General features: G+C 46.5%; 1 long non-coding RNA gene across 1 annotated transcript; it reads right to left on the reverse strand.

Moving 5' to 3' along the window:
- Window positions 1-12,457: 12,457 nt before the first annotated feature.
- LOC115459255 lies at window positions 12,458-32,624 on the reverse strand. The gene is made up of 3 exons (XR_003940238.1): window positions 32,555-32,624; window positions 13,326-13,511; window positions 12,458-12,542 (listed from the first exon to the last, which is right to left on the reverse strand). It is a non-coding gene; the product is annotated as an uncharacterized LOC115459255 (long non-coding RNA).
- Window positions 32,625-72,089: the final 39,465 nt, after the last annotated feature.

A 72,089-nucleotide genomic window follows, 5' to 3' on the forward strand; every position in this document is an offset into this window, starting at 1 on the left:
TACCTACTGCAAGGCTCAACTTGAGAAGCCAGTGCAACTAGAGTGTCTGCTCTTGGCTCTGGGAGAAAGACTCGAACCTTCTGTGTATTGAGCAGGGCTACAATGAATTCCAGTTGCTGAGTAGGGTGAAGATGGGACTTGGGGTTGTTTAAAATGAACCCTAGTAGCTTTAACACCTGAATGGACTCCAGAGCACCATTCTCCAACATGATATTCACCATCCAATTGTCGAGATAAGAAACACACAGACTCCTAGTCTGCATAGCGACACTGCGACTACTGCTACACATTTGGTAAAACCCTGGGAGCTGACGCAAGGCCAAAAGGCAACACGGGTACTGGTAGTGATGTGTTTCCAGCCAAAATCGTAGATACTTCTAGTGAGGTGGAAGTATTGGGACTTAAAGGATGATATACTCATATGCATCCTTTAAGTCCAGAGAGCATAGCCAATTGTTTTGCTGAATCATGGGTAGAAGAGTGCCCAGGGAAAACATCCTGAACTTTTCTTTGACCAGGAATTTGTTCAGGGCCCTTAGATCTAGGATGGGACGTATCCCCCCTGTCTTCTTTGCACAAGGAAATACCTGGAACACAATCCCGGCCCTTCCTCCCCTGATGGAACGGGCTCAACCACATGGGTCTTCAGAAGGGTGGAGAGTTCCTCTGCAAGTACCTGCTTGTGCTGAAAGATGAAGTAATGAGCTCTTGGTGTACAATTTGGAGGTTTTAGACACCAATTTAGGGCATATCAGAGCTGAACTACTTGAAAACCCTCCAGTCAGAGGTTATAAGGGGAAACCTTTCGTAGAAAAACTTCAGCCTCCCAGGACCAGCAAGTATTATCTGCAGATCCATGGAGTGGCCATGGGAGCAACATTAGCACCATCTGTTGGCTACATTATACATGGCCAAATTTGAGGAAGATAATGTATTACAGCAGACTATTTCCAATATACTTCCATTTGGAAGAGGTATCTAGATGACATTTTTTGTATGGAATGAGTCAGAGGAAATCTTGGGAAAATTTATAAATTTGTTAAACCAAGTAGATGGGAATTTGATATTTGAAGCACATTGGCATATTCAAGTAATCAATTTTCTAGATATCAAGATATTCAAACTGAACAATAAATTTGCGACTACTTTATAAAAAGGAGTTGACCGAAAAGTATCTACAATTTCACAGCTTTCATCCTTATAAGCTTAAAGCTAGTTTGCCTGTCAGTCAATTTTTAAGATTACGTCGCATTTGCTACACGGATAAAGAGTTTAAAGATCAAGCTAAATATCTAATTGACAAATTTATCCAGCGAGGTTATCCAGTAAAAGTTATTCAAAAAGCATATAGAAGGCAAAATATGCACAAAGAAGGCTGTTGTTACAATACCAACGTAAACAAGAAAATGATCGGTTGATGTGTGTACTTCCATATTCAGAGATCTCTTCTCAAATCATCCAGTCTATTCATAAGCACTGGCATGTTTTACAATTGCAAGATTGTTTTCAAGTTCATCCGATGGTAGCATATACCCAAGGTCCCAACATAGGACAACTTTTGAAGTATAAGAGTGGTAAATTTTCTAGATATCAAGATATTCAAACTGAACAATAAATTTGCGACTACTTTATAAAAGGAGTTGACCGAAATAACTACAATTTCACAGCTTTCATCCTTATAAGTAGGGTGAAGATGGGACTTGGGGTTATTTAAAATGAACCCTAGTAGCTTTAACACCTGAATGGACTCCAGAGCACCATTCTCCAACATGATATTCACCATCCAATTGTCGAGATAAGGAAACACACAGACTCCTAGTCTGCATAGTGACACTGCGACCACTGCTACACATTTGGTAAAAACCCTGGGAGCTGACGCAAGGCCAAAAGGCAACACGCTCAAATCATACAGTCTATTCATAAGCACTGGCATGTTTTACAATTGCAAGATTGTTTTCAAGTTCATCCGATGGTGGCATATACCCAAGGTCCCAACATAGGACAACTTTTGAAGTATAAGAGTGGTAAATCTTGTCAGCAAAAAGGGAAAACACACGGCCCGTCTAAAACGTTGTCAAGGTGTCAATACACTGTACAAAGAGAATACTGGATAGATCTGCCAAAAAGAACAATTATCTATGCTATACACTACATGTTCTACATATAAAGCGAAGTTACTTACCTGTAGCAGGTATTCTCCGAGGACAGCAGGCTCACATATGGTGACATCCGACGGCAGCCCCAGAATCGAAAGCTTTCTAGCAACAAAGCTTGCTAGAGCCCTCGAGCGCACATGCGCGCACCGCACAGACGCGCCTTCTTCCCGCGAATGTGCCTTAGTCAAATTACAAAGCAAAGACAAGGGAAGACAGAACTCCAAAGGGAGGTGGGAGGGTTGGTGAAAACAATCAGCTTGCTGTCCTCGGAGAATATCTGCTACAGGTAAGTAGCTTCGCTTTCTCCGAGGACAAGCAGGCTGCTTTTTCTCACATATGGGTATCCTTAGTCCCCAGGCTCACTCAAACAACAACAGGGTCAATTGGGCCTCGCAACGGCGAGGACATAACATAGATTGACCTGAAAAATAACAACTAACTGAGAGTGCAGCCTGGAACAGAACAAAAATGGGTCTAGGGGGGTGGACAGATTCTGCAGCACCAACTACCCAAACCGATTGTCGCGTCGGGTATCTTGCTGAAGGCAGTAATGCGATGTGAATGTGTGGACAGATGACCAGGTCGCAGCCTTGCAAATCTCTTCAATAGTGGATGACTTCAAGTGGGCCACTGACGCTGCCATGGCTCTAACACTATGAGCCGTGACATGACCCTCAAGAGTCAGCCCAGCTTGGGCGCAAGGTAAGGAAATGCAATCTGCTAGCCAATTAGAAATGGTGCGTTTCCCGACAGCCACTCCCCTCCTGTTGGGATCAAAAGAAACAAACATTTGGGCGGACTGTCTGAATGGGCTTGTCCGCTCCAGATAGAAGGCCAATGCTCGTTTGCAGTCCAATGTGTGCAACTGGCGATCAGAAGGGCTGGTATAGGACAGGGAAAGAATGTTGGCAAGACAATTGACTGGTTCAGATGAAACTCCGACACCACCTTCAGGAAGAACTTAGGGTGTGTGGAGGACTACTCTGTTATGATGAAATTTAGTATATGGAGCATGGGCTTCCAAGGTTTGAAGCTCCTAACTTGTGATATCCCCACCTCCTCTTGTGAGAGGAGGCTCCAACCTCTAGATCCCCGGTCCCTCTTTCACTCAGGGTGAGCTGGATTTTAGTATGCAGATTATTGCAAATTAGTCTCATACTTTCGGTAAACACAGTCAGGTTCACCAACAGAATATTATTCATACAAAACTTTATTTCAGCCCCTAGGGCACACTTCCTTTAGCTCCACAATACTTTGGGGACTTCTATCCCCAGGCTTTTCAGCCTGCTTCTCTCAGTACAACATACTTTGGGGACTTCCAACCCCAGCTTTGCAGCCTGCCTCTCTCTGTACTTGGACACACAGTTCTTATACTTAAAGCTCAAGGGCCTTCTTACCCAGCCAGTTTCCTTTTTTATACACACAGTTCACCACCAGTCATAGGGCTCCACCAGTACTTTCCATGGGGATCTTTCTGCATCAGCTCCCAGATCTCTGCTTCAGCTGCTAGCACTCCTTCCCTCCCACGAAGGTGGGGTATTAAGTGGTTAATGGCTAAACAGGACCCAGCCCATAACCTGCTGCACCTGTTTCCTCCTCCAGGACTCTCCACGGTCCTAGCTACCTCCTGCTATACATCCCCTTACTGGCTCCCTTTAGTGACTCACCCAGCCCTTCTCCCAGGACATTTTAGGGGAACCGCGCCCTCTAGGGGCCTAACCAGGGTAGGACAGCCTCATACTTATCACATACCCCCACCCTTAAATAATTGCTGCTCTAACTCAGCCACCCTCTAATCCTTCTCCACTGAGGAGCAGCAATTCTTCAAAGGAGGGCCTACACATTTCCAGGCTCATCCCCGCTCTATCCATGGGCCTCACCATCCCCCATCTAGGCTCCTCATCCCCCTCTTAGCACATCACATGGCCCGGGCCCTTCCCATTCACTAGGCCTTGAGGGGCTCTCACTGCAGCGGGCCCTACCTGACCCCTTCTCCTGCAGCCCCTCCTACCCCTGGGCGCCCGACGTTACCATGATCCCTCCGAGGGGTCCCTTATCTTCCTCTTAGCACCTCACATGGCCCGGGCCCTTCCCTTTCACTGGGCGCCCGACGATACCATGATCCCTCTGAGAAAGAGGAAACCTGACGACTCCTCTCTTAGCACTTCACATGGCCCGGGCCCTTCCCTCTCACTAGAGCGCCCGACGATACCATGCTCCCACTAAGAAAGGCGCTTTGGGAGCAGGTCCCTTCTGACCCTCATTCCCTGCAAGTCCCAACACCTGGTTCTTAATGTCCATCTTTTAGATCTTCTCCATCGGCCATCGACCCAGGCAAGTGCTCTGGCCTTCCTCTCCGGCTCCTCCGGCTTCTCAGGCCTCCAGCCTTCCTGGCCGTCCGATGGGATGCAGCCTGCAATCAAAAAAAAAAACATCCAAGTGTGGCCTGTTTACTCTCCTGGCCCCCACACTGGTGCTGCACCTCCTTGTGGGTGTGTGTGTTTGTGGCCTCCTCCATCCCCTACAGCCACTCCCAACCTCCACATCTTACAAATCCACCCTCACCTTCCTCCTAGGTACCCTTTACCTGGGGTAGGTGAGCAAAGTGCTTTTGCTAGTGTTGGCCCCCTCGACGGGCTTCTGGAACACGGCCTCTGGAACCTTCAAGGACACCTCCATCTCTCTTCAGTGGGGATACACCGACTGCCTGGATCTCACCATCCTCGCTCTCCCTTGGCTTCACCTTCCACCAGTAATCTTCCACTGCCAAGGGTAGTAGGGATCCTCTGATCCTTCATCCGGTGGTTGTTCAACAGTCAGGTCCCATCTGGGGTGCCATTTGTGATATCCCCACCTCCTCTTGTGAGAGGAGGCTCCAACCTCTAGATCCCCGGTCCCTCTTTCACTCAGGTGAGCTGGATTTTAGTATGCAGATTATATGCAAATTAGTCTCATACCCCTTTCGGCTCGGGGTGACCTGCTTCTCAACAGATAAACACAGTCAGGTCTCAGCCCATAACAGGACCCAGCCCATAACCTGCTGCACCTTTTCCTCCTCCAGGACTCTCCATGGTCCTAGCTACCTTATGCTATACATCCCCTTACTGGCTCCCTTTAGTGACTCACCCAGCCCTTCTCCCAGGACATTTTAGGGGAACCGCGCCCTCTAGGGGCCTAACCAGGGTAGGACAGCCTCATACTTATCACAGACTGTACGAGCTGAAGTAACAGCCACCAAGAAAATGACCTTCCAGGTCAAGTACTTCAGATGGCAGGAATTCATGGCTCAAAAGGCGCTTTCATCAGCTGGGTGAGAACGACGTTGAGATCCCATGACACTGGTGGAGGTCTGACAGGGGACTTTGACAAAAGCAAACCTCTCATGAAGCGAACAACTAAAGGCTGTCCAGAGATAGGCTTACCCTCTACATGATAATGGAAAGCACTAATTGCACTAAGATGAACTCTTACGGGGATGGTCTTAAGACCAGACTCTGACAAGTGCAGAAGGTATTCAAGCAGGGTCTGTGTAGGACAAGAGCAAGGATCTAGGGCCTTGCTGTCACACCAGACAACAAACCTCCTCCATTTAAAAGAGTAACTCTTTTTAGTGGAATCTTCCTGGAAGCAAGCAGGAGACTCGGGAGACACCCTCCAACAGACCCAAGGAGGCAAAGTCTACGCTCTCAACCATCCAGGCCGTGAGAGCCAGGGACTGGAGGTTGGGATGCAGAAGCACCCCCCTCGTTCTGAGAAATGAGGGTTGGAAAACCACTCCAAGCTCCACGGTTCTTCGGAGGACAACTCCAGAAGTAGAGGGAACCAGATCGTACGAGGCCAAAAGGGAGCGATCAGAATCATGGTCCCGGCGATCCTGCTAGAGTTCAACAAAGTCTTCCCTACCAAGGGTAGGTGAGGATACGCATACAGGAGGCCCTTCCCCCAATAAAGGAGAAAGGCATCTGACACTAGTCTGCCATAGGCCTGACGTCTGGAACAGAACTGAGGGACCTTGTGATTAGTCTGAGTAGCAAAAGAGATCGACCAAGGGGTGTGCCCCACGCTTGGAAGATCTGACGTACCATCTCGAGCTGAGAGACCACTCGTGAGGTTGCATTATCCTGCTCAACCTGTCGGCCAGACTGTTGTTTACGCCTGCCAGATACGTGGCTTGGAGAAACATGCCATGACGGTGAGCCCAAAGCCACATCTTGACGGCTTCCTGACACAGGGGCAAGATTCAGTGCCCTCCTGCTTGTTGATGTAATACATCGCAACCTGATTGTCTGTCTGAATTTGAATAATTTGATGGGACAGCCGATCCCTGAAAGCCTTTAGAGCATTCCAGACCGCTCGCAACTCCAGAAGATTGATCTGAAAACCGGTTCCTGGAAGGACCAATGTCCTTGAGTGTGAAGCCCATCGACATGGGCTTCCCCACCCAAGTAGAGACGCATTTTGTTGTCAGCACTTTTTGTGGCTGAGGATTTGAAAAGGGGACGTCCCAACGTCAAATGGATCGAATTGTCCACCAATGTGGGATTTGAGAAACCCTGTGGACAGCTGGATCGCGTCCTCTAGATCCCCGGCAGCCTGAAACCACTGGGAAGCTAGGGTCCATTGAGCCAAATCTCATGTGAAGACGGGCCATGGGAGTCACATGAACTGTGGAGGCCATGTGGCCAAGCAATCTCAACATCTGCCAAGCTGTGATCTGCTGAGATGCTCGGACCCGGAAACAAGAGACAGAAGGTTGTTCTGCCCTCGTCTTGGGGAGGTAGGCATGAGCAGTCTCGGGTGTCCAGCAGAACTCCTATGAATTCTAGTCTTGAACTGGAATAAGTGGGACTTTGGATAATTTATCACAAACCCTAGTACCAGGAGTTGAATAGTCATCTGCATGGACTGTAGAGCTCCTGCCTGTGAGGTGTTCTTCACCAGCCAATCGTCAAGATAGGGGAACACATGCACTCCCAATCTGCAAAGCGACGACGCTACAAACCGCCAAGGCATTTTGTAAACACTCTGGGCGCAGAGGCGAGACCAAAGGGTAGTACACAATACTGAAAATGCCGTGTCCCCAGACGGAATCGAAGATACTGCCTGTGAGCTGGTAGTATCGGGATGTGAGTATAAGCATCCTTTAAGTCCAGAGAGAATAGCCAATTGTTTTCCTGAATCATGGGAAGAAGGGTGCCCAGGGAAACCATTCTGAACTTTTCCTCGGACCAGATATTTGTTCAGGGCCCTTAGGACTAGGATGGGACGCATCCCCCCTGTTTTCTTTTGAAACAAGAAAGTACCTGGAATAGAATCCCAGCCCTTCCTGCCCCGGTGGCACGGGGCTCGACCGCATTGGTGCTGAGAAGGGCGGAGAGTTCCTCTGCAAGTACCAGCTTGTGCTGGAAGCTGAAGGACTGAGCTCCTGGTGGGCAATTTGGAGGTGTTGGATATCAAATTGAGGGTGTATCCTGAGCCGGACTATTGAAGAACCCAACGATCGGAGGTTACAAGAGGCCACCGTTGGTGAAAAAACTTTAACCTCCCCCCGACTGGTAGATATCGTCCGACACGGACACTTTTATAGCGGCTATGCTCCGCCTGGAGCCACGTCAAAAGCCCGTCCCTTGCTTTTGCTGAAAAGCTGCAGGGGCCTTTTGAGGCGCACGCTGTTGACGTGAACAGCGCGCTGGGGCTTAGCCTGAGCAGGTGTCGGGAAGGGTGGATTGTACCTACGCCTAGTAGAAGCATAGGGAGCACTCCTCCTTCCCCCATAAAAACGTCTACCTGATGAGTTAGATGCTGAAGGCGTCCGGTGGAGAGTTTGTCGAAGGCGGTGTCCCGCTGGTGGAGCTGCTCGACCACCTGTTCGACCTTCTCACCAAAAATATTATCCCCCCGGCAAGGAGCATCCACAATCCGCTGCTGAACTCTATTTTCCAGGTCAGAGGCACGCAGCCATGAGAGTCTGCGCATCACTATCCCTTGAGCAGTGGCCCTGGACGCCACATCAAAAGAGTCGTAAGCACCCCTGGACAGGAATTTTCGACACGCCTTCAGCTGCCTGACCACCTTCTGAAAAGGCTTGGCCTGCTTCGACGGGAGCTTATCGACCAAGTCCGCCAGCTGCCGCACATTGTTCCGCAAGTGGATGCTCGTGTAGAGCTGGTACGACTGAATCTTGGACACAAGCATAGCAGAATGATAGGCCTTCCTCCCAAAAGAGTCCAGAGTTCTAGACTCCCGCCCCGGAGGCGCCGAGGCGTAATCCCGAGAACTCTTGGCTCTCTTGAGAGCAGAATCCACAACGCCAGAGTGATGAGGTAACTGGGTCTTCATCAACTCTGGGTCCCCGTGGATCCTATACTGGGACTCAATCTTTTTGGGGATGGAGGGATTAGTTAATGGCTTCGCCCAGTTCGTCAGCAATGTCTGTTTCAGGACATTATGTAGAGGAACAGTGGACGATTCCTTAGGTGGCGAAGGATAGTCCAGGACCTCGAACATCTCGGCCCTGGGCTCATCCTCAGTAACCACAGGCAAGGGAATGGCCGTAGACATTTCCTGACAAAGGAAGAGAAAGACAGACTCCCAGGGGGAGAAAGATTAAAGGAGTAGGATCAGAAGGAAGACCACAAGACTCCTCATCAGAGAAATATCTTGGCTCTTCTTCTGCTTACCACGAGGCCTCCCCTTCGGTATCGGACACGAGTTCTCTGACTTCAGTCCGAAGCCGGGCCCGTCTCGACGCCGAGAAACCATGTCCTCGATGGCGATGCCAAGAAGAAGACTCCCGCACCACCGGCGACGAAGCTCCCTCCAGCGACGTCGATGGGGAGTCAACATGGGTGGCAGCCGAAGCCGATGCCGCAAGCAGTAACATAGTAACATAGTAGATGACGGCAGAAAAAGACCTGCATGGTCCATCCTGCCCAAGACAAACTCATATGTGTATACCTTACCTTGAATTTGTACCTGTCCTTTTCAGGGCACAGACCGTATAAGTCTGCCGAGCAGTATTTCCCGCCTCCCAACCACCAGTCCCGCCTCCCATCATCGGCTCTGGTACAGACGGTATAATTCTGCCCTCCCTATCCTAGCCTCCCAACCACCAACCCCTCTTCCCCCCACCTGCTCCGCCACCCAATTTCAGCTAAGCTTCTGAGGATCCATTCCTTATGCACAGGATTCCTTTATGCATATCCCACGCATGTTTGAACTCCGTTACCGTTTTAATCTCCACCACCTCCTGCGGGAGGGCATTCCAAGCGTCCACCACCCTCTACCGGCGTCGCAGTCCGCACCACGGGCGGGGAACCGACCGCCGCATCTCTCAACGGTACCGACGGCAAGCACCACCAGTACCAGAACAGATGGTCGCAGCAGCCCTTCCAGAATCCCTGGAAGGATGGCTCGGAGGCGCTCGTCTAAAGTGTCTGTCGAGCAAGGCTATGGGGTCAGTACAGGCAACAAAGTCAGAATCTGCCTGGGGTGCGGAGGCAGTACCGGGCTGTCCGGAGAACAGCGCATCGACACCTCCTATATGGAGGGTGAGCAGTCCTCCCAGCGTCGACGCTTCACGGGTGCTGAATCCTTCGGCGTCCCGGAGCTCTCGGTACCGTGACGGGAAGGTGACTGATGACGATGCTTCTTTGCCTTCGCACGAAGCACGTCACCGGTACCTCCCCGCACCGACGAGGACGTGGAATCCACACGCCTCCTCTGGGCCGGGTCCGAAAGAGGTCGGTCCTGGGGGACCTGTACTGCAAGAGCCCTCGAGGCAGGTGGAGACCTACTCGATGGCTCACTGCTGCCAGCATGAGAAGGTCTCTGGACAGCCATTACCTGCACTCCTGACGTCGATGCACTCTCCGGTGCTGACATCGATACCGTCCCCGATGATCTCGGTACCGCTACCGACGTCGACACCAAAGGACTGGGCATGGCTCGGAACAGGTGCTCCCAATGAGCAAATTTCGACGCTTGGGTCCGCTTTTTTTAAGCGAAGACACAGAGTACAAGCGTCGGGACGATGACCAGCCCCAAGACACTGAATACAAGAAGCATGTGGATCAGTGGCTGAGATTGCCCGGCTACATCGCATGCACTTCTTGAAGCTGCTGGCGATCTTCGAGGTCATGGTCGGAAAAATCGCAGCGGCGAAGTCAAAATCCACAATGGTGCCAAAAGAAGGGCACAAAAAAAAGGAAAAAACTCGTACGGGCGGCCAAAATGGCTGCTCACGACAACGAAAGGAAACTTACAGGGGAAAAACTAAGAAATAAAGGAAAAAGTTAACTTTTTTTTTCCAAAAAGAACGACAAAACACGAGAGACTTGCTCAGAAAACAATGAAAAGCGGCGAAAACCGCGAAAACGCTGTGAGGGCTCTCTCTGGGGTGCAGAACAGCTGAAAAACAGCCGCACTGAGCCGCAGAAAAAAAAGAGACTAAGGCACGTTCGCACTACGGGCGGGAAGACGGCCACGCATGCGCGGTGCATGCACGTGCGCGCGAGGGCTCTAGCAAGCTTTGTTGCTAGGAAGATTTCTGATCCTGGGGCTGCCGTCGCACGTCACCCATATGTGAGAACAAGCAACATGCTTGTCCTCGGAGAATATATATCACTCCACACAAACTGCAAAAATTTGATTCTGAGGCTTCCTCTCTATGTTGGAGACAGTACCTTCTGGCATATGTGGTTGGACTGCATTAAGATTCAGCATTTATGGGACACAGCTGGATGATTGGTAATCGTATATCTTCTACTAACTATGCTCATAATTATGAGATTGCCAAGTTACACATACAGATTGACAACACAACTCAGATTCTGGATACGTCTTTTTCTCGTTTTTACTTTTGGCAGCCCAACTGGTCCTAGCAACAGGTTGGAAGCGACCAAATCCTCCCACAGTGGTGGAATGGATTACTAAATTGCATCATATTATTGAGGGTGAGAGGTTTTGAGCAGTATTGCAGGGTCATTTGAAGCGGTGGGAGAGGCAATGGGCACCTTCAATTACATTTCTTGCCACAGATCCTACTACCTGGAGACTCTCTTTGACGTAACATGTCTTGGACTTCTCCAATGCTTTCATCAGCTGTGTTGCCACCTGTTTGCCTCAAGCAGTTAATTTCCCCCCCCCCCCATAACTTTTTATAGGGGGGGGTCCCATCATAACACTAGTTTTGATTCTTTTCCCAAGGATCTATTGATACTTTGATGAGAGGTATTTGTGTTTTTTTCCTGTTTTCCTATTGTTATAGTTTTATTGGCTGTTTCTATAAGCCTAACAGTTTGATATGGTAATGTTCTCATTGTTGTGCTGCTGCATAAAAAAACTTTAATAAAAAGTGAATTATTAAAAAAAAAAAAGCCAACAGGTGTTACTGCCAAAACACAAAATCATTTACAGTTACCACTTGATTACACATGTAACATAGTAACATAGTAGATGACGGCAGATAAAGACCTGCATGGTCCATCCAGTCTGCCCATGACAAACTCATATGTGTATACCTTACCTTGAATTTGTACCTGTCCTTTTCAGGGCACAGACCATATAAGTCTGCCCAGCAGTATTTCCCGCCTCCCAACCACCAGTCCCGCCTCCCATCACCGCCCCCGGTACAGACCGTATAAGTCTGCCCTCCCCTATCCTCGCCTCCCAACCACCACCCCCCTCTTCCCCCCAACTGCTCCGCCACCCAATCTCAGAAGCTTAGCTGAAATTGGGTGGCGGAGCAGTTGGGGGGAAGAGGGGGTGGTGGTTGGGAGGCAAGGATAGGGGAGGGCAGACTTATACGGTCTGTACCAGAGCCGGTGATGGGAGGCGGGACTGGTGGTTGGGAGGCGGGAAATACTGCTGGGCAGACTTATATGGTCTGTGCCCTGAAAAGGACAGGTACAAATTCAAGGTAAGGTATACACATATGAGTTTGTCATGGGCAGACTGGATGGACCATGCAGGTTTTTATCTGCCGTCATCTACTATGTTACTATGTTAAGTAAACAGGCCTCCTTAGAAATAATGGTAACTGCAGTAAATAGTTTGCATTATCCTGTGTTAACACACAGTGATGCAATAGTGCACTTTAGTGAATCAGCTAATAAGTGAAGACTATATTTCTTCTATTCTAAAATTAAATATCACAGAGTTTTATAAAATGCAACAATGTAGAAGCATAAATGTGTTTTGTCTATGAAAGTCCAATATGTGAAGCAAAAAGAACAGTACCATGTACTTACCTTTGTATCCTTGTTCAGTCTCCCTGAGATCAATTTTAGTAATTGGCTTGAAATCACTGTCCCATAATCTTATGCACCCATCTCTTCCACCAGTAGCAAAACCTTCCTCACAGCCATACATGCTAAATATTCCAGCCTGTTAAACAATAATTTATGTTACATTACAGTTTATTTTATAATTATGTAGGATGAAGGAAGTGTAGCTCCCAACAGCTAGTCAAGTTGGGGGGGGGGGGGGGGAGGTAACAAGATAACTATATATAACATATTCCCTAAAAGTACCTGCCCATCCAGCACTATCCCTAGTAACATACAAATGCTCTCACACAAATTAACAATGTTCTGTTCAAAGACAGTTCAACTGACTCAGTGTGTATATCGGGGGTAGAGCATGTAGAATAGATGGCCTGGGGAATAGGAACTGAGAATTTGTAGAGCAAAAGCAGGCTTAGGAAAAGAAATAATGTAAAGGAATAGACCATTTTAGTTATATGAATCGTTCTGAATATGCAAGAGCAGCTAGGCCGACTAAAAGAACCCTCCAAGCTGGCTGTGTCATGAGAGGGAGACTCTCCCTTTACCCAGTGTACTGGTCATTTTGTCTGGCAATGGTCTTGGCTCTCACATTGCAGTTCTTTTACCAAAGTGGTCCCCACTTGAAAAATGATGAAGATTACTGAGCTGGACTTACAGGGGTAAAACACTCACTCCACTTGTATTGAAATCTAACTAAAACATCACACATTGATATCTATCTATTAAAAACTTTTTATATCATTTGAATCCTGATGCACTAAAGAGTTTTTTCAATGTTGAGAATGAACAGCATGTTGCTGCTTTTCTCCTGCCTAGACATGATATATTTAGCTATAATTTGTACATATCTATGCCAATGTATATTCACATATTTAATACTTACGCTATGAGCTCCTTGGATCGTACGAACCAAATTCAACCCTTTCCAGACATAGATATCGCCATTTAAAGCACCTGAGTATGTGATGTCATCTCTTGCACATGCCAAGCAGAGGATGGTTTGAAGATCCCCAGTTTTTCCAAATATACCTCTTTTGGCAGTAAGGGCATTTCCACATAGCATCCAAAACTGAAGAACACAAATCAAACTGTAAGAGAACATTTTAAAAGTAGGCTGATCCTAAGTTTTCACAGTTTAAATTGTAACACCACTAGCTCTTCAGAATGCAGTTCATTTTGTTTTCCAGGACTTAGTTCATACAAACTTCTATTTCATGAATCTTTCTTGCAGCTTGAAAACAAATACCAGAGGCTAATATTTTCAGATACTCAACCACTCATAAGCTTCCTAAATTTTACAGAAGATAAACACCAGAGATTATGTAAATTATACTGGGGCCTATACAATAAACTTTAATGTGCACAGTAGGGACTTCTTATGTGTGCTAAAAGGGTAAATTAGACCTTACCTGCTAATTTGCTTTCCTTTAGTCCCTCCGGACCGGCCCAGAATGTGACTGATGGGATTGTGCACGCCTTCCAGCATGTGGAGACTGAGAAAGAAAGCTGTGACTCTAGCAAGCCAATAAGAGCCCTTGCCAGCTAGAGGAAGATCCAGTAATAAAGTACCAAAGCAGAAGTAAAGCCAAAGAAGAAAAAACAAACTGTGCATCCAAAACACATGAGCAGCCAGCACATTGCCAACAAAGGGTGAGTGCCTATAAACATATCATGGTCCTTCAAAACGGGACATCTCAGTAAAAACAGAACAACATTTCTGTTATTTATCTATTTATATAATCTTTTGTAATCGAAAACACAAACTAGCAACCCAGCTCCAAACAAAGAAAAAAAACTCAAAAACACAGATATGTGAAGGGAGGGAAATGGGCCGGTCCGGAGGGACTAAAGGAAAGCAAATTAGCAGGTAAGGTCTAATTTACCCTTCCTTAGCGTCCCTCCGGACCGGCCCAGAATGTGGCTGATGGGAAGTAGCAAAGCAGTGAAATTATGGGAGGGACCCTAGCAGCCCCGCCGACAAAACGCGCGCTCCAAAAGCAACCTGACAATGCAGTGGCGTAGCCAGAAGGCAATTTTTGGGTGGGCCAACAGGTCAGATGGGTGGGCACCAGGGTTGCCAACGTTTTGAAATTGAAAAACTTGCCACCTGATGCCCCACCCCATGCTCCACCTCTACCCCACTCTCAATAACTTCAATGAGGGTAGCAGTGCAGGCTTCAGTGACTGCAGGCCACATTGAGGGCTAGGGGGAAGTACAAGAGATTGCACTCTTCAGCCTCCATTGAGCCTCGGTCCCCTAACACACATACTTAGCCTGTATAGCAAGACCAAACACTTTTCAACACATGTTTCTAGTTACACGCTATAGAAACAATCCCAGAACGTATAGTCTAGTATTAAAGGCAAATAAATTCTGCATCCACAGAACCCCCTGACACCACCCCCCTCCCAATAGGTGCAGAGCAGAATTAGGACATTTCCCCATAAAACTCACCATACTCTCAACAGCCACCATATATAGTAAATAAAACAATCTTTAAAACAAAATGTCACTCATAACCTAGAGCAAATCTACGATGCCAGCACTAACTTCCAAAACAAGGATCCTACCTATGAAAAAGGCATTGCCCTACATATTACAGTGGGGCCCTAAAATATCAATATGTCTATTGGGAAAACTGAACAAACCAAAATTACTACAGAAGGCTACATAGAAAATTCATACTAACAGAATACCTCAGTCACACACATGGACCAAAAATGCCAAATATAGAATAATCGACTACAAATTATAAACATAAATGTAACCAAAACCCCAAGAAGCCAGACCTTGCATGTAATACAATACCAGAGAAACAGAAAGAAATGCATTTCCTCCTGTGCAAAATGTAAAGAAGGGATGGTGTTAGAAGAATGCAACTGGAGCAATTGCTCTTGGTCCCCTGGCCAGAGAGAGCCGCAAGCATGATGGAAGCTGAAGGCAGTGCAGCCTGCTGATGGGTTTTGGGGTTCCCTCCCAAATTTATGGCCTGGGCTGCAGCCATGTCTAACACCAGCTCTGGCAAGATGTACATTCCAAATCTGACACATTCTAATCACAAAATAGAAAATAAAATTATTTTTCAAATCAGCGTGGTCCTAGTCTCTGGTTTCTGCTTTCCTCAGTCTTAATTCACTCACTAGGTCTCCAGTCTATTTGTCATGCCTTCTCTCTCCATGTCCACAATCCATCTCCCATCTCTGTGTCCCCAAAGTTCCTTGTCCAGTATCTCCACTGTGTTCAAAATCCTGCATCCATCACCCTTTATCCCCTACCCATGTCCAACATCACCCCTTGTGTCCCTATGCCCTCCCATATCCAGTACCTCCCTTCTGAGTTCCTATTCTCCCCTATATCTAGTATCTCTCCCGTGTCCACATACCCCTCCCTCCCAGTGTCCAGCATAGCCTCTCTATTCCCAAATTCCCCCCTCTCTGTCAGGCATTGCCCCTCTGTGTTCATATGCCATCCCCATACAGCATCTCAGATCTGATTCTGTATGTCCCTTTCTCCCTCACCCACACCAATGTCTCTCTTTCCTCTGCGATCCCACCTATCCAGCTTCTCTCCTTCCTTCCAGCTTTTGACTCTTTCTCCCACTGTGAGTTAAAAATTTGTCTCCCTCTTCCTTCATCCCCTTGACCTGTCATCTCTCTCCCTTCCCTCTAATCTCTCCCCCTGCTACAGCACCTCTGTTCCTTCCCTCGAGCCTCCCCTGCAAGCCTTCCGTCCAGCCTCTACCCCCCCCCCCACATAGGTCCAGCACTTCCCTTCATTCTAGCCTGCCCCCCCTTGCAGGTCCAGCAACTTCCTTCCTTTCCTCCAGCCCCCAGCCTCTCCCCCTTGTAGGTCCAGCACCTCTCTCCTTCCCTCCGTCATCCTCCCCCCCTTGCAGGTCCATTACCTCTCTCCGTTGCCTCCAGCTCCCCACCCCCCAATAAATCCAGCACCTCTCTCCCTTGCCTCAGCCAGCCACTTCCCCCCTTGCAGGTCCCAAACCTCTCTCCCTTCCGTCCAGCCAGTTAGCCTTCTCTCCACCCCCCTCCTCCTTTGCAGGTCCAGAACCTCTCTGCTTTCTCTCCAGCCAACCCCCCCCCCCCCACTTTTGTAGGTCTAGAATCTCTTTCCTTTCCTTTCCCTTCTCTTCAGCCTCCAGTCGCCCTCCCCCCACAGGTGCAGCCACCGTTTCCCTGCCTACCCCTCTCTCCCATCCTGTAACATCTCTCTCATGTACAGTTGTCTGCCACAGCCTTAAACCAGGATGTATTTCTGACACTGCAATTACCTCTTCCAGCTAGTCTCACTCTCATCCAACATAGTCTGCCCAAACCCTTTAAAATACCTTGTGAATTCTTCTCTATGGCTTTTACTCAGAACACTTCAAACAACCAACACATTGCTTTTTGGCAGCTTCTCAAACCATGGCAGTTCCTTAATATCTTTATCTAAAATCTGCAACAGCATACAAATTCCTACCTCATTTCAGGATCTGGCAATGAAGTCTCAAACATTCCCATTTCTGTGTTTTACCTCTTGAAACTGTCCTGTAGTTTTCTAGCTGTTATTCTTGTTTGTCTTATTTGCTTGCTTTCTCCACAAACAGTTTGGATTTTTCTTCTTCCATTTACCAGCAGACTGCTAATTGGTTCCACTTGGCTTAATTACCAGCTGTGTTCTGAACTCCTGCAAGTACAGCCACTCACTCCTAGTTCGCCCCGCAGGTCTGCATTACTTCGTCCTTTTCCCTCCCTCACTCTCACTGTGCTGCAGATGGCCACGAGCGGAGCGAGGCTGAGCACGCCGCCACGCAAAGCCACGTCATACGATCATACGAGCTGTGCAACGGGACCTGCATTTCAGTGCTGACTGCCGAGTCTGGACGGAGCCTGGAGTGGAGATCAGCTGAGCGGGTGCCGTCTTCCGGTGGTACGCTAAGCGGTTGCGATTGTGATGAAAACACGTGAAAAAAGGCTGCTGCATTGGGCGGGCCTGAGCCGAAATTGGGTGCCCCTGTGACAATGACTGATGACGTCTAAACGGTAGTGCTTAGAAAAAGAATGCAAAGACGACCAGGTTGCCGCCCTACAAATGTCTTCTGGAGGCACTAAACAACGCTCTGCCCAAGAGGCTGCTTGACCTCTTGTAGAGTGAGCCTTAACATGTTCTGGAACAGGTTTCCCAGAAAGAAGATAAGTCGAAGCAATCATTTCTTTAAGCCAACGAGAAATAGTGGGCTTAGAAGCCATGAACCCCTTGCGCGCACTGCCAATTAGAACAAACAAACGATCAGAACGCCGGAAGACATCAGTAGACTTAATATTGTGTTTTAACACCCATTTGACATCCAAACACTTCAAAAGCCCCTGCTCCTCCGAGCCGGAAAAAGAGACTAACACAGGCAAGACCACAGGCTGAGAAACATGAAACCGAGTTACTACCTTGGGGAGAAAAGAAGGAACTGGCCGCAACACTTTTTTTTTTGTGAGGAGGGCAGAAGAGAATAAAACAGAGAGAATTGCTGCCTGTCAGCAGAGAGCCCGGGGTGAGGCGAGGACCTTGCAGTAAGGTATGCCCCTAAAGCTGACATCCTCAGTCAGACACTCCCTCCCAGCTCAACTGGCCATCAGCCCAGGAGCGCTCTCAGTGGCCTTGAATCCAAGAGCTGGAGAGAAGCCGTCCATCCACCTGCTGCAGATAGAGATATACTAAATGACAGAGGGGCTGGCCGTCTGCTTTACTGCCAAGAGTTCCGTTATCTCTATCTCCACCTGCTGGTAGATGGACACAACCCACCAGTTCCTGGATTCATCTGTTGTTTGGAAGGAAAGATCATTTCCACCTCACTATACCTATAAAAAAATGGATAACCTGCTGTTTTTGTCTCATCTATGCACATAAATCATCACGCTATTCATTTTCTTTAGAATCCATTATTTGCTTTGCATCAATTATTCAGGACATCCATATATATCCAGAAATTCAAAATATGCTCCATTGAGTCTAGATTTAAAAACTGTATTTTATCATGGAATCTTCAACAGCCAATGTGTACGTTCCTTTTAAACATTTTTTCTATACTGCCTTTTAATACCTTCATGGGTTTGTAATGATTCTGCTAGATAGAGGCAATTGTATATAACTTGCCTTCTCTTGATCTAGATAGCGTTTGTCCTACTTCTCTTGAACATTTCACAGTGTTTCACTGTACCCTCTACATGTACTGTTTCACATGAGCATCCTCGCCTCACATTTCACCTATATTCTCCCATGCTGTTATTTCACTTCCTATTCACAACACATGTTCATTTATCTTTACTCCCCTTCTTTCACTCTTTGTTTTTCTAGTTACTAATCTCTCTTTTACGTTTCTCACCTTTCTTCTTTACTCTACCCTGTTCGTTGTTCACATGGAGGGGCATAATCGAACGGGGTGCCCAAGTTTTCACAAGGGCGTCCTCGCAGAACAGCCCCGCGAAGGGGTGGAGAAACCCGTATTATCAAAACAAGATGGGTGTCCATCTTTTTTTTTTCGATAATACAGTCGGGGACGCCCAAATCTCAACATTTAGGTTGACTACTTAGAGATGGTCGTCCCCGTTTTTTGGCGATAATGGAAACCTAGGATGCCCATCTCAAAAACGACGAAATCCAAGCCCTTTGGTCGTGGGAGGAGCCAGAATTCGTAGTGCAGTGGTCCCCCTGACATGCCAGGACCCCACCGAGCACCCTAGGGGGCACTGCAGTGGACTTCACAAATTGCTCCCAGGTACTTAGCTCCCTTACCTTGGGTGCTGAGCCCCCCAAAACCCACTCCCCACAACTGTACATTACTACCATAGCCCTAAGGGGTGAAGGGGGGCACCTACATATGGATACAATGGGTTTCGGGTGGGTTTTGGAGGGCTCACATTTACCACCACAAGTGTAACAGGGTGGGGGGGATGGGCCTGGGTCCGCCTGGCTGAAGTGCACTGTACTCACTAAAACTGCTCCAGGGACCTACATACTGCTGTCAGGGAGCTGAGTATGATATTTGAGGATGGCAAAAAAAAAACATTTTAAGGTTTTTTAGGGTGGGAGGGGGTTGGTGACCACTGGGGGAGTAAGGGGAGGTCATCCCCGATTCCCTCCGGTGGTCATCTGGTCAGTTCAGGCACCTTTTCACGGCTTGGTCGCAAGAAAAAATGGACCAAGTAAAGTTGGCCAAGTGCTCGTCAGGGATACCCTTCTTTTTTCAAATTATTTTATTTATTAATTTTATATTACATTTATGTCCAATACATAAATGGGAAAGAAAAGAGAAAATATCAATTAAATCAAACATTAAGGAAAAATATCATCTTTGTTAGTCCACATTATTGTCCACAATTGGGGGATCCAAGATCAGAAAAACAATCTCAAAGAAAATAAGAAAAACACGGAATGATTAATCTTACAATTCATATTTTCTGAGGGAGGAAGGTTAATCGGTAATTGCAGCCGGTACAGTGGTAACTTAAAGGAAGTTGCTGCAGAGGGTTCTTCATCTGTTCTTTTAACTCCACAAACTCTTGTAATTTCCTGGGTTCAACAAATAAGTAATCAGGAAATAAAACACTTACAAGGGAATCGCTCTAGGAAGGTCCCACCTAGGGCAATGATTCTTGGCTTCAAAGCCAAGAGTTCACACCTCCTAGTCTGCAATTCCCTTGATATGTCAGGAAATATATTTATCTTTGAACCCAAAAAAACCATCAGCCATATGTTGGAAATACAATTTCAAAACATTGTTCCTATCTAAATCAAAGGCAAAAGTCACTAATAATATAACTCTATATACAGGGTATTTTAGGAAAATTTATCTTTCTCAAGTTATTTTTCCTTAATTGGTTCTCCAGAAGTTCCAATTTTTTACAAGAAACATAAATTGTCCTTCATTACCAGATTAACTGATTTTCATAGAGAAATCATTTCCGAAATCAAAGTCTTTATTTTTTTATCTTGGACTTCCACTTTGTTAGATAAGTATTGATATAATCACATATTTATTCCTAAAAAATTTTTTGACATCTGAAGAAGAGAGTTATTCACACTCTGCAGCACTTCCCATAGTGCGTCCATTGTGACATTGTTTGGCTTCACCAGGTCCAATTTCTCCACAGAAACTGCTCCAGATATCTTCGAGGGCAGAGCTCACTCTCCGATCCCCCAGTTGGTTTATTATCCGGAGTCAATGCTGCGCCAGGACCTCCTCGGATCGCGTGAAAATCCTAACCCACTTCGGGCATTTCCACTGTCGACCTCCATAGCGAAGCGTTACTGTTTCCGGGTCTTGGAGAGGTCATGCCAACAGGGGGACTCAAAGTCACTCCCTCTCCACTGAGATTCGGCAATAAAGCCTTGCTGCTCCCCGAAGCAGGAACTGATATCACCGACGTTATGACCCCGAATCTCTCCAAAGTAGACTGAGAAGTGGTGGGAACCCCAGCCGTGTTCGAGGAGGGCAACACCACGGCTTTGCCTTTCTTCTTCCCCATTCTCTGGGGAGCGCGCCTACTTCTTCAGGTATTCTGGTGTAAAACAGGAACTCAACTAACGTACATCCTCCCTCGATGCCATCTTGGATCCTCCAGTTTGGGACACTCTTTGTCTGGTTTCTCCTCAGAGGCCTGTCTGATATGGGTAACCCTTCAGCATAGCCCTCTGAGTCATTGAAACACGGAAGCCCCTCCACCACTTACAAGGTGGTATCCCTTCGGAGGGGGCCCTTCTTTTTTCCACTATCAGCCGAGGACGCCCATCTCTTAATCATGCCCCAGCCCCAACTTCGCACAGTGCCGACACGCCCCCGTGAACTCTGGTTGTCCCCACAAAGGCAAGCAGTTGAGGACGCCCAAAATCGGCTTTCGATTATGCTGATTTGGGCGACCCTGAGAGAAGGACAACCATCTCCCGATTTGTGTCGGAAGATGGGCGCCCTTCTCTTTCGAAAATAACCCTGATAGTCTGCACATCTCATTATGCAGTCTGACATCATCAACAGACTCCTTCTCCCCTCCTTGGCGCATTTTCCAGACTTAAATATCACATACACGATCCACTTCACTCATTGCTGTTTCAGCAGAACTTTACTCAGCGTTTACCGACTGCACTTTATTATAAAGGTAACTTTTGTCTCTTTTTCCTACGGCGTGTTCATTTTGATGGTCTTCATGGTTTTATCTTTTTCCCTCAGTTTTTCTTTTATATATTCCCACTGTCATTTTGGTCTTCATTATTTTACTCCTTTGTATTGTAGTATTTTTTCCCTAACTATACAGCTCCCGTCAGTGCATGATATTTCTCTGTTCACCAGTACCTTTCACAGTTTCCCTCTGTTCTTTATTTTTCAGTTCAATTGGCGCATCTTTTTCATCATTTTTTATCCTTTTTCTCCTCTCCTTTTGGCTTACTGCACTTTTCCCTCTTCACAAACCGTTGTCGTCAATTGACGACAACTCTCAATCCAAGCCATAATTCTTATTTACTAGCTCCTTTTACAGCTTTTTCTGTGCACCATTTTTCTTTTTATTTGGATCGCTGGTGCATGTGCTTCTCCTTCAATAACCGCAGTTTCTGTTTTAATATGCAACGTTTTTTTATACAATTCCACTTGTTCTCTCCTACGTCTTCCGATACCGCCTTGCACAGGTATTTCTCTTCACACTTCAGCTACCTCTTTGTTGTTTATCTTTCAACACTACAGCACCTCCTATCTATTGGCATACCACCTATATTCCTCTCACTTTCACTCTTACTTTGCTTTGTCTATGGACTGCCCCGTACTGTTTGGACTGCCTCTGCCCATTGACTGCCCCTTTACGATCAAGATAGTGCCAAGGTGATCTGTAAATATATTCAGAGGGACAATCCATATAGTGCGCCCCTGAATATCCCAGTCAGCAGCACTTATCAAGTTAATAGGTACCACTAACTTAAATGCTTCTGAGTCTTAACCCGAATATGTGAAGCAGCTCAATACTGCAGCTTAAATATATACCGGCACGTATTCAAAGTAAGCAGGCAGGACCCTCTCCCGCCCACTTAAATCGCTTACCACTGCCTAACCTCCAATATTTAGAGACAATAAAGCGTGCAGTGCCACTGAATATCATCTCTGACCAGCTCCAGAAAAAGTGGGCAAAAAGTGGGCAAGTCAGGAGCAGTACAGGGTGGCGGTGATAGGAAGGAGCCTAGGATTATGTGGGTGCTGGCAATATTTAGTGCCGGGACCTGCATAGCTAAGTGGGTTAATTTAGGGAACAGCTCAAAAGCTATGCGGACCACAGTATTGAATATAGTCCAGGACCCGCATAACTCTTTTACCTTTAACCCCTTCCCCCTCGATTGCCTCCCAGGCCTCCAAAATAGCCCCCCACCCCCCAACCATCAAAGGCCCTTCCTCTACCCCCTGAATGAGCCCCCCCCCCCCAATGTCCCTGGTGGTTTGTGGGGGTCGATGTGAGAGGGAAGCCCACTCCTAACCCTTGCAAAGTCCCTTATAAAACAGCTGCCACCACCTCTTGTGGCAGCCATTTTCAAAGGCCAGCCACAAGGAGCAGGCGCAAGGGGGCTTTGCTTCTTCCCCCAGTGACCCCCACGGACCACCAGGGACATAGTAACATAGTAGATGACGGCAGAAAAAGACCTGCACGGTCCATCCAGTCTGCCCAACAAGATAAACTCATATGTGCTATTTTTTGTGTATACATTACCTTGATTTGTATCTGTCATTTTCAGGGCACAGACCATATAAGTCTGCCCAGAACTATCCCCGCCTACCAACCACCCACCCCGCCTCTCACCACCGGCTCTGGCACAGACCGTATAAGTCTGCCCAGACAGGCATCACACAAACAAAGGTATGCATTGTATGATATGTCAGTGTTATGTCCCTAATCCCAAGGCTACATCGAAACACTATGGAATATCATGTCTCACATGAACAGGTAAATGGGGAACATCTCTGTGCATGCATGTCACATAAGATCTAGGGCCACAACATGGTAAAATTATGTATCATACCTGATAATTTTCTTTCCATTAATCATAGCTGATCAATCCATAGACTGGTGGGTTGTGTCCATCTACCAGCAGGTGGAGATAGAGAGCAAACTTTGCCTCCCTATATGTGGTCATGTGCTGCCGGAAACTCCTCAGTATGTCGATATCAAAGCTCCATCCGCAGGACTCAGCACTTAGAGAATTACACCCACAAAGGGACACTCTGCCCAGCTCACCACCGCCGAAACGGGGGAGGGGAATTAACCCAGCTCATCCCCACACAAGTGGGGGAGGGGAATCCGTCCAGCTCATCCCCGCGGAGCGGGGGAGGGACACCACCCCGCCGATGCGAGGGGATCTGACTTATCCTGCAACCGCAACCGCGGGAGGAGCTGACTGACCCTAACACCGCCGAAGCGGGAGGGGTACAAAGCTGCCCTACAGCCGCACGAAGCGGGAGGGAGTGCCGGCAGAATTTAAGTCTCAATCCAGCCCCGTAAAACGGAGGGGAGAGGAATGCAGCAGCTCACTGTAACACAAACTCGTCTCAACTCTTGAAGAATCCAAGTGAAAAAACTTGAACACGAAGTCCTCCTGAAGTAACTGAAGACTAAACTTGAACCTAAAATTCAACCAGAATATAAACAGTACAGATATCTGGGAGGGGCTATGGATTGATCAGCTATGATTAATGGAAAGAAAATTATCAGGTATGATACATAATTTTACCTTCCATATCATCATGCTGATCAATCCATAGACTGGTGGGATGTACCGAAGCAGTACTCACCCAGGGCGGGACACTGAAATCCCTGAACTCAACACTGAAGCTCCAAACCGGGCCTCCGCCCGAGCAGCCACAGTCAAGCGGTAATGTCTGGAGAAGGTATGGGCCGACGCCCAAGTTGCCGCCTTGCAAATCTCTTCCAAGGAGACGGACCCGGCCTCTGCCATCGAGGCCGCCTGAGCTCTAGTGGAGTGGGCCTTCAACTGAATAGGCGGCACCTTCCCCGCGGCCACATAAGCAGCTGCAATGGCTTCCTTGACCCATCTTGCCACTGTAGGCTTAGCAGCCTGCAGACCCTTATGAGGACCTGCAAACAGGACAAACAGATGATCCGACTTCCGGAAATCATTGGTCACTTCCAAGTATCTGATGATGACCCGTCTCACATCCAGATATTTGAGAGCAGAATACTCTTCTGGGTAGTCCTCCCTACGAAAGGAAGGGAGACAGAGCTGCTGACTCACATGGAGGCGAGAAACAATCTTGGGTAGGAAGGAAGGCACTGTGCGAATAGTCACTCCTGCCTCAGTGAACTGCAGAAAAAAGCTCTCGACAAGGGAGTGCCTGGAGCTCGGAAACTCTTCTGGCTGAAGTGATAGCCACCAAAAAGACTGCTTTCAACGTCAGGTCTTTCAGAGATGCCCTCGACAAGGGTTCAAAAGGCGGCTTTGTAAGGCTCTTAGCACCAGGTTGAGATTCCACGCAGGCACCACTGAGTGCAGAGGAGGGCGCAGGTGATTAACTCCCTTTAGGAAACGCACCACATCTGGCTGCAAAGCCAGGGAAGCACCCTTCAGGCGGCCCCTGAAGCAAGCCAGGGCCGCTACCTGGACTTTCAGGGAACTGAGCGACAGGCCTTTCTCCAGACCTTCTTGCAGGAACGCCAGCACTGAAGAAATTGGAGCAGTAAATGGAGAAAGTGAACCTGCTTCACACCACGCTGCAAAGGTACGCCAAACCCTGGCGTAAGCAGTAGAAGTAGAGCGCTTCCTCGCTCTCAGCAGAGTGGCGATGACCTTGTCTGAGAAGCCCTTCTTCCTCAGACTCTGCCGCTCAATAGCCAGGCCGTAAGACCAAAGGGGGGAGGGATCCTCCATCACCACGGGACCCTGATGTAACAGGCCCTGCTCCACTGGCAGTCGCAGAGGTTCGTCCACTGAGAGCCTGATCAAGTCCGCATACCAGGGATGTCTGGGCCAATCCAGACCCACCAGGATTATCCGGCCCGGATGCTTTGCCACCCGGTCTAGCACCCTGCCCAACATGGGCCAGGGCGGGAACACATAGAGAAGCTCTTGTGTCGGCCACTGTTGGAGAAGAGCATCTACTCCCAGGGATCGAGGGTCCCGTCCTCTGCTGAAAAAGCGCGGCACTTGGCAATTGGCCGATGACGCCATCAGATCTAGGCTCAGCTGGCCCCAGCGCTTCGTGATGTCCAAGAACGCCTGAACAAATAGCTGCCACTCTCCGGGCTCCAAGGTATGGCGACTGAGAAAGTCCGCCTTGACATTCATGTCTCCGGCAATGTGGGCCGCTGACAGCTGTTCCAGGTTCGCTTCCGCCCACTGGCATAGATTCATGGCCTCCTTGGCTAGAGGGGCGCTCTTGGTACCTCCCTGGCAGTTGACATAGGCCACAGCCGTGGCATTGTCCGACAGGACCCGTACAGGCTTCAACGCCAGTACCGGGATGAACTCCAAAAGCGCCAACCGAATGGCTCTGAGTTCCAGGAGGTTGATAGACCACTTTACCTCTGCAGGAGACCAGAGCCCCTGCGCTGTCCTTTCCAAGCAGTGGGCTCCCCAGCCCGACAAAGAGGCGTCCGTCGTGACGACAATCCACTCCGGGGTCACCAGAGGCATTCCTGCAGACAACTTGTCTGTCTGCGTCCACCAGCTCAGCGCCTTGCGCACTGCTGGGTCCAAGGGAAGGCGCACAGCATAATCCTCCGACATCGGAGTCCAGCACTGCAGCAGAGAGTGTTGTAGTGGTCTCATATGAGCCCTGGCCCAGGGCACTACTTCCATCGTGGCCGTCATAGAGCCCAACAGCTGCACATAGTCCCAAGCCCGAAGAGGAGAGGCTACTAGGAACTGGTCCATCTGAGCCTGAAGCTTGACAATCCGATTGTCTGGCAGGAACACTCTGCCCACTTGGGTGTCGAATCGAACTCCCAGATACTCCAGGGACTGAGTTGGGCGCAGCTGGCTTTCCTCCCAGTTGATGATCCACCCCAGAGAGCTCAAAAGAGCAACCACCCGGTTCACAGCTTTGCCACACTCTGCATAAGAGGGGGCTCGGATCAACCAGTCGTCCAGATAAGGATGGACTTGTACTCCTTCCTTCCTCAGGAAGGCCGCGATGACCACCATTACTTTGGAGAAGGTCCGCGGAGCAGTAGCCAACCCGAACGGGAGGGCTCTGAACTGGAAGTGTCGGCCCAGTACTGCAAAACGCAGAAAGCGTTGATGAGGAGGCCAGATGGGAATATGCAAGTATGCTTCCTTGATGTCCAAGGATGCCAGGAACTCTCCTGCCTGCACTGCCGCTATAACCGAGCGGAGGGTCTCCATGCGAAAGAGCCTGATTGACCCCTTGAGGTCGAGGATAGGCCGTACAGAACCTCCTTTCTTTGGTACCACAAAGTAAATGGAGTAACGTCCCTTGCCAAGCTGATTTTCTGGCACCGGAACGACCGCACCCAGGCGGATCAGATTGTCCAAGGTCTGCTGCACTGCCACAGCTTTGACCGGAGACTTGCAGGGAGAGAGTACAAACCCGTCTCTTAAGGGTCGGCAGAACTCTAGCTTGTAGCCGTCTCTGATGACTTCCAGCACTCAAGCGTCTGAAGTTATTGTGATCCACTCGCCCAGAAACGAGGACAGCCGTCCTCCAATCTGCACTGGGGCGTGGACCAAGGCCCCGTCATTGGGTACGAGACCCTAGGGGAGGACCGGAGGGAGCACCTCCGGGACGGCGGTCTCTGCGAAAGGAATGCTGCTTGTGGGAGAATTTCCTCTTGAAGGAAGAGGGGGCAGAGGAGCCCGACCTGCCCGGGCGGTACCGACGGGCTTCCTGAAACCGTCCTCTGGAGGTACCGGGGCGAGCACTAGCCCGAGCCCTGACCTCTGGTAACCTCTTGCCCTTAGACGTGCCGAGATCGGTCACGATTTTGTCCAGCTCGACCCCAAAGAGCAGCTTGCCTTTAAAAGGCAATCTAGCCAGGCGGGATTTAGAGGCGTGGTCAGCAGACCTATGCTTCAGCCAAAGCCACCGCTGCGCAGAGATTGTCTGAGCCATGCCATTAGCTGAGGCCCTCAAGACATCATACAGCAAGTCTGCCAAATAGGCTAAGCCCGATTCCAGGGCCGGCCAATCAGCCCTCAAGGAATGATCCGAGGGGGAAGCCCGCTGCACCATAGTCAGGCACGCCCTGGCCACATAGGAGCCACAAACTGAGGCCTGCAAACTTAAAGCAGCCGCCTCAAAGGACGACCTTAAGGCCGCCTCCAATCTTCTGTCTTGGGCGTCCTATAGGGCCGTGCCACCTTCCACCGGCAACGCCGTTTTCTTAGTCACCGCAGTGATTAAAGAAACCACGGTAGGCCACAGATAGGCCTCACGTTCACTTTCAGGCAAAGGATAGAGGCGGGACATAGCCCTAACCACTTTAAGGCTCGCTTCCGGGACATCCCACTGAGCCGAAATTAAGGTGTGCATGGCATCATGCACGTGGAAGGTTCTATGCGGGCGCTTCGTCCCCAGCATAATGGCAGAGCCAACAGGGGCTGAGGGAGAGACGTCCTCCGGAGAGGAAATCTTCAAAATGCCCATGGCCTGCATTAACAGGTTGGGCAAATCCTCTGAGCTAAAGAGCCGCGCTGCAGAGGGGTCATCCGCTCCATCCGAGCGGGGATCCGTCACCTCCAAGGAATCCGCAAAGGACCGTTGGGAGAACTCAGATACGCTGCCCTCATCTACATCGGAGGAGACAAAGTCCTCCAAGGCCTGGGAATCAACCCGAGGGCGTTTACCTCCGGGGGCCTCAACCTCTTTACCAGACGAGGGAGCAGGGGCAGCGTTTTGCATAAGGAAGGCCTGATGCAGCAGCAAAACAAACTCGGGGGAGAAACCCCGCATACTGTGCACTTCCGCAGCCTGGGCTACAGCCCTAGACGCACCCTCAACCGGCGCTCGCAAGAGCGGGGGAGAGACATGCTGCGCATCCAAGATGGCGTCCGGCGCGACACTCCACGAAGGAGCCGCGCAGGAAGAACGGCGCTTAACTTTAGCCGCTTTGTGCCGTCGCCCAAATTAAGGGCGTTCATGGCATCAATGTCTCCCACCTCAAGGACGGCCCAAGAAGAAGCCGTCCGAGCCGCGTGGCCGGCCAATATGGCGGAGGCGAGCCGCGGGGGATGGGCGTTTATGGCGGGTAAAACCGCCACACCGGAGGAAGGACCGGGACACTCATCGGTCACGAAACTGTCACCCAACAAGGGCGAATCAGACTTTAAGACCCCCGCATCCCCTCTGGAAGCGCACACGCGATCCGGGGAGCGACTCTTTGCGCCCTCGCCCTCCGACGCCATAGGCCACGTGGAGACCAATCGGGGAACCCCCTGCCCGCTATAAAAGGTAAAAATTACCTGCTGTCCGCTCCGAGCTGTAACGACCTGGTGTCCCAGTGAGTAGCTGCAATAAACGTTTAAATAAACGTCGAAATAAACGCCTTTAAGGACGTTCAAAAATTTTTTTTTTTTTTTTTTTAAACGGAGCCAGCGGGAGGGGGGAGAAAAGGAGGGACCTGGCGCCACCAGGTTTGCACTTGCTCAAGAAGAGCCCTCAACCCCAGGCACTCAACAAAACCTAAAAATTAGGCTTGGAGGCCTAGCCAGAGCTGCTGCTGTGTGTGACCACCACCTGCTGAGATAGAGAACATACTGAGGAGTTTCCGGCAGCACATGACCACATATAGGGAGGCAAAGTTTGCTCTCTATCTCCACCTGCTGGTAGATGGACACAACCCACCAGTCTATGGATTGATCAGCATGATGATATGGAAGCAGCTGTTATACAACACCATACTGTCCTTACACACATTCATCGACTGACACCTGTAGGTGGTGAGAATGAAGCAGTACCCACACAGAAAAAAAACACATCCTTATACACTACAACTACACCTGGCTATCATATTACACATTACATGCTTACTATAACTGGAACTGTACAATGGGGCTCTGCAAATACACTACAGGCCAACACATCTCTGCATCTGGGGGTACCTAATAAACAGAAGTGCTCCAGGCCACACGAACTCTTGAATGGCATCCTTCATTTGGCCATATGCACTGAGAAAGCCCCAAACCTAGTAAAAAGCATAGATTAACACTGTACTGTAACACAAACAGAAAAGGTTGCATGGCATTAATGCTAAATGGAAGCCACATGTCCACCACATGTGGCTTCTGTGCCCAACCTCCATGACAGCTGCCCTCCAGGTCATCCCTGAGGACCTGTTAAGATAAGAGACATCTCCACCTGCACACATTAGCTTAACTAGAACTTAATGGGCTCCAGATGGAAAAATTAAGATGGGTCCTTATAACACCATATTTCCCAAAGTAGCAGTGGCTAGGAGACAAACCTTTTCAGTGCTCTAATCAGAGATTGGGGATGGGGGAGGGGTTTGGAAGTTGAGGGATATCTGGGATATAGTGTGTGTGAGTGGGTACTGGAGCACGGGGCGTAACCACGGGTGGGCCTGGATGGGCCCAGGTCCAGCCACTTTTGCTCCAGGCCCACCCAGCCTTTTCTGCCCGCTCTCCCCGTCCGCGTGGTCTGCTCACTTTTACTGCCCTGAAGCGCCGTTCTCCCTCCAGCACCGGCAATTCCCATAGCCAGCCTTCTGCCAGCGCATGTCGTCGGGGCCTCTTCTCAGGCACGTCCTGCCTACTCTGCAACTTCCTGCATCCCACCTTTGCGGAAAACAGGAGGTGGCAGAGTAGGCGGGACGCACCTGAGAAGAGGCTCCGACGACGCGCGCTGGCAGAAGGCTGGCTATGGGAATCGCCAATGCTGGAGGGAGAACAGCGCTTCAGGTCAGTAAAAATGACCAGAACTGATCATGTGCAGGGGGCTGTCGTGGGGAGGGTAGCAGGTGGAGAGGAAAGGTGGTGGCGGGGGGCGGGGGGGGGGGGGGGTAGCGGGTGGAGAGGAAATGCAAGGCCTGTGCCCACCCAGTCCACCTCCAGGCCCATCTAAAAATTAAACTCTGGCTAAGCTACTGTACTGGAGATAGGAATACTTATGGTCTGGGGTCTGTATGTACAGCAGGTATGCAAGTGGTACCCAAGACAAAAGCAGTATGTGGGAATGTCAGCTGAGAGTGAGATGTCTAAAACAATTCACCATTCAAAAAGTCTGATTCTGGTTTCATCTCAGTACCAGTAACAGACTCCTCTTCAGTAGCAGATATAGCAAAGTTACTTATCTGTAGCAGGTGTTGTCCGAGGACAGTAGACATATATTCTCACATGTGGATGAAGTCATCCACAGAGCCCAATGTGGACACTGCCATAATACACTGTCACTTTAAAACTTTGAGGCAGTGCCCCTGTAACAAGAATTAATTTCAGTTCTTAATATCCATTAAAAGGTTACAAAAATGTTACAGTTCTAATATGATATTTAAGAGCAGGGGGAACTTGCTCAAAGCATGTGCTGTATTTCTAAGCCTTTAAGTGCATGTGCTCCGACCATGTGGTCTCACACAAAGGCTGTGCACATCTAACCTTAAAAAAAAAAAAGAATTTTCTCCACCAATTATCTATGAAGATAATAATATTCGCAATTGCAAGAATAAAAGGGATTAAGTATATTTATTGGATTACATTAACCTGCATTACCAGGTCTAAGAGCATGTGTAAAGAACAGAATATATATATTTAGCTTCAAAAGGATTTTATTTTAAAATGTAATTGCAGCGAGAGATAAGAGTCTTACAGAGAATCTGTGCTTAAGTAAGGTAAATATGAATTATTAGTTACTTACAAGTCCTTGTTACAAAGCTGAGTGATGAGCACATGGCACATGGTTACAGGAGAGAAGGGTAGAGCTGTAGGTCCCGAGAGAAGCAGATCCCAAGAAGAAGCAGGTCCCAAGAAGCTCGAGAGCTGGGCTTTTCCAGGCTTTTTATACAGTCTGTTTGCAGGGAAATATGAGTGCATGTCCTGTGTGCATTTGCTTCCTGGTTTGCACTGGATAATTTGCAAGGCATTATGGTTAATGTAGTCTGTTCACATGATCACATTATAAGTCTTTCCTTTCTGCATATGTCCTGGCGTCTTCCTGTCTGATAGCTGATGGGAGGGGGCAGATATACATATCTGAGGTAACTAGCAAATGGTTTGACAAGCAAATGCCTTGTTTATGGTTTTCCTCTGAAGTCTTTGTCTTCAATGGCTTCTCCAGACTTTCTGTCTCTTGGGTCTTTGGTTTTCGGAGATGTCTTGGTGATCTTTCAAGTATCCACCTAGTCATGCTTTTGTTATGAGTCCTTGTTAGGTGGGAGGAGAAGGAAGCTATATCCAAGTACCTTTTGTCTCTGTTAAATGTTTGTAATTGACTAGACCTGCTATCAGAAGTTCCCAGGAAAAGGGGGGGGGGCAAAGAGGGGCTTGACATGAAAGCCGGTTTCTCTGTTGCAGTTTCAATACGTCTTTTAAAAGCTGCATTTTTATATCTGATTCAGCATAATCAATATTATGCTACACATTTAATTACGATTAAACTCATATCATGTTACACCCCCACTGCATATACGCAGCTGCCTTCCCACCCGACAATCAAGCGTGGAACCAGCAGTATAATACTAAAGCTAAGAAGACAACTCCAAGGGGATACAGGAGGGATATGAGAATATATATGTGACGTATGGCAGTGTCTGCACTGGGCTCCATGGATGGCATCACCCAAATATGAGAATATTGTGCCTGCTTGTCCTCGGTGAACTGTATTTATGCATAGTAACACAGTAACGCATGTTAGAAAATCTAGCCCATGATTTGGACATTCAAAGTCATACCAGCATTTTCTGTAGTGCTACCTAAACAAATAGTGTAGCATTTAATCTAAGAACCTCAGTTGAATATAACCTAATTTTCAAAATGCACATGTCTATTTACGCCATGATTTATGTGGTTGAAAAAATGTGCATACTTTTGAAGTTAGTCACCCTACTTAAATTAACTCTTAAATTCTTTGATTAAAATACAGTACTATAATAGAACAAATTTACCTTGATATGTTTCACCCCACAGCTAACCAGTCTCTTCAGCTGGTATGGATCCCAGGCAATATCAAAAATCTGTTAAAGAACATATTTATAAAAACATTACACCAGTAACACTCTACTTTGGTCATTTGGGTGTGAGCCACTAAAGAAAGCGATCACATCCCAACAAGCTAAATTAAAATGTTAATTTTTTCAAATCTATTTCTGATTCTATTTAGGTACTAAACTGGAGGGTCAGAAGAACCACATGTTGCATTGAAGTACATCTTTTCTGAAATGACTGTATTCTCTACTATGGATTAAATACTATTTATAAATATGAAATACAGGACTGCAATGAACTTGGTCAGTTACATTAAGACCATTAACATAGTAACATAGTAGATGACAACAGAAAAAGACCTGCACGGTCCATCCAGTCTGCCCAACAAGATAAACTCATATGTGCTACTTTTTGTGTATACATTACCTTGATTTGTATCTGTCATTTTCAGGGCACAGACTGTATAAGTCTGCCCAGCACTATCCCCGCCTCCCAACCACCAGTCCCGCCTCCCACCACCGGCTCTGCCACCCAATCTCGGCTAAGCTTCTGAGGATCCATTCCTTCTGAACAGGATTCCTTTATGTTTATTAATGGAGCATAGTACATTCTAACATACATGAATGAATGCTTTTCACACACAGATTTTTAAAACATATTACAATTGTCCCATTTAAAAAATTACAACATCCAAAAGGAAGGCTGGGTGTTAGTATTCTAATAAATATACATTTTCAGCTGTGGGAGACCACAAAGTTCCAAGCATAACTTAATCATTTAACTTTATGTGTAGTTTCAGCAATTCTATCTGTTCAAGACGATGGTTGAAAATATATAAAGTTAAACAGATACGTAATCCATTTAACTTTATAACTGCTATTTACTTGCACAATCCCAGTTGGGCCAATAAACTATCTGGAGAATATCGCTGCTCTCCGTATAAATTTTTTTATTTATTATTTATTGCATTTGTATCCCACATTTTCCCACCTCTTTGCAGGCTCAATGTGGCTTACAATGTGTTGTTGTTAGTAGATTAGGAGATACCAGTTAGTGTTAAATGGAAAGTAGCATCATTGAAGATTAAGCAAGTGAGAATAAGTAAAAAACATGCTGTTAGTAAGTCGAAATCGAAGTTCAAGCAAGTAGAAATAAGCAGGATTGTTGTTGTTGACAGGCAAGGTTGCGTTGTGTTACTTTTCTAGTTGTTGATCTTTTTGGTATGCCTTGTTGAATAGGTGAGTCTTCAGGGATTTGCGAAAGCTGGTTAGTTCGTAAGTAGCTTTTAAGCTGCGCGGTAGTTTGTTCCATAACTGTGTGCTCAGGTAGAAGAAGTTTGACGCATGCGTTAGTCTGTATTTCAGGCCTTTACAACTGGGGAGACATTAGGCACAGTGCCTAGGACCCATGAAAATGTTTTAATTTCTTTTTTAAATCAGAAAGAATAAACAAAGTAGTTATTTTCATGCTTTGCCTTTCAGCCTGGAAAATATACACAATAAATAGAATACAAATACATAAAATACAAATCAAATACAAATAAAATATGCATACAACTCAAATTAAAAGCTCAGTCATATTATATGACACCCAGGGAGGGGCCCACAAAGACAAAAGTGCCTAGGGCCTACAAAAGTCATGATGCAGCCCTGGTTTTTGCCACATCCCCAAAATATCCCAACCTTCCTTCTATCTGAATGGTTTAAGGACATAAGAGCTTACGCAAAGGCTTAGTTTTTACATACTAAAAAAAAAAGTAGGACTATACTGAATTTAGACTAACTTCAAGATTTCACTTGTGAGTAGTGAAAATAAAAAAAAAAAATAGTAAAGACACAGGCAATCTTTATTGTTGCATTTTTCAGGTTGTGACCAACATATTTAGTTACTTAGAATGGGAAGTTATCATCCTAGTAGGATCTATGGACTTATCTCAATAGGCAAGTAGTTAGATCCCTTGGACTATCGACTCAACAGTTACTATACAGAAATAAAGCTAAATTACTTACTTGTAGCAGGTGTTCTCCGAGAACAGGCATATATTCTCACATGTGGGTGAAGTCATCTACAGAGCCTGGTGCGGACATTGCCAATTGCAATGTCACTTTAAATCTTTGAGGTAGAGCCCCCACCACACATGCACGGGTGCCTTCCTGCCCGACGCTCGAGCACAGGACCAGCAGTACTGAACTAAAGCTAAGAAGACAACTACAAGAGGAGGTGGGAGGAATGTGAGAATATATGCCTGCTGTCCTCAGAGAACACTTGCTACATGTAAGTAATTTACCTTTCTGCAAGGACAAGTTGATATTCTCACATGTGGGACTCATTAGCTGCAACATTCACAATATAATAATGAATTTTGCAACTATGTACAATGTGAGTCTGGCTGAAAAAGAGCCAGAGAGCAGAGTTGACTTTTAAGTAGTAAAAAGATTCTTCAGGACTGCTTGTCCAAACTGGCTATCCTGCCTAGAATGCTGCTCCAGACAGCAGTGCACAGTGAAGGTGTGGATAGAAGATCACATAGCCACATTGCAAATCTCTTCAATGGAAGCAGAGAAGAAATGGGCTATTGAAGTTGTCATGGCTCTTACAATGTGAGCAGTGACCAGCCATGAAGGGACCGCCTGAGTATACATGTAGGAGATACAGTCAGTCAGTCAATCAATCAAGTAGATATTGTATGTTTGGTGATGGAATCCCTAATTTGTTAGGGTTGAAGGATAAAAAAAGCTGGGAGGACTTCCTATGTGGTTTTGTACACTCCAGATAATATGCTAGAGAACACTTACAGTCTAAGGTATGCAGTGCTGATTCTCTACAATGAGAGTGTGGCTTAGGGAAGAAGACAGAAGTACAATAGACTGATTGAGGTGGAACTCTGATACTACTTTAGAGAGGAATTTGGGGTGGATTCGGAGGACAACCCTGTCGTGGTAGAACATGGTGTAAGGTGGGTCTGCCACTAGGACTAGAAAATGTGCTTACTCTTCTGGCAGAAGTAAGAGTTATTATGAACACTACCTTATATGTGAAGAATTTTAAATTACAGGAAAGAAGTGGTTCAAAAGGAGATTTCATGAGCGACGTGAAGATGAGATTGAGATCCCAAACCACAGGGGGTGGTTTGATAGGATGTTTGGTATAAAATAAACCTTTCATGAATCTTACTATCAAGAAATAAACAGAAACTACTACTACTTAACATTTCTAGAGCACTTCTAGGGTTATGCAGCACTGTACAGTTTAACAAAAAAGGACAGTCTCTGCTCGAAGGAGCTTACAATCTAAAGGATGAAATGTCAAGTAGGGACAGTCAAGATTTCCTGAATAGAGGTGTAGTGGTTAGGTGCCGAAAATGTACTAATGGCACTCAAGTGTACTCTGACCAAGTTAGTTTAAGGACAGAATCAGAAAGATGGAGGAGGTACTCCATAAGAGTGGGAAGCCAGTCCCTATCTCCTGCAATTCACTAAAGACCACTTCTGCACTGTGAAACGATTTAATCTGTTGAGAGTTAGTTGTGCAATTTTTTTTTCTCATTCAGATGGGGGTTTCATTCATTCCCAAGGAGCTGCTGCTGTTGAAAAGTGTTTACATTTTTGTGTTCCTTCACGCAGTAAAGCCTGGGGAATTGGGAGGCACTGCCGTGTGGATCTTCATTACAGCCCACTTTAAGTGTTGCGCTGACAAACATTAAAGTGTTAATATAGTATGGTGTATAATTATTTGACAGCCCAGGCCTGAGACATTGGTTCTGGCTCCAAACTGAGAGAAAAGCTTGCAGGCCTGTGTAACTCTGACTTGACCTCGTGTTGGAGCACTGCAGAGAACAACAGGAAATCACAAGGGTGGGGGTCTAACTGACAGAGTAACATTGTGTTCAGCAAAATGGTGGGAAAGGAAGGGTTTGTGGTCAGTACAGCCAGGTGCAGGGTCTTGCTTAAGGTCGTGGTTAAGCAAGCTAAGGATGAGAACATGTTTAAGATTTGAAGCTACTCATTAGCATAAGCCAATCAGTGCTAACCATGACATAAATTAGATCCAATCAGATATGCTGACCTATATCTTGAGTAAATCTATAAAAGTTAACGTACTTCCTGATTCAAGTTAGAGTGGAGTCATGGCTCATTCTCTCCAGGGGAAACCAATACATTGCACTAGAACTGCCAAATTACCCAATTGCTTTCCCCTGAATACCCTTTATTGGTAAGATATATCACACAGGATTAAAACCCAGAAAGCACCTGTTTGCAACTGGGATATTATATTCCTACAACCAATTGATTGTACATGCCACTTGTATATTCTTTGGTGTCGTTGGTAAGTAAATGAATTTATAATCTTTAGAACTATACTGTCTCTCCTTCTCTTTACTAATATCTGTTAACAATCCCTTGGTTTGGTTCAAGAATAAGAACCACTATTCTATTCAGAGATGGAGCCAGATTTGAGGTGTGATCAGCCTTCTCAAGGTTCTCTCTGGTACCAGACAGTTGAACTGCAGTACCCGGCAGAACCTAGGGGATAATTAACTCCAAATTATTTCAATGGACAGATAAACAGCAAAATAAGGGTCCAGGTAGAAAGGTGTGACAGCAGGAGTTCATCTTATGATTTTAATGAAGTTTTATTTAGTCTTTGTAATTGTATGTATGTTAATTGAAAAATGTGAAGAATATAAGATTTTTAATAAAGAAAAGATGTAGGTCGAGTGATATTCTGAAGAATCTGGCTAGTACTGGTATATTACCACCCCTCGTATCATCTCCTCACCAAAAAACAAAAAAAACTTGTTAACACAGGAGAGAGACGATGGATCTGGAGAGGATAACCTTTAATTTAATATTTGTTTACATAATATTAAACAACATCATTCAGAACAAACTCCTCTCATATGAGGAAAGGCTAAAGAGGTTAGGGCACTTCAGTTTGGGAAAGAGACGGCTAAGGGGAGATATGATTGAGGTGTAAATGAGTGGAAGTGAATTGATTTTTTGCTCTTTCAAAAAGTATAAAGACTAGGGGACACCCAATGAAGTTACATAGAAATACTTTTAAAACAAATAGGAGCCTCAATAAACATGTTGCCAGATTAGGAAGTTAATACAGTTGGATTGTTGGTATAGACCAAGGTTTAATGTTAAAGGGGTTCATAAGGGAAGGGGATAGGATGACTTGGAAGTGTAGAACAATAAAGGAACCGGATCTGTAATAAAGGCAGAGAGGTAAATGCAGGTCCAGGGAGATAGGTAATATCTGGATAAGGTAACTTCTTTTGTTTTTAATTAACATTGAAATATAAAAAGAAAGGGTAGGGGTGGGTGGATAAAATTGTTAAAAGTTTGATGACTGCCTTAATATTCTGTTGTTTTTTATTGTGTACATTTTGATATTTGAATTTCTGTACACTCATATTGTTGGATGTGTTTCTTTTGAATTGTCATCAACGAGTAATTAAGAGATAGAACGCATTGCCAGATGATGTGGCAACAGTGGTTAAATTATCTGGGTTTAAAAAAGATTTGGACAAGCTCCTGGAGGAAAAGTTCATAGTCTGCTATTGAGACAGTCATGGGGAAGCCACTGCTTGCCCTGGGATTAGTAGCATGGAATCTTGCTACTATCTGGATTTCTGCCAAGTACTTATGACCTGGATTGGTCACTATTGGAAACAGGATACTGGGCAAGATGGACCATTGGTCTGACCCGGTGTGGCTATTCTTATGTTCTTATAAGAGAACCTAGCAGGGTTGAGTGTTTTGGATGCACACCAGAGGAAAAACCTCTTCCATTTCAAATGGTAACATTTCTGAATGGAAGGTTTCCTAGAGGCTAGGAGTATTCTAGAGATTCCTTCAGGAAGGTTTAAGAAATGTAAATTTATGTCATCAGGAACTAAGCCATCAGGGCTAGACAGCGAGGGTCTGACTAGAGGAGAGACCTCTCATTCTGAGTTATTAAGGTTGGAAAAGGAACTAACCTCAGTGGTTGTTTGGACAATAACTCTAGAAGAAGAGGGAACCAGATTTGATGCACCCAGTAGGGAGCAATTGGAATCATGGTACCTTGATCTCAACGCAGCTTGAGAAGAGTTTTCCCTATGAGAGGTAGTGGGGGAAAGACATATAGAAGGTTTGTTGCCCAGTGGAGCAAGAAGGCATCCAGGGCTACACAGCTGGGAGCATAGAGTCTGGAACAAAAGCAGGGAAGCTTATTGTTCTGAGGAGAAGGGAACAGGTCTATCGCTGGGGTCTCCCACTGCTGAAATATTCAACGAGCTACAAGCATGCTGAGGGACCATTCATGAGGCTGAAGGACTCTGCTTAATTTGTCAGCATTCTATTTGCCAGCTACGTAAGCAGCTCTTATAAAGATGTTTCGAGAAGCTGCCCAAGTTCATACCTGCATTGCTTCTTGACAGAGGTGGTAAGAACCTGTTCCGGTAATACATCACAACCTGGTTGTCTCTGAAAATGACTATTATCTGATCGAGTATGCAGTTCTGGAAAGTTTTGAGGGCATTCCAAATTGCTTGCAGTTTTAGGAGATTGATATGATGTAATTTCTCCTGTGGGGACCAAGAACCCTGTATGTGGAGACTATTGAGGTGAAAACCCCAACCTATCATGGAGGCATTCATGGTGAGGATCTTGTGATGTGGAAGGTGATGTGGAGGGGGCTGAAACAAAAGAACCCAGGATAGATTCTGGAACACCATCCACCACTATAGAGAGCTGCAGAGTGACTCAAATATGGGACGAGAGTAACCCCATATCTTGAGACCACTGAGAGAAGAGTGTCCACTGAGGATGCAAAAGTGTAGTCGACGCAGTGCTGTTACATGGACTGTTGAGGCCATGTGACTGAGTAGGCGAAGCATCTGATGAGCAAATACTCGGATGGATCTGAACATCTGAATGAAGAGATGTAGTGTGTTGTTTGCTCTCTGTTGAGGGAGGAAGGCTCAGCCCTAAGTGGTATCAGGGAGGAACCATATGAATTCTAAAGTATAAACCGGTTGAAGATGTGATTTGGAATAATTGATTGCAAGCTTGAGGAGTTCTAGGAGCCTGATGGCAGACAGAACAGAGGTGTGTGCCCACTCCCAGAAGGCTGCCTTGATTAACCAGTTGTCTAAGTGGGGGAAGACTTGTATGCCCAACTTGTGAAGTATTGCAATTAACATTATCAGGTACTTTATGAGGACTCGAGGAGTCAAAGCCAAGCCAAAAGGTAAGAACTTGTATTGATGATACAGAGTGCCACAGCTGAAGCGGAGGAACTTTCTGTGCACAGGGAGAATAGATATATACATGTACGCTTCCTTGAGATCTAGAAAGCAAAGCCAGTTAAGTTGTATCATGGGAAATAGTGATCCCAAGAAGCCCATGCAAAATTTTTCTTTGAGTAGAAACTTGTTTAAAGACTCGTAGATCGAGAATTGGACAAACTCCTTCCATCTTTTTTGGTATGAGAAAGTATCTGGAATAGAACCCGCGACCCTATCCGGCAGAGGAACTGGCTCTATTGCATTCTGCTGAAGAAGACCCAAGAGCTCCTCTCAAAGCAGAGTCATTTGGAGGGAGCTGAAATGAGACTCTCTTAGTGAATGATAGGGAGGTCTTTTTTCCCCCCAAATGCAGAGCATAACCAAGCTGAATGGTGCGTGGCACCCAACGGTCTGAGGTTATGAGAGGCCACCTCTGTTGAAAGAGAATGAGTCTCCCACCAACCAGTAGGTCGCTTGGCATGAACAACTGTACAGTAACAATGCTCTCTAGGAAGGAGACAAAAATTGGGTTTTGTTTAGACAGAGGGTGTCTGGGATTTTTGATGCTGCTGCTACCTTGGACGTGAGCATTGGGGCATAGTCTTTTGAGGTGGAAGAGGAAGAGGAGTATAATGTCCCATAGACATAGAGTAATTGGAGTGTCAAAATCCTTCTGTAAATTTTCTAGTAGAAGAAGAGATATCGGACGTCTCTGACCTGGATAAAGTTTTTATAATATCTGTATGTCTTTTGATTAGATCAGCCACTTCCTCAACTTTGTCACCAAACAAGTTTACTCCACAACAAGGAACATCTGCTAGACACTCCTGGACAGTAGATTTGAGGTCGAAGACCCTGAGCCATAAGAGACATTGCATTGCTACTGCTAAGGCAGAAATGCGTGAAGAGACATTTTAGGCTTCCCTTGCCAGATATTTAAAACAGTCTAGAAATTTCCTGTGAAGCTTATGGAATTCCTCAGCCTTCTCAGTCAGGGGGAAAGAATTCTGCAAAGGATAGAGTACTCTGTATTAGAGATTTTAAGTAAATTGTGGAATAAAGTTGATAATCTAATATGCGTTTGGTTGGCACTGAAGCTTGAAATGTTTTTCTGCCAAAAGAGACCAATGTTCCAGCTTCTCTTCCAGGAGGAGCAGAAGTATGAGGTCTTGCACTGTGACTGCATTTTAAAGCAGATTCCACAACTCGGGAATGATAGGGTAACTGGGTTTTCTCAAACCCAGTGCATTTCTGTATCCTATACATTGTATCAATTTTCTTTGGGGCAATCGGAACTGTGAGTGGATTCTCCCAGTTTTTGATCAGAATTTTTCTCATAATTTTATGAAGTGGAACAGTGATTCCTTCTCTAGGAGGTGAGTCATAATCCAGAACCTCAAAGTGTTCTGAACAAGGATCTTTCTCTGTCTCTAATTTAAAAGGTATGGCTTGGGGGACTTCCGGCGGAGCCGAGCGGGAAGATGGCCGCCGACTAGAGGGCTCCGCGACGCCGCGCGAGAGATCTCCTTCTCCCCCCGCCAGCTGGGTTCGCCCGTGGCTACAACGCTGCATAAAGGTCCCGAGAGCACGGGGACACAAGCGGGCACTAGCGGGAATTCCCCGCGGTGCCGTGGCCGAAATTAATTGCACCGCGTGCGCCGCGATTCAAGATGGCGGCCGGAAGAATCCTAAAGCGGGCAGAGGAATGAACGGCAACATAACAACGCGGCGGATGGCGGCTTGGTAAAGAAACGGGCCCAAAGGCAGGGTAGAACGAGGAAGGTAGGAGAGACTAAGAGACACTCCTTTTCTGCTGCTCCCCCCCCGATTTGAAGAGGGCTTTAGCCCGGTCCCTGGCAATACTCATAGTTGAAAAGGGAAATAAACCAAGCCCAACGCAACAGAGATGCAGTGACACAATAAAGACTTGGGTAAATTAAAGAACTCGCTGTAACAGTCACGCAAATCCTCTAGACAAACTAACTGCACATAAAGGAGAAGAACTGTACTCAGCGTGATTCTATAATATACGCTGGATAAAGAACCAAATCGAAGAGAGTACTGCCCGGGTTATAATATTCAAACTGTCCCAGAAGGTGGAATAGCGGTGCGCGCTGGGCATAGAAAAATCGGCTCCACGTTTTCTGATAAGGACGCCAGCTCCATAGTGCAGGTGTGCAAAACATAGCACAGGACGAAACATAGACTGCATGGAGCAGTACCTGAAGCCTAAATCTGCTGGCACAACCCGAAGTGGCACCAAATTCGACAAGGGGAAAAATACTCCTCCACCCACAGGAGCAAGAATGGCTGAAGGGAAACTCGAAAAACTCGGGGACTTCTCTGAAAAGCAATTGGCCCAGATCACCATGGCAGTGAGCGCTGCACTTAACCCCAGATTTGATTTGCTAGAACGCCAAATGAGTAACATGGAAGCTAACATGGCAGATACAGTGAAGAGGCTGGGAGAAACAGAAAGCAGAATATCTGCCTTGGAAGATACCAGAGCGCAGAACACCCAAGATGTAGCTCGGATGACAGAGCAACTCAAGGCACAGCAAGACAAGATTGAAGATATGGAGAACAGAGCAAGAAGATGCAACCTCCGCATTGTGGGTCTACCAGAGGCAATTCCAGAGAAAACTTTAGGGCACGTGTTGGAGCAGTGGCTTAAAAAAGAACTGGCTCTGTCTGATAGTTACGGAGAACTGTGCATTGAAAGGGCTCACAGGCTGGGCCGGTGGCAACAGGGACAGCAAAGACCCAGAGTGGTGATAATCAAAGTTCACAATTACTTGCATAAAGAAGAAATCATGAGGGGCTTCCGTTTAAAAAGAGACACTCTGAGCTATGACGGAAACCAGATAAGAATATTCCAAGACTATTCTGCAGGAGTGCAAGAACAAAGGCGCAGAGTTCACCCGCTCTGCACGACATTAGTCAACAGGAAAACAAGATTCTTGCTACTTTACCCAGCTGTTTTAAAGATCCAGCACGAAAACAAATGGCGCTCCTTCCAATCAGTGCAAGAGGCCCAGCAATTTATAGACACTGAATTGAAGGCACCTGATGATGCGCCACCTTGACTTTGAGAACAGAGAACTCCTGGTGAAGAACCGCATAACCCTTGCAAGTATAGGAAGAAATATGATGATGTGATTTACTAAGGTTGTATAAGGCAGTTGCTTATGTTACATAGTTAAAGTGATAATATGATATCTGTCAGATTGATAAAACTAATGGTGGAGGAAGTTTAAATATTTAAGGGCCATTTTAGAATTGATCTAAACTAAGAAGGGGGAGGAGCCACCAATGGGACCGAGAGGAGGAATGGGGGGGGAGAGGGGAAATCTCATAGCGGTAATGTGTCACCTGGAAGCAGAGAAATAACGATAAGGGTTGGAGGGGAGGGGGGTTTAGGTAACCGGATAAGGGGACAGAGACGGGGGAAAAATCAATGGTTCAAGGGGGGAGGGTGCTCCAGAGCTAAAAGAATTGGGTCACACACACGGGTTAGGCAAAAGGGGGGAACACATAGGAACTGCGTACCAATGAAGGAAAGGGAATATATGAAGCCACTGGGGAAGGGCTGGGACCCAGGGGCTAAATTATTAGAGTATAAATTTTGGAAAATAGCAAACCCACACAGTCACACACTGTAAAATAGTCACTTGGAATGTAGGTGGCATTACGTCTCCCATTAAAAGAAAAAAGATTCTGGCACACCTAAAACACCTCAAGGTAGACATAGCATGTTTACAGGAAACAAAGTTGACGGCAGCAGAACATGAAAAACTCAAACAGGGGTGGATAGGACAGGTGATATATGCATCCACAGATGGGCGAAAGGGAGGAGTTGCAATATGTATTAACCGCCGACTGGCCTGTAAGGTAGAGAAGATCTTGCATGATCCTAAAGGAAGATTCCTCCTGGTTAAGCTATGGTTACAAGGGAGGGAGGTATACCTACTGAATGTTTATGCTCCTACCCCTCCAGATAGCTCCTTCTTCCCAGGGTTGTTGAGGAGGCTGATACCATATGAAGACAAACACCTGATTGTAACAGGGGATATGAATATATCCATAGACCCCAAGATGGATTACTCAGGCGAGGGTAGCAGGGGAGTAGAAGGTAGGAGGGGATCACTGATGTTAAACGAGTTTACCAACTCTCTCTCTGTAGTGGACACATGGCGTAATTTACACCCAGATCAAAGAGATTATACACACCGGTCCAGGGCCCATGGGACTTGGGGAAGATTAGATTACATATTCATTTCAGCAGCCTTGTTCCATAGTGTAAGGGACACGAAAATAGAAGAGGTTCTGATATCTGATCATAGCCCTGTCTGGTTGGAGCTGGAGGCCCCAGGAGGCTTTCAGCCGTCCAGACGGTGGAGGTTCCCGGGACACCTGATAAAGGATAAATCTTTTCAAAAATTCTTAGCGAAAAAGTGGGAAGAATATGAAATGTTCAATAAAGACCACAAATCGAACCCACAGTTATTTTGGTGTGCAGGAAAGGCGGTGCTGCGGGGGGACCTGATAGCGTATGTAGCAAGTAAACGGAAAAGGAATGCAGCTAGCCTTTTACAGTTGAATAGGCGACTGCGGAAAGCCAGACGTCAGTATATAGCACAAAGATCCACGGCTACTAAGGAAGCTTATTTGTCTTTACAGGCCGCGGTAAACTCCCTATTGCATGAAAAAACATTACAGAACAGAACTTTCCAAAAATACAAGTTCCATCACTTTGGAAACAGAGCAGGGGGTATGCTGGCCCGGCTAGTTCGGAAGCGGGAGGGAAATAGAACAATACCGGCCTTGAAAGAAAAGACAGGTGACCTTACTAATAACCCAGAGAGGATCCTCCAAATATTACAGGAACATTTCAGTGACCTTTACAGGGCCAATCGGCCTGCCACGGAGGCTCATATGAAGGACTTTCTCAGTAGGGCAAAAATGCCAAAGCTAGGAGAGTCTGAAATGGCAGGCCTAGAGGCCCCGATTCAACTTAAAGAACTATCAGACGCAATAAAAGGGCTAAAGTCTTTCTCAGCTCCCGGAATGGATGGGTATTCAGGAGAATTTTACAAAATGCTCCAGCCCCAGTTGCTAGGGCCATTATTCGAATATCACCAGGCGGTAATTCGAGAGGGAAGATTCCCAGTGCATGAAAATACTGCCTCTATATCATTACTGTTGAAGCCCGGGAAATGTGGGGAGGAACCCGAATCTTATAGGCCTATCTCGTTGATTAATGTCGATATTAAATTGCTTGCAAAGATCCTGGCCACACGGCTCAATGCTCATCTCCCAAGTGTGATTGAACCTACACAAGTGGGATTCATTCCAAAAAGGCACTCGGTAACACACATTAGAAGAGTCTTATTGACAATGGCAGAGTGCCAGCATGGGGAGATCCCAGGGATACTGGTGAGCCTCGATGCTGCAAAGGCTTTTGACAGGGTCGAGTGGACCTTCTTATTTTGTGTTCTAGACTGGATAGGAATTCCTGCAGAAATGAAGCAAACCATAAAGGCCCTATATTCCGGTATGAAAGCCCAGGTCACAGCAAATGGAGGGATCTCAGAGGGGTTTCCAATAGGCAGGGGAACACGCCAAGGCTGCCCACTCTCCCCGCTTTTGTTTGATCTTACATTAGAACCATTACTACGCTATCTAAATTCGGACCCGGGAATTAGGGGGGTGAGATTAGGGGAACAGGAAGTTCGAGCTTTAGCGTATGCTGATGACGTCCTCCTAGTATTAACTAACCCACAAGAGTCTTTTAAGGCTGCCTTAGCACTGATTAAGGAGTATGGGCAGTTATCAGGGTTTAGCCTTAACCTCGCAAAGTCATGCGCGATGTCCATGGATAGTGACATTAAATTAAATTGGCAAGGAGAGGCTGTACTGAGATGGGAGACATCAAAAATGAAATATTTAGGAGTGTACATAACCAGAGATGGGGCCTCCCTATATAAAGAAAACATAGGCCCGTTGATGGAGATGACTAAAAATAAGTTGTTCATGTGGAGGGAATTACCACTTACAATTTGGGGCAGAATAGCGCTGTTTAATATGATGATAGCCCCCAAGTGGCTATATGTCTTCCAACAATTACCGTTGTTTCTGAAACGAAAAGATGAAAAGTCTTTACAACGTCTACTACAAAAGTACCTTTGGCAAGGGAAGAAACCGAGAATTCCATATCATCTAATGACAGGCCCAAGGGAGGGGGGTGGCATGGGACTTATGAGCATTAAATTTTTGGCAATCGCAAGTTCCATGAGACACATAAACGATTGGTATCGAGGGACATCTGAGTTTTCCATTACGCCGGTAGAGACGCTGATGTTCCCAAACATACACTTCAGTCATCTGCTCCATTCTGGAGCACCACTGCCCACTGGAGCATTCAGGAGGCATCCCCTACTGAGGCCCCTCAGGGAAACGTGGAGATGGGTGTGTAGACGTTATCATTTCTCTGCCCGAACGTCCCCCTGGCTGTCTATATGTAATAACCCAGCGTTCCCTCCAGGCCAAGGGGTTAGTGTCTTTAGTAGATGGGCGCAAAAAGGGATTATATACCTGGCACACGTAGTCACGGAGCAGGGACACATTCTCTCATACCAAGAGCTGCAGACTCGATTTAGGATCCCCCCGACATATCAATTTGCATATTGTCAACTGAGGCACTACGTTGCTTCCCTGGAGTGGACCGACCTCACGGAGGATGTGGTGGAGGTTCTCTCCGAGGAGTTTACTCTGGGAGCACAACTCTCAGTGCCATTGAGATTCCATCATCAGCAGCTGAAGGACACTGCAGCAGAACTAGACTTTAGACAGATTGCACGGGACTGGTCAGGGGACCTGGGTTGCACATTTACACAGGAAGAATGTAGATCATATTTGAAAGCTATGTATAAGCAGCGACTTTCCATACCCCAAAGAGAGAGGTTATATAGATGGCTGTTGAGAACACACATATCTCCTCGCAGAGCACTAAGAGCGGGGTTTGATACTACAGGAACCTGCCCCAAGTGTAACCAGGGAGCGGCCTCACTGGGGCATATGTTTTGGGGTTGTCCACTGGCGGGAAAGTTCTGGAGGCAAATCATAGCGGGAATAGACCAATTATGGAACTGCACTCTCATATATGATCCCTTAATTTTATTTAACCGCTTTAAGCTAACTGCAGAGGCTCCAGAGGGCTTTAAGGCATTTGCCAAGATGGCTATATATTTTGGAATAACCACCATACTGCAATTCTGGAGGGCAAAAGAAATACCCCCCTTACAGGCATGGCGTGCACAAATGGTGCGACAAATGAGAATAGACAGGTGTGGGGTGCCTGATCTGGAAAGCCCCGCAGGTCTCAAGTTTAAGGCTCAATGGGAAATGCTTTGGATTACCCTTCCGGTTAAGGCACAAAGCCTATTGCTGAAATTTTAAAGCCTAAGCAAGGTCTCCCAGGTTTATGAATAAACAGAGGGGCTATGGATTACGGTAAAGGTGGTCCAGTACCTACCGAAAGTCGGGTACGCAATGTACAAGGAGAGATGCCACTTCCTTAGATGTTGACTTCTTGTGTGTACTAAACTACAAACACAGTTGATTTTGTAATGGAGCAAAGGGAGGGGGGGAGGGGGGTGGGAAAGGAGCAAAGGGAGGGAGGGAGAGGGCAGGGGGGTTGGGTAGGATACTCCTTAAGATTAATATAGCCAAATAACTCATATAATGTCGAAGCTGAACAACAGAGTTTATTCTGAAGTAATTTAGCCAGATGTTTGTCAATTGTTGGAGGTTTTCTGTTACATTTGTAATACTAGAATGTGATAAGATATAGGGAGTGCTGGGGTTGGGAGGAGGGGGAGGGAAGGGAGAAAATGCAAATACTATACTGTAATAAGATAAGCTGTTTCAGCCTGTGGGTTGACAATTTATGTATAAATTTCATTTTCGGCAAAGAAAGGTTTTATTTGTCTGTTACAATCAATAAAAATGATTTAAACATAAAAGGTATGGCTTGAGCCATCTCCCAGACAAAGCCAGGAAAGGATATATTTTCTGGCAAAGACCTATGTCTCTCAAGTAGCAGAGAAAGATCAGATGGAATGCGATACGACTCCTCAGCTGAAAGGTCCTGTGGATCCTGATCTATCTCCCAGGAGAGGTCTGAGTCCGACTCTTGAAAGTATTGTTCACGGGAAATACGTGCAAGAGAGAGTCGACTACAGCATCAGCTCTGCATCTAGGTGCGTCGATGCAGATGAGTCTCCAAAGTTGAAGAAAGTTCCTCTGCCAATGTTAACACATGTTGGTTGGGTTCATGCTGCTACGGACAGGCTGTGCCGGCGTGCAGGACCTCTCCTGTGACTGTCTCTATGATGTATGAAAAGGTTGGGCTGAGGCTGGCACAAGCACCCTGTAAGCCTGTATAGACTGCGAATGCAGTAGCCCTGAAAGCTCCTTCTTGAGCACAGCCCGGATTGCCTACTGTAGAGTAGGCATTGGTACTAGCTGCAAAAGTGGTGTGGATGCAGCCTGAGTTTTAGTCTGTGCAGGCATAGCAGAACTCAAAGACCTCGAAGGCTCTCAATGAGAAATAAGTTGGGAAGGAGAGTGGTTACTACTGCATGGACACTTCCTGTGCATCAAGGATATCCATGCAGGGGAGGTGTGGGTAGAATGCCTGGAGGAAGAATGATAGCGATGCTTCTTAGGCTTTTTATCCTGCAGGTCCCTTGATGTACGCATCGATGACGAGGACATAGAGTCATTACATATTTGCACTACTGTCCAACATCAGATCATCTCAATGTTGCATTGGTGCACCCAATATCGATGCCGACGTCAGCCATGCTCGATGCGAATGCCGATGTTTTTCACACCGGACTCTGCAGGCTTTAAGGGTCTTCGCTTGCATGCACAAGCAGAGGCTACACTGTATGTCCCAGTGCTCTGGACCCAATCGCTGAATACACCAATTATGGTCTGTGACTGAAACAGTCCTATTGTATCGAGTACACTTCTAAAGCCATTCAACACCCTCGTTGACATGGAAGCAACATGACTGATGCATGGTCAAAAGGCTCTATGGCCGGGGGAGGTCAAGTGGTTGAGTACCTGAAATTGGTCAGTTTCCTGGGCTAAAGAAGGGCTCAGAGACCCCAAAGGTTGAAAAATGAAAAATAAACAAATGAGAACAGAAAAAAGAACATGAAGAAAAAAATATACTGGCAAAGGGAAGGCACCAAAAGGCAAAAGTCTGATGCATTGAGGACAGATTGAAAAAACAATGATAGACTTCTGGTCCCATGCTCGAGCGTTAGGTGGGAAGGCACTGCCTCAAAGATTTAAAGTGACAGTGCACTTGGCAGTGTCCACACCGTGCTCCGTGGATGATGTCATCCACATGTGAGAATATCATGCCTGCTTGTCCTTGGAGAATCTAGTTTCACTAAGGATCTGAACTCTATCTGGGATACACAGGACTATACATGGGATTGTGTTCATCCATCTAAAAGAAAGGGTTACTAGACATCATTTCTTCCATTACTATCTCAATTATTTTTATATTCAATTATTAACTTCTTTGACTTTTTCAGGTGTATTACTGGATTTCTCTAGAGATTTCTCCATTGATTCAATCACTTATACAAGATTGCTCCTTGGTTCTGCTGGATTTCCTCTACTATTTCTAAGTAGGGCAGGATTAACCTTTTATTAAGCCCTAGGCAAACCAGTGCATTGGGCTCCCCACTGCTATATAAATACATTTTAAGTCTTCTAAGGAAGGGACCCCCATGTAATTTTTACTACACAGGAAAACTAGAATAACAGGAAGCAACAGATAAAAAGTGCTAATCACCAACTCAGCTGCTGACTGGAGCACACTACACAGGTGGTGGGGAGAACAGACAGATCTCTATGGGCAGTGGTGCCTAGTTCCTTCCTCCCACCCAACACATTAATTCTGTCTGTATTTGACTTACGATGGCAAAATTCTTCCTTGGGAACCATTTATCACAAGTTCGAGAGAGCCCCTTCTGAACATTTGGGCCCTAGTTATGTGCCTAGTTTATCTACGTCTTAATCCTGCTCTACTTCCAAGAATGTTTAAACACTTCTCAATATAAGATCTAACAAGTCACTTAATAACTTTGCAAAAACAAAAACAGTATGTAATCTACTAATGGTATAACATGCTCACTAAACCAATACCCTCCAAATCATTTACAGGCATGTGTTAAAATTATGTAAATTAGGATTTACCAGGTGTGCATGAAAATAGCAGGATATGCTGGCCTCTGTGCACTACTTCATGTATACCCATACTCCTGCTGGAATTCTGTGCGACTGCACAGTGCAGAATTTGCAAAGAGTTCCCCAACCGCGCAAGATTCAGCCTGTTTGTGCAGAATCTGGTTGGTTGGTCCCCCCCCCCCACCCCGAGCCTCGGTGGGCCTTCCCTGGGCCTACTTTAACACTCCCTGGTGGTCTAGTGGCCTCTTCCGGGGTAGAAAAGAACGCCACTCTTTCCTGCCTGCTGTTGCTGCTCTCTGACCAGTGCTCCACTTCATCAAAATGGCTGAAAAGGCTTCAAGAAGTAATCTTGTAAGGCTGCCACATGAAGTCTTGGTGGCCATTCACAAAAAACAGCAGTACCGGCACAGAGCAGCAGCAATGGGCATGAAAGAGTCAGGTTCTTTCCCGCTCTGAAGAGGTATTCCTGATGCAGCTCCTCCTCATTGCAACAACCTAGTGAGTGCGAGTGCAGGTGTGGGAGAATACAGGGGGGAGCAGTGGGAGGGGGCTTGAAACAACTATGGATGGTGCAGGGGGAGGTCAGTAGGGGGCTAGATACTGCCCAAAAGTAGTAACTATGATAATGGAAATTATTCTCCAAACTCCTGGTCAATATTCTAGGGATTTTCTGGCAGATGAATCGAAGATATTTAACTGTAGCAGGTCATCTCCGAGGGCAGCAGGCCTTATATTTTCACAAGCAAGTGACGCTGACCGCATTGCCCAGTCCGGGAATTATGACAAGCGTAAGAAGAGCTTTGAGGAATGTGTGATACGCTTCAATACGCCTGCACAAGTGCCTTCCCACCAGCCACGAGAAAGCAGTTACCTCAGTTATATGCTACAGCAAAAAGGGAAAAATAAGAAAAGAGACAACTCCAAGGGGAGGTGGGAAGAATTGTGAGAATATAAGGCCTGCTGTTCTCAGAGAATACCTGCTACAGGTAAGTATCTTTGCTTTCTCCGAGGACAAGCAGGCCTATTTATTCTCACAAGTGGGGAATCCCTAGCATCCTGGCTCACCGAAAACAACAAACATTGATAACTGGGCTTCAAAATGGTGAGGACAAAACAGAGATCAACCTGAAACCATATACATACTGAGTGAGTGTGCAGCCTGGAACGGAATATAACGGGCTTAGGGGGATGAAATTGGATTCTAGATCACAAACAGATTCTGCAACACTGTCTGCCCGAAGTAACTGTCCCGATGGGTATCCTGCTCAAGAAAGTAATGAGATGTGAATGTGTGGACTGAAGACCACATCACAGCCTTGCAAATTTATTCAATGGAGGCTGACTGCACGTGAGCTACAGACGCAGCCATGGCTCTGACATTATGCAAACATGATCCTGTAGGGTCAGCCCAGCCTGGGAATAAGTGAAGGAAATGCAATCTTCCAGCCAATTAGAGATGGTGCGTTTCCCAATGGCGACCCCAATTCTGTTGGGATCAAAAGAAATAAAAAGTTGCACGGAGTGTCCGTGGGCCTGATCCGCTCCATGTAGTAGGCCAATGTTCTCTTGCAATCCAAGGTGTGCAAAGCACGCTCGCCAGGATAGGCATGAGCTCAGGGAAAGAATGTTAGCAAGACGATCGATTGATTCAGATAGAACTCCAACACGTTCTTACGCAGGAACTTAGGGTGCGTGCAGAGACTACTCTGTTGTGATGAAACAATACAAGGTGCATCCACTACTAAGACCTGAAGCTCACTGACTCAATGAGCTAAAGTAACAGCCACCAAGGAAATGACCTTCCAGGTCAAGTACTTCAGATGGCAGGAAGTCAGTGGCTCAAAAGTAGCTTTCATCAACTGGGTGAGAACGTTGAGGTCCCATGACATTGGTGGAGGTTTTTTGCCAGGGGGCTTTTAAAAAAGCAAACCTCTCATGAATCAAACAACTAGAGGCTGTCCAGAGATGGGCATACCTTCTACACGATGATGATAAGCACTAATTGCACTGAGATGAACCCTTACGGAGTTCATCTTGAGACCACACTCAGAGAGGTGTAGAAGGTATTCAAAAAGGGTTTGTGTAGGGCAAGAATGGGTATCTAGAGCCTTGCATCCACAACAGATGGCAAACCTTCTCCATTTGAAAGAATAACACCACTTAGTGGAATCTTTCCTGGAAGCCAGCAAGACCCAAGAGACACCCTCCTAAAGATTCAAGGAAGTAAATTCTACGATCTCAACCTCCAAGCTGTGAGAGCCAGAGATTGAAGGTTGGGATGTAGAAGAGATCCTTCATTCGAAGTTATGAGGGTTGGAAAAGACTTCAATCTCCATGGTTCTTCGGAGGATAATTCCAGAAGCAGAGGGAACCAGATCTGCTGAGGCCAAAAAGGCACTATCAGAATCATGGTCCCGTGGTCTTGATTGAGTTTCAGCAAAGTCTTCCCTACAAGAGGTATGGGAAGATACACATACAGCAGACCTTTCTCCCAATGGAGAAAGAAGGCATCTGACATTAGGTCTGTCATGAGCCTGAAGCCTGGAACAGAACTGAGAGACTTTGTGATTGATGTGTGTGGCAAACAGATCCACCAAGGGGGTGCCCCGAGCTCAGAAGATCTCACAGACAACAGTCATGCGGTTGCACAACTCTGCTCAGTCTGTCAGCCAGGCTGTTGTTTTTGTCCACCAGATAAGTGGCTCGCAGGTATATGCCATGTTGCCGAGCCCAATGCCACATCTGGACAGCCTCCTAACAGAGGGCTTGATCCAGTGCCCCCCTGCTTGTTGGTGTAATACATGGCAACTTGATTGTCTGTATGAATGAGCACAATTTGGTGAGACAGCTGATCTCTGAAAGCCTTTAGAGAGTTCCAGATCGCCCGGAGCTCCAGGAGAATGAACTGAAGATTTGTTTCATAGGCGGACCACACACCTTGAATGTGGAGCCCATCTACATGAATTCCCCAACCCAGGAGGGATGCATCCATTGTCAGCACCTTTTGCGACTGAGGAATTTGGAATGGAAGTCCCAGAGTCATGTTGGATTGAATGGTCCATCAATGAAGCGAGCGAACAAGCTCTGGAGACACTCTGATGGCATCTTCCAGGCTTCCTGTGGCTTGGTACCACTGAGAAGCCATGGTCCATTGGGATGATCTCATGTGAAGACATGTCATATGTGTTAAGTGCACTGTGGATGCTATGTGGCCCAACAACCTCAACATTAATATCTGCTGAGCCATGACCTGCTGAGAGGTTTGAACTTGGTAAGCCAGTGCGACTAAAGTGTCTGCTCTCAGCCCCAGACTGTAAGTTCAAATGCTTTGTGTGTCGAGAAGGGCTCCTATGAATTCCAACTGTTGGACAGGGCAAAGGTGGGAATTGGGGTACTTTAAAACGAACCCTAGTAGCCCAAGCACCTGAATAGTCCTCCACATGGATTCCTGAGCACCATCCTCCAAGGAGTTTTTCACCAACCAATCATCGAGTTAAGGGAACACATGGACTCCCAGTCTGAGTAGCAATGCTGCAACTATCACTAGACATTTTGTGAAGACCCTGGGAGCTTACGCGAGGCCAAAGGGCAACACGTGGTACTGGAAGTGGTGGGTTCCCGACAAAATCGAAGATACTTCCGGTGACCTGGAAATATCGGAATGTGGGTATTTGCATCCTTCAAATCCAGAGAGCATAGCCAATCATTTTCCTGAATCATGGTGAGAAGGGTGCCCAGGGAAATCATCCTGAACTTTTCTTTGACTAGGAATTTGTTCAGGGCCCTTAAGTCTAGGATGGGACGCATCCCCCCTGTTTTATTCTGCACAAGGAAGTACCTGGAATAGAATGCCCACCCTTCTTTCCCTGATGGAATGGGCTCATCCACATGGGGCTTCAGAAGGGCCAAGAGTTCCTCTGCAAGTACCTGCTTATGCTGAGAGCTGAAGGAATGAGCTCTTAGTGCACAATTTGGAGGTTTCTGATACCAATTGATGGCGCATCCGAGATGGACTATTTGGAGAACCCACCGGTTGGAGGTTATAAGGGGGCCACCTTTCATGAAAATACTTCAGCCTCCCCCTGACTGGCAAGTTGTTCAGGATGTACACTGGTACTACAGCTATGCTGTACTGGAGCCAGTCAGAAAATCGTCCCCTGTTTTGACTGGGCAACAACAGGGGCCTCGAACACATGCTGTTGACAAGAATGCACACACTGGGGCTGAGCCTGAACAGGCTGGCGAGGTGGCGTATCTATGCCTCGGAATAATAAGGACCCCCTCCTCAACTTAACAAAAGACCTCCTAGATGAGGAGGCAGATGCAGATGGAATCCAGCAGGAGAGAGAAGAGATGGCATCAGTATGTTTCTTGATCTGGTTGGCGACTTCCTCAACCTTCTCTCCAAAAAGGTTATCCCCCTTCATGGGACATCTGCCAACCTCTGTTGAACCACTGGTTCCAAATCAGAAACACACAGCCATGAGAGTCTGCGCATTGCTATACTTTGGGCAGAGATCATAGATGCCACATCAAAAGTGTCATAAGCGCCCATAGCCAAGAACGTTCGACATGCCTTCTGCTGTTTGGTCAACTGATGAAGTGACTCAGCTTACTCCGGTGGAAGCGTGTCAGCTAAGTCTAGCATCTTGCGCATCAAGTCTCGCAAGTAAATGCTCAGGAACAGCTCATAAGACTGGATACATGACATGAGCACACAGGCCTAGAACATCTTCCTCAGGTCCTAGCTTCCCTGTCTGGGGACACAGAGACATAGTCTCTAGACCTACTGGCCCCTTTGAGGGCGGATTCCACCATCATGGAATTGTGAAGCAACTGAAGTTTATCAAATCCAGGTGTGCTGTGGATCTGGTACATGGTATCAATCTTCTTAGGCAGTACTGGGACCAATAGAGGGGACTCCCAATTCCCAACAAGTACTTTGTGGAGTTCTTCATGGAGAGGGACAGTCACAGCCTCCCTAGGAGACTTGTAGTCCAGGACCTTGATCATCTTGCCCCTGGGCTTGTTCTCCACTTCCAAAGAGAATGGAATGGCCGCAGCCATTTCTTTAACAAAAGAAGAAAATTAAAGTCTCTCTGAAGGAGACTTTCTCCTTTCAAGTGGAGGGAAGGGTTCACAGGGAATTCAATGGACTCACCTGAGGAAAAGTACCTTGGAACCTCCTCTAAATCTCATGAGTGCACCTCCTTGATGTCAGATAATACCTCCGGGTTGGAGTGCCGAGACCAAACCTGCCTTGACATGGTGAAGCTTCTTCTAGAATGGCGTCAAGAAGCTGTCTCCCATGGCATTGAGAAGCTGTCTCCCGCCTCGACTCCCGCTAAGATTCCTCCACCAACGTCGAAGGAGTGCTGGCTTGGGTGACAGTCAACACCGGGGCCACATGTGGCATCTGTGTTGGAAGCCGCACCACAAGCTGAGGGCCAAGCAGGGCCGCAACGGGAGGCAGGGTAGGCGCAAGCACCCCCGATGCTGATGCATACCATTGCAAGAGGCCATACAGCAGCTCAGAGAGCAAGACCAGGATGCGCTCATCAAGGGCTGACACCGGGAAAGGTTCAGGAACTGCCAGGATTGATACAGGACCTGGGTCTTGGCCTCTGGGAGACCAACACATCGGCACCTCCTGTATGAAGGTGGAGCAGTTCTCCTGGCACAGACGCTTCTCGGATGCCAAATCCCTCAACGCCCCGAAGCTCCCGGCACCATGCGTCGAGGGCTTGTCATCTAGGCTCCTCGGTGCCGAGGAGAACGTCGAATCCACACATCATGTCGAGGTCAGGTTCGTCAGCAGATGGTTCTGGGGGCTCTGCACAGCAGGAGGACTCAAGGCAGCTGGAGACCCACTTGATGTATCACTGCTCCCAGTGTCTATGCGTCTAGCAGCAGCCATGCTTACCGACACTTTCGATGTTGGTACGATGCTTGACCTCGATGCCGATGTTGAGGAACCAGACTTTGCTCCAAAAATCCTCTCGCATTGAGCCTCTCTGGAAACCTGGGTCCTCTTCTTCATATCAAGAAAGAGTACACAGGGACTGTCTCTTTGTGTCAGGTGTTCAGCGCTGTGTGCGTCTGGTAGCGCTATACAAATGCTAATAATAATAATAACTTACGTTTGTCCAAACCTTCAATTAAGAGAGTTAACAAAATAATCTCCTTTTGTAAGAAGGTAGGCAATGACATTTTTTTGGGTAAGGATCATACACCTCTTACTGATTCTAAGTCATGTTCTTTAAAGTATCAATGGGATCTAATCTCTACTGCTGTATTGGATGAGTTGGCTCTGGTAATGACCAAGAGAATATTGCTTAACAAAAGACCTTCCTGGTTTACTGAGTAGCTTCTGATTAAGAAATGAAATTGCAGGCACTTAGAGAATAATTGGCATAAATCTAAGGACCCTAATGCTAAGCTTTAATGGAAGAAGGAATTTAATCAGTATAAGTAGAAAACTGCTGATACTAGAAAAGGATGTTACAGTGAAATGGTTGAATCTTATCATTTAAATACAGAGAAGTTGTTTCGTTTAAGATCTGAAAGCTATTCCCTCTTTATTTCTTCTTCTTGTTACATTTGTATCCCACATTTTCCCACCTATTTGTAGGCTCAATGTGGCTTACATAGTACTGGAGAGGCCTTTGCAGGCTCCAGTGTGAACAAATACAGGGTGATGTTGTGGTAAGATCAAGTTCATGTGGTACACCCACATTAGGGAATCAGAGAATGGAAGAGTTGTGTAATGTCCATTACGTGCTTTAGTTTGTTTGTGTTGCAGAGATTAGGCATTTAAGTTGGATTGATAGGGTATGCCTTTATAAACAGGTTGGTTTTCAGTGATTTCCGGAAGTTTAGGTGGTCATACGTCGTTTTCAGGGCTTTAGGTAGTGCGTTCCACAGTTGTGTGCTTATGTAGGAAAAACTAGATGCGCAAGTTGTTTTGTATTTAAGTCTTTTGCAGCTTGGGTAGTGCAGATTTAGATAAGATCGTGTAGATTTGGATGTATATCTAATTGGTAAGTCGATCAAGTCTGTCATATAACTCGGGGCTTCTCCGTAGATGATTTTTTGAACCAGGGTGCAGATTTTGTAGGCGATGCGTTCTTTGATTGGGAGCCAGTGTAGTTTTTCGCAGAGGGGTTTTGCACTTTCAAATCGCGTTTTACCAAATATAAGCCTAGATGCCGTGTTTTGAGTGGTCTGAAGTTTCTTTAAGGTTTGTTCTTTACATCCCGCATAAATTCCATTGCAGTAATCTAAGTGGCTTAGTACCATTGATTGTATCAGGTTGCAAAATATTTCCCTCGGGAAGAACTGCTTCACGCATTTGAGTTTTCACATTGAGTGGAACATTTTCTTTGTTGTGGATGCCACTTGGCTCGCTAGTGTTAAGTTACAGTCCATTGTAACGCCGAGGATTTTCAAGCTGTCTGAGATAGGAAGGGTGTGATCTGGGGTGTTGATACTTGTGGGGATGTCCGCGCTGTGTTGGGATGAGAGGATGAGACAATGAGTTTTTTTCTTTATTGAGTTTTAGTTGAAATGCATTTGCCCATGAGTCCATGATGTTCAGTCCGAGCTGGATTTCGTTGGTGATTTCTGCCAGTTTGGTTTTGTAAGGAATGTATATTGTGACATCGTTTGCATATATGAAAGGGTTAAGGCCATGGTTGGATAAGGACTTGGCAAGTGGGGTCATCATTAAGTTGAATAGGATCGGTGATAGCGGTGATCCTTGCGGTACTCCACAGTCTGCTTTCCATGGTGATGATATGTTTGAATTTGATTTTACTTGATATGTTCTTGTGGTTTGCAAGCCCTTGATTCAGGTAAGTATGTTTCCACCAATCCCGAACTTATCTGGTAATCTTATTAATATATTATGGTTTAGCTGGGTTTTTCCAACTGCACAGAATATAGCAGACTATTTTATCTAAAGTTGTACAATATGAGCCAAATTACATAGACATAATTTTGTCTCTTTTGCTTGTAGCTGCATATTGTCTCTGGCACTTTTTTTGTCCAATTGTGGCTGAAGAAGTTAAGATATTATTAAGCAAAGTTTCACTCTCTCAATGTTTTTTAGATGCTGCTCTAATGTATCTACTATCAAGGGCTCCTGAGATTTTTATTCAATGGGTTACCTTAGGGGTTAATAGGTTGCTTCAACAAGGATCCTTCCACTTGGATATGGGCAATATTATTTTGACAACTATACTCAAGGGTACAGACTTAGATCTTATACCCTCTTTCAGCCAGTAGCTAAAATTAAATGGAATCAAGTGGGTCAATTATTTGCTGAACATATGGATAAATTTTCATGTTTACATGTTTCTTAGTTTGGGTTCAGGTTGGGCCACAGTACTGAATCTCTTTTATTGGTGTTGACTTCCTACGTAAGGAAACACATATGTCTAGGAGAGCAGATAGTACTACTGCAGTTTGATATAGCTGCCGCATTTGATGCGATGATCATGATCTTCTATTGACAAGACTAAGGGGTATGTTTACTGAGGTGCGTTAGCGTTTTTAACATGCCTGTAAATTTAAGGCACGTTAAACGCTAACACGCCGATACATTTCTATGGGCATTAGCGTTTAACACACATAAACCATTTACGCACATTAAAAACGCTAATGCGCCTATAGTGTCGCTTAGTAAACCTAGCCCTAAGTATAGTGGAATTGGGGGTGTAGTACTGAAGTGGTTTCAGGAGTATTTACAGAATAAGAGTTATGCTGTTAAAAGGGATAATGTTATTTCCTGATCTTGGTCTCCAGGTTGTGGGGTACCTCAGGGGTGCCCTTTGTCACCCCTTCTTTTTAAAATTTTTATGGCTTCTTTAGGTGACCTACACTTTAATCCTGGGGAAATATTACTGTCATATGCAGATGATATCTTACTTTTAGTGCCCACATTACAGAATATACAGGATACTATGGACAGGCTTTCTCTATGTATGGAAAAGATTCAAAATTGGGCTTCTGTATAGTTGTTGAAATCAAACTAACAAAACCAAGATTTTATAGTTTTATAGCCCTGGTTCAGTGGCCCTTAAAGAAATATTCTGCATTAAAACTATCACTTTTCCTGCTCAAACAAAAGCAAAAGTACTTGGAGTAATTTTGGATTTATCTTTGACCTTTGAACTATAAATTAGCCAACTGTGGAAGAAAATCTTTAAGACAATTAAGATGGATAAGGTCATACTTTACTCAGTCTGCTTATACCTTATTAGTTCAAATGCTAATTCTCCTGCACCTAGATTACTGTAATGTTCTTTATTTGAACGTACCTGTTAAGCTATTAACAAAACTGCAACTGATTCAAAATAATGCTATTAGGCTAATCTTTAACCTTAGAAAGTTCTACAGTATTACAGAATTCAGTTACATTGGCTCCCGGTATAACAAAGAATACTTTACAAATCACTATTTTTCAAGCCATTTATGGCCTTTCTTCTTCTTTGATTACTGACCTGATCTGTGTTTCTTTAGGCAGGCTTTCAGAGAGACTACATGGTTTGTTGATATTACACCCTGTAATTTTAAAGGGAGTCCGATTTCTTAAGATAGCTAACACCATCTTTTCTGATTCCTTATTGGAATGCGCTTCCCATTGACATTAGAATAAATGCTAATTATTTATCTTTTTGCAAGAAAATTAAGACCTTTTTGTTTTCTGGATCTCAGTTTGACTATGGTTAGATATAATTGAATTTGCTGTATTTTGGTTTTGTATTTTAGATTGCACTATTTTTGCTCTGCTTATTTGCTGATGTAAACCACACCGGACCCATTTGGGGAGGGCAGCACTATACAAGTATGTGTTGATATTGATGGCAAGTGGTGGGAGGGGTCTTAATAATAGGGGGTTGTCTTGATGCGGTCTAGCCTTGTTTGGAAGGGGGGGAATGATCTCAATTCTGTTAGTGGTGGTGCATGGCCATTCATAGTTGGTTAATTCCAATAACAAACAAGACTCCTCCATGATAGTTACACAACTCCTAGTGTCGGCATCCACGATCTTAGAGGGACAAGTGGCATTCAGCCACGTGAGATCAAGCAATAACAGATTTGGGATGCCCATAGATGTCCGGGGCTGCACATGCACTATACTAAATGGATTAGCATGCATCTCTCCTTTGCCAATAGGTGCGGGTAAACTGCTGAACCCCATTTGTGGTAGGGATTAGGGATTGCAATATTTCCCATGAATGAGGAATTCCCAGTAAAGTGAGGGTAATAATTTGTATTAAGTCTTTTTGGATTGTTGTTTTAAGCATTATCATACTGAATGTCACAATGCTGAAGCCATAATAAGAAACCATTCAAGACTATTTGCATGGTGTTGTACTATTGTGACATCATCTAGGACTGCCTATATGTGATAGGCATGGTAACAAATTGTCAGCTACCCCGGTTGTGATGGTAAAATTATGCCTTACCTGCTGATAATTTTCTTTCCTTTAGTAGCAGCAGATGAATCCCCGCTATGCAAGGGGATCCAAGGGAAGAACAGAACTACTTTAAGCTGTTTCTATATCTTCTGAATGTGAGCAGGATCTCCTTTGCTCTGGGACCCTAAATTTGAAACTTTCTTAACAGAGCTTGGCCTCAGTAGCCCTTTTCGTGATTGGGGGAGTTTTTATGCCCATCTGAGGCAGATGGGTTGTAAAGGGCTAAGGTTTCCGGAAGGAATCTGATGGTCCTGCGATGTGTCTTGTTTTTTTTCAGGATGCACATCAGCCACTGGGGGGCTTCTCTGGGGCAGAGGATTTCTGACCCCCCCCCCCCCCCCAAGCTCATTCTGCTGCTCTGTATGCCTATATGTTTCAGAAGTCTGGTAGGAGAAATAACAGGGGCTAGTGCTCTGGTCTCCATGGTAACCATGGAACCTCAGTGCTGTCCAAGGTTGCCAATTGGGCGGTTTTCCGCGACCCGCTGCGGGAGATTTTTCCCCGCTGCGGGTTGTGGTTTTTTGGGCTGGTTTTTGGGGGTTTTTGGGGGGTTTTTGTGCGGTTTTTCAGGCCGCTGGGGGCGGGGCTAGTGACATTTTGGGCGGGGCCGGTGACAGATGAGAAGGGGCCGATGACGAAGGAGGTGGGGCCAATGACGAAGGAGGTGGGGCCAATGATGAAGGAGGCGGGGCAATGGCGAAGGAGGCGGAGTCGATGATGGCGGGGCGGGGTTGATGACGGCGAGGGTGTGGGGGTTGGGCGGGTTTCGGGGCTGAGTACCTGGCAACACTGGTGTTGTCATGGGGGCATTTGCTCCAGGTGCAGTAGTTTCAGCAAAATAGTTTTCTTTTTCTGGAACATGGTTGGCTTTCAGCCTGAAGGTCACAGGTTTAAGGCTGGTTTCTGCATCAAATTAGAAGCTGTGGCCCACGGCTCCTTTTCTATGGGGTATATATATATTTTTTTGTTACATTTGTACCCCGCGCTTTCCCACTCATGGCAGGCTCAATGCGGCTTACATGGGGCAATGGAGGGTTAAGTGACTTGCCCAGAGTCACTGAAGTGGGAATCGAACTCAGTTCCTCAGTTCTCCAGGACCAAAGTCCACCACCCTAACCACTAGACCACTCCTCTCTCATATTGCTTGCCTTGACAAGCAGTTCTTTCCATAGCTGGGACAGTTTACACTAGGCTACAGTGCCAAAGGTTAGCTGTGGTTGCTTCCCACAGCAGCTCTGCTCTTCTAGTTTTGTTCTCTGACACTGATCAAACTATTGCATTCCAGCTCCAGCCTCCACTGTATCTATGGCAACTCTAGCTAGCTATTTGTTGCATTGTCTTTAAGGCTTTTATTGCACTTTTTCTTTGTATTGGACAGCTAGCTATATTCAGAGCTACTTCAATTTAACCTACACTTCAATTTTCCCTGCACTTCTCCCTTAGGAAGCATTTCTTTTCTTTCCTGTTTGGCCCCCTCATCTGCAGTTTCTCTGTTTGGCCATTCTGAGCCCTCATGCTCAGTACCAGGCTTTTCTGCTTATAATCGAACGAGAAAAACACCCAAGTTCCGACCTAAATCAGGAGATGGACGTTTATCTCACAAAAACGAATAACACGGTATAATCGAAAGCCGAACTTGGACGTTTTCAACTGCACTTCATCGCGGAAGCGTACAAAGTTGACGGGGGCATGTCGGAGGCGTGGTGAAGGCGGGACTGGGGCATGGTTATCACCCAAACAGAGATGAGCGCCTTTCGCCGATAATGGAAAAAAAGTATGCGTTTGTAGCTAGAATTTAGGGCACTTTTCCTGGACCCTGTTTTTTCACGAATAAGGCCCCAAAAAGTGCCCTAAATGACCAGATTACCACCAGAGGGAATCGGGGATGACCTCCCCTGACTCCCCCAATGGTCACTAACCCCCTCCCACCACAAAAAATGATGTTTCACAACTTTTTATTTTCACCCTCAAATGTTATACCCACCTCCGTGGCAGCAGTATGCAGGTCCCTGGAGCAGTTGTTAGGGGGTGCAGTAGACTTCAGGCAGGTGGACCCAGGCCCATTCCCCCCTACCTGTTACAATTGTGCTGCTTAATGCTTAGTCGTCCAACCCCCCCCCCCAAACCCACTGTACCCACATGTAGGTGCTCACAAATTGTCGAATAAAACATGGACGTCTATTTTTTTCGAAAATACGGTTCGGTCCGCCCCTTCACGGACCCGTTCTCGGAGATAAACGCCCATGGAGATAGACGTTTTCATTCGATTATGCCCCTCTTTGCCTCTCTGCATAGCCATGGCTCCATTCACCTTTTCCTAAGTTTGGAAGTTTTGCAGCATTCTCTGCAAGGACATCATCAGAGCCACCTGGCTGTAGACGAGATCCGAGACTATCTTCCTGGGTCTTCTCGGAATCCTTGAGCTGGGTGTTCACCCTTCAAATGAGCCACCTCATCCCATTCCAGACAGCTCTGGTATGATGTTTTTTCTTGACTGGGGACTGGAATATCTAGGTTCAGACTTGGATGTGCAGTCTGCTCAGGGTGCTGATTCCTCAGGCCTGGCTATGCATTCATATCTTGGGCTCTGTGGCGGACACTTTGGAGGCAGTGCTGTGGGCAGTGCTCATAGATGACATCTAAAGCTCTTGCTTCTCGACGGGTGGTCTCCTGTGTTCCAGGAGTGTCAACAGTGTCTTCTGTGGCTGCTCTAGGTACACCTGCGCATGAACTGGTGACTTCGCAATTCCTTCCTGTGGAAGGGATGCCTTGGCACCTCCGCAATGGATGGTGGTGGTCATGGATGCGAGTCTCTCGGACTGGAGAGCCCTTTTCCTCCTCCTTCCGTCTCCCGGGTGGTGGATGGCACAGCGGATGGTGTAGCTGATCTCCCGCCTGGATCTGCCTTTGGTGCTGTTTGTCTTCTAGCCTTTCAGGACACATTGCAGGCCAGGCGGTGTTTGTGCTGTCTCCCCCGCCTGGACCTGCTTTTGGTGCTGTTCGTCTTCTAGCACTTCAGGAGACGTTGTGGGCTAAGTGGTGCTTGTGCCATCAGAGAAGATGAGGCGGTGGCTGCTTCCTTGACAGAGTGGGACTCGGAGTTAGACTGTGGCCATCAGGGCGTGTCGCCCCCATGGAGTGGGCAGAGGACCTCATGTTCAGTTTCTATGCGGCCCACTTTGCAGGCTTTTCCTACAGTGAGTTCTCTTTTGTGCTGTCTTGTGGTCTCGGCCGAATGGTTATTCCGCACCAGTGCTTCTCCAACATGGCCTCAGGTAGAGAGCTCCGTAGGTAGATAGGATGTCGTCCCGGCTGGACGCCCAGGTGCCTTCTTTCTTCTGTCATCGGAGAGAGAGTGATTCGGCAGGGCTGGTTCTATTGCTTCCTTAGCCGGAGGACGTTTTTTGATAGTCTTTCCTCCGTGGCCGAGTTCTTTTTGGATCACTCTCCACCGGGGTAGAGTCATTCTGGTAGTTCCGGATTAACCACGGCGCCCTTGGTATGTGGATATGGTGAGGCTCCTGGTGGTGCCTTAATTTTGGATCCGCTTGACTCCGGGCTGATCCTGCTGGGTCCGCTCCTGAGTGGATGATCCCTCTCGCTTTAGTCTTACGGCCTGGTTTTTTCAGAGGCCGACTCTGAGGAACAGAGTTCTTTGCACACTATGGTTACTGTTCTGTTGCGATCTTGTATGTGGTCCATGGTCCACTGCAACTGCGTATTCTTGGGTGCTGAGGATTTTTTTGAGGCTGGTTTCGGCCCATGCTTGGTCTTCATTGCGGGCATCTGTTCCTCAGCGATTGAGTTCTTTCTGCAGGATGGGTTGCAGAAGAGCCTAGTCTGGCCTTTCACTTGGAGGTGGTGCATTTCTTGCAGAGTGCTTTGCTCTTCCGCTGCTGCAACCTTCTTCTCCCTGAAACCTCGTTCATATTCTCAGAGTTTTAGCTTGGGGCTCCTTGTCTACCGAGCATTGCTTCGGACTCCTTTTGTTCCTTTGCAGAATGCTTCACTTAGCAGCTTACAGTGTTCTTGGTCGCCAATTCTTCGGCACGCAGAGTGTCTGAATTTTTAGCACAGCCATACCGAGCTGTTTTTTTCTGTAATTTGCTGGGTCTGAAGTGACCTTGCTTTCGGTTCCTTCTTTCTTTTCTGGCTGTGGTTTGGCTTTTCTTTTTCAGCCTCTCTTTCTTCCCTCCTTTCGGGAGGGGGATTTTCAGGCGGAGTACACGGCGCTTCGTCTTCTGGATGTTCAGAGGGCTTTTTCCAGTGTTTGCAGATGTTGCATATTTTTCAGTGTTCAGATCTTCTTTTTATCTTTGTTGCTGGTTGCTGCTGTGGGACGGCACCCTCTGGTCTGATCTGATTTTTTTTTCTCATTGGATTGCAGATACTTTGTGATTTTTTGGAAAGGTTGCGTCCTGCCGCTGGCATTCTAGGCTCGTTTCACGAGTTTGCTATCTACTTCTGGATGGAATGGGTGTGCTTTCACTATTCAGATGCTGCCTTTGCAGCGGCGGTTCTGTCTTGGAGAGCAGCGACTTCCCACCCTACTTAGGGATTGCTTGGTACATCCCACCAGTTCTTGGATTCATCTGCTGCATACGCTAAGGAAGGTAAAAGTTATGCCTTACCTGTTGATAATTTTCTTTCCTTTAGTAGCAGCAGATGAATCCAGGATCCCGCCCTTTGTCAGCTGTGCTTGTTTTGCCTATCTGTTCTTGCCCTGGACTTTAGTTTCCAAAAAACAAAGGAGAAGAGGAAAGAGAACAGAAACCACTAAAGAGTACTCCATCACAGTCGTGGTTTCTTTTAAGTCAGACTGACAAGTTTCTGTTTTGTATGGTTGGTGAGGAAGGCTTCCTGGTTTCTTGTCTGATTCTGCTTGGTGATGAGACATGTACTGAGGTGAAGGAGGAGCTGGCCGTCTGGTATCACTGCCTTCAGCTTTGTAATCTCTATCTCCACCTGCTGGTAGATGGACACAACCCACCAGTTCTTGGATTCATCTTCTGCATACGCAAAGAAAGCCGGTGTTTAATCATGAAGAACTGTAACGCACAAAATGGCGAGTACAGCTCTGGTCGCCTTGATAGACAAATTGGATGGACCATACAGGTCTTTATCTGACATCATTTACTGTGTGTGTTCTGATCAAGGTTTGTTGAGAGGTGGATAAAGGAATGAGACTATTACCTACTAAGATCTGTAACAGAGTGTACACCCCGGAGGGAGTGGAAAACATGAAAAAGGACCTACGGAAGCTAGAAGACTGGTCTAAGGTTTGGCAATTAAAATTCAATGCGAAGAAATGCAAAGTGATGCACTTAGGGAGTAGAAATCCACGGGAGACGTATGTGTTAGGCGGGGAGAGTCTGATAGGTACGGATGGGGAGAGGGATCTTGGGGTGATAGTATCTGAGGATTTGAAAGCGACGAAACAGTGTGACAAGGCGGTGGCCGTAGCTAGAAGGTTGTTAGGCTGTATAGAGAGAGGTGTGACCAGCAGAAGAAAGGGGGTGTTGATGCCCCTGTATAAGTCATTGGTGAGGCCCCACCTGGAATATTGTGTTCAGTTCTGGAGGCCGTATCTTGTTAAGGATGTAAAAAGAATTGAAGCGGTGCAAAGAAAAGCTACGAGAATGGTATGGGATTTGCGTTACAAGACGTATGAGGAGAGACTTGTGGACCTGAACATGTATACTCTGGAGGAAAGGAGAAACAGGGGTGATATGATACAGATGTTCAAATATTTGAAAGGTATTAATCTGCAAACGAACCTTTTCCGGAGATGCGAAGGCAGTAGAACGAGAGGACATGAAATGAGATTGAAGGGGAGCAGACTCAAGAAAAATGTCAGGAAGTATTTTTTCACGGAGAGAGTAGTGGATGCTTGGAATGCCCTCCCGCGGGAGATGGTGGAAACGAAAACAGTAACGGAATTCAAACATGCGTGGGATAAACATAAAGGAATCCTGTTCAGAAGGAATGGATCCTAAGGAGCTTAGCCGAGATTGGGTGGCAAAGCCGGTGGCAGGAGACTGAGATGGTGCTGGGCAGACTTACACGGTCTGAGCAGAGCCGGTGGTGGGAGGCAGGACCGGTGGTTGGGAGGCGGGAATAGTGCTGGGCAGACTTATACGGTCTGTGCCAGAACCGGTGGTGGGAGGCGGGGCTGGTGGTTGGGAGGCGGGGATAGTGCTGGGCAGACTTATACGGTCTGTGCCCGGAAAAGGACAGGTACAAATCAAGGTAAGGTATACACAAAAAGTAGCACATGTGAGTTTATCTTGTTGGGCAGACTGGATGGACCGTGCAGGTCTTTTTCTCCCGTCATCTACTATGTTACTATGTTACCTAGTCCTTTTGCTCAGTGCTAGCATGAGAGATTCTGAACCATATGCATGTTATATTTTGTGTTACCATGTTTACTTTTAGAATGCTTACAACAATAGCTTCATTTTAGTGGTTAAACCACAAAACGTTGTGACAGTTTACCAAGCAAATTAAATTTACACTATCAAGTAAACATGCTTTTTTAGTACAAGTTTTACTGAATAAGCCCCTAAATTGACCTTCTAAGCTTTATGTGAAATCAGGTTTTATGTTTCTGTATAATTACCCTGTCTGAATGGCCAGTAGCCGTTGCTAGCACTTTCCCTTTCTTCCAGTCCCAAATGCTGACTGTGTTCTTGGCATCTAGTCCCACAGAAGCCAGCAGCTGAAAACAAAGAGCAATAATTTTGTTAAATAGCAAGACACGTGAAAGAGGATTTTCTGTTTATGAGAAGCACAACTTTATTTTTTTCAAGCATATATCATATGGTCAGAATTCTGTGACTACCTCCATGCAGCTGTAATAGAAAAGAACAGAGTTCTTTTGGGACTTTTAAGAATTAGCCTGAGATATGTTGGGTTGCTCCATCTATAGCTAGTTTATTGAACACACCTTGTTTCACTCTAGTTCTATGTATGTACTGTAAAGAGGGCTAACACTTTGAAATGGTACAAGTGTAAGCATGCACTTTTTAAAGTGTTTTCTGCTCCCCCTTCTACTACTGATCACCACATACTGCTGGTCCCCAGCCTGAGCTTATTTCCTCCATGGATCTGTGACTCAGCTGCCAAAGAGGAATACAGGCAATTCAGCTCCTCACAAAATAACCCCCAGTTCCTAATGTGCCAGTCCACTCCTTCCTTCAGATGCTCCTTTTCATTCACCACCCTCCAGAATCAAAATTTATGTTTAAGAAGACTCCCCTCCTCACTGGCAGGATGGACAAGAGCTCTTCTGCTGGCCTACCTGCTATATGGCACTGCCTACTGGAATTTTAGAAGGGTGAACTGCAGCAGCCTGTCACTTGAAGGACTTTTTGTTAGGGAAGGAATAAATGAGATGTCACTGGTTTACTGTATCTTTTTTGGATGATTTAACTGGTTAGTGATTATTAACTGGCAAGTATACTACAAAATTGTACTAACACACATTATTTGGCAACAGCACACACTATTTTCTGATAATGTGTATTATTTGGTAATAACTCAGCATAGCACTAAAATAAATCGGGCCAATGAAGAGGTAAATGTAGTGAGTGAGCTGTGTCGTATGTAAATGCATTCAAAGCCATTCACTGCCACAGCAACTGATAATGCAGCTGCAAACACACTTTGCAGGCTGCAGTGCTGCAGGAACCTTAGCTGCACCTCAAAAGGCAGTCATGCCATATATATTTAAAGAGACATGTGGTTCTGCAGACATTACCCCAAAGTCCAAATATCTGAGTTGAAAGAAAAAAAAAAAAAAAAAGGCCCAACATGAGGGACAGAAGTCAATAAATCCACAAAAGCAGATTTTTGTTCAGCTTGAATGCCATTTAGATGAATGCCTTGACTACAGTATGGGCTGTTCAGCCCAATTTAAAAACTTTTAAGTTTTGTGTGTTAATGATGGTAATAATACGAGAAAGTTTCTTTGGAAAGGAAAGGAAGCATGCAGCACCTCCGAAACATCCATATTTTTTTGAAAAGTTGCAGTCTTGGTTGTGTTGGTTTTGGGTTATATGAAGATTCTGAGCAATGCTGTTTCAGATGAATACTAAATTATCACATTTCATTTATACTGTAGAAGATTCATAGAATACATAGGGGCTCATTTTCGAATGATAAAAACATCCATAAAATGGCATAACGGGCAAAAAAATGTCTAAAGCATATCTAACCCGGGTCTCACTGGCCAGCTCACACCACCACAACCTGGGCGACAAATACTCTCTTACTCGGTGTCTAGTCTCAATCACAAGATCATGAGCGTAGGCCAAGGCCGGTCTTACTCTGCTGGGCAGTAGGATGTTAAGTGGGCTTGCTTGAGCACTCTTGATCAGTCTGGGCGCAAGCGTTTCACTCTAACTTCCATGAAATACTCTCCACACCAAGGATTTGTAGTTTTATGCAAAACCAAACTTTATTGAACTCTGCAACAGGCAGCTTAAATCTTCTTTGAACAGTCAATTTGTAATCCAATTTGATATCAGAAGCAAACTATAAATCCAGAGCAACTTAGAGATATGGTGTATCTTCTTAAATGTAATTTATAATCCTACAATATGTACATATTTTCAGCTCCTCCTGTCCATACTCATCCTGTCTGGGTGAAACAATCTAAGGCTGTGCCTTCAGAACTTGTGCAGCAAGTAGATCTTTGTCTTTGGACCAGACCTCCCTGTCTATCCACTCCTCCAATGGAGTACCTCTCCAGGCTACTACCTTTGGCTCCAAACAACTCTTCACTATCCCTGCTCCCAGGCTGGGAACCCTATTTCCCACCTGGAGCACTCCTCCTCCACATGGTTAATGCTGGAATTTGCGGAAACCACCTCTTTGGTCAGCCTTAGTTTCTTGAACCGATCCAGGACTCCCCCTATCCTCCAAGGGTCCCAGCTGGGGTACAGTAAACCAAAGACCTTGTGCACTCCCCAACTATTTTATTACCTCCTAACTCCTCCCACACTATCACTCAACAACCAGAATAATTTCTCTTTGCAGTTTACCCAGGAACCCACCCGCATGGGCTAGGTCCTTTACCACCCACAACTCGAGAACCCTCCCCTCAGAAAACTCTGGAGAGTTCTACATGATGAGACTTACGGGCTCATTTTCAAAGCACTTAGCCTCCCAAAGTTCCATAGAAACCTATGGAACTTAGCCTCCCAAAGTGCTTTGAAAATATGCCTCTTGGTAATCTGCATTATAATGGGGGATTACACTTATAGTCAAACAAAAAATATTTGTTAAAATCAGCTAGTTGCCTAAAAGAAAATGTTTCTATATGTGGACGTGACATGGGTGGTATTACGTGATGAATGTTTTCTGCCCTTAACAGATAGCAAAGTGAGTTCCTAGGGACGGAAAGAAAAATGTCTGGAATTAGACCTGCTTTAAAAGTGTCTAGGTTAAGGTGAAACCTGTCTTTAGACCCATTTGTGATTTTGCCGAGTTGGAGTGTACAAAGGTGGAAGTGGTCGTTTGTGGAGGAGTAGCCTAATGGTTAGTGCAGTGAGCTGAGATCCTAGGAAACTGGGTTCAATTCTCACTGCAGCTTCTTGTGACCATGGGCACAACCCTCCATTATCCCAGGGACAAAAACTTATGCCCCGATGATCAAATGTTAATGCGGGTGCTAGAGACCACTAGCGCCGGGCTAGCACCCACATTCACCAGTGCGGCATGATTGGAAGGGTCTGGCCGAGCTCGCCAGGGAATAACACAGAGTTCATTTACAGTATTTTTAAATGTAGCTCTTCGGTACTCCAACTGTATGATCAGAGCACTGCGTTCTGATTGTACGGGCGGAATAACGCCTTAACCCTACACCAGCTCGGAGCTGGTATTAGGGTTAAGGCTCTCTTCCTCCCACCCCACCCCCACCCCATGCCAGGCAGCCTGGGCTACCACCATCAGTCCTGGAAGTCCAGTAGAGCCCCAGACCCCTCCCCCCTACAAAGGCAAGGCCCTGGTGGCCTAGTGCCCCCAATACCCCATACCCCCCTCCCGGAAACTGACACAAGGCGCTGGAGGTCCAGTGTTACTTCCTCCTCCAGCATCTGAAGGTATGGGGGAGAGGGGTGCGCTAGACCACCAGGTGTAGGCTGGAGGTCCGGTGACCTCCAGCCCCTCTAACACCCCCCCTACAGAAGAGAGGGCTGGAGGTCACTGGACCTCCAGCCCACACCTGGTGGTCTAGCATACCCCTCTCCCCCATACCTTCAGATACCGAAGGAGGAAGTAGCACTCCCTCCTCCTTCCAGCATTGCTTCTGAATATAAAGCGAATGCTACATACCTGTAGAAGGTATTCTCCGAGGACAGCAGGCTGATTGTTCTCACTGATGGGTGACGTCCACGGCAGCCCCTCCAATCGGAATCCTTACTAGCAAAGTCCTTTGCTAGTCCTCGCGCACCCGCGCGCACCGCGCATGCGCGGCCGTCTTCCCGCCCGAAACCGGCTCGAGCCGGCCAGTCCAGTATGTAGCAAGACAATACAAGGGAAGACACAACTCCAAAGGGGAGGCGGGCGGGTTTGTGAGAACAATCAGCCTGCTGTCCTCGGAGAATACCTTCTACAGGTATGTAGCATTCGCTTTCTCCGAGGACAAGCAGGCTGCTTGTTCTCACTGATGGGGTATCCCTAGCCCCCAGGCTCACTCAAAACAACAACCATGGTCAATTGGGCCTCGCAACGGCGAGGACATAACTGAGATTGACCTAAAAAATTTACCAACTAACTGAGAGTGCAGCCTGGAACAGAACAAACAGGGCCCTCGGGGGGTGGAGTTGGATCCTAAAGCCCAAACAGGTTCTGAAGAACTGACTGCCCGAACCGACTGTCGCGTCGGGTATCCTGCTGCAGGCAGTAATGAGATGTGAATGTGTGGACAGATGACCACGTCGCAGCTTTGCAAATTTCTTCAATGGAGGCTGACTTCAAGTGGGCTACCGACGCAGCCATGGCTCTAACATTATGAGCCGTGACATGACCCTCAAGAGCCAGCCCCGCCTGGGCGTAAGTGAAGGAAATGCAATCTGCTAGCCAATTGGATATGGTGCGTTTCCCTACAGCCACTCCCCTCCTATTGGGATCAAAAGAAACAAACAATTGGGCTGTGGGGCTGTGTCCGCTCCAGGTAGAAGGCCAATGCTCTCTTGCAGTCCAATGTGTGCAGCTGACGTTCAGCAGGGCAGGAATGAGGACGGGGAAAGAATGTTGGCAAGACAATTGACTGGTTCAGATGGAACTCCGACACGACCTTTGGCAAGAACTTAGGGTGAGTGCGGAGGACTACTCTGTTATGATGAAATTTGGTGTAAGGGGCCTGGGCTACCAGGGCCTGAAGCTCACTGACTCTACGAACTGAAGTAACTGCCACCAAGAAAATGACCTTCCAGGTCAAGTACTTCAGATGGCAGGAAT

Source organism: Microcaecilia unicolor, unplaced genomic scaffold (genome assembly GCF_901765095.1).
Source record: "Microcaecilia unicolor unplaced genomic scaffold, aMicUni1.1, whole genome shotgun sequence".
NCBI lineage: Eukaryota > Metazoa > Chordata > Amphibia > Gymnophiona > Siphonopidae > Microcaecilia > Microcaecilia unicolor.